At 38.4% G+C, this 72,089-nt stretch overlaps 1 long non-coding RNA gene and 1 pseudogene across 1 annotated transcript; both read left to right on the forward strand.

The window, feature by feature from the left end:
* Positions 1 to 5,427: 5,427 nt before the first annotated feature.
* LOC109155166 lies at positions 5,428 to 44,916 on the forward strand (annotated as a pseudogene).
* Positions 41,743 to 43,770, forward strand: LOC109156242. The gene is made up of 3 exons (XR_002049980.1): positions 41,743 to 41,826; positions 41,937 to 41,993; positions 43,659 to 43,770. It is a non-coding gene; the product is annotated as an uncharacterized LOC109156242 (long non-coding RNA).
* Positions 44,917 to 72,089: the final 27,173 nt, after the last annotated feature.

A 72,089-nucleotide genomic window follows, 5' to 3' on the forward strand; every position in this document is an offset into this window, starting at 1 on the left:
ACCACGGGGCCGAAGAGGCAACATGGGAACTCAAAGACACAATGAAAGAACGCTACCCCAAACTCTTCACACAAGGTAACCAAGGCGAAGGCGTAGGATAAGGGAAGAGGTCAACTCAGCAAAAACCAAAGCTTCGGGGACGAAGCTTCCCATTAAGGGGGGGGGGGGGGGGGTGGAAGAGTGTAACACCCCGTGTTACGGCCTCTAAACCAATTATTCATTTAATCATTTACCCAAAAGAAAGAATTAAATTTCATTAATTAATTAGGAAGGGTCCACCATAAGCCCATGAACCCTTATCCCTAAAATCAATCCCTTAGTCCCACAGGAAATAGAATTAGCAAACCCATACCATTTAGACCCTAATTAGTACTCCTAGATATATAAATACGAACATAGGAGGCACCTAGAACTCGCACCACAATAACTTTCACCACACAAGAACTCCCAAGAATTCCCATAGGAGAAATCAAGAAAGAAGAAATCTTAAATAAAGACCCTTCATAGCCAAGGAAATTAATTAAGGCTAAGAGGTAACCCATGTCTCAACAAAACCTATTTTCCTTGCTATAATCTCCTTCTTTGGCTCCCTATTCTATACCTGTGTCTTGGTGAAATCTTCTATGATAATTGTGATATGATCTTGATAATTGTTGTGATGATTTTATGTGTGATCTTGATGATCTTGATGATGATAAAAGGATCTTGATAATTATGTGGTGTTCTTGATAAATCTTGGCGTTCTTGATTTTTAAAGATAAATCATGATTTTGTGATTTAAATATGATTAGAGCCCTAGGTTGAATCATGAATTTCGTATTGGGATGTTCTTGGTATATTTGGGTGGGAATTCACATGTTCGGGTGTTGATTATGTTTAGGAGTCACGATAGGTCATGTTCTATGTGATTGTTGCTTTTGATCCGTTAATTGCCTATGTGGTGTCGTTATTTGCGTCTAAAAGTGTCTAAGCATGGTTTCGGGTTTCACAAAGGATCCCTGGACGTTTTATTTGAGAAAGAGTCAGTGGGGGGTAGGGGGATCCGCCACCTACCCGCTTCCCAAGAGACACCGCCAGGCAACGGGCAGCCGACGGGCAGACGTCTGCCCGTCGGCCACTCGCTGCTCGGAAGTTCGTCGGCGGCGGGTGGCCCTCCACCCACCGGCTACCCGCTGGTTTGTCACCCACTTTGGCTTCCCCATTTGATGTTCCCCATTCCCCGTAGTGTCCCAACGGACCCCGTTTGTCATGCTTGAGTCTAGTTTGATGTTTTGGGTGCCATTCGTAGGATAGAAGAGTCTTGGAATTTGCATGCTAGTTGAATAGGAAACCCGTTGGCCTAGGTGGAAGATGTATGAACCCCTTAGCACTATTCTTAGTATGTGAATGATCACACGTAAGTTTATCTATACGTCTCCCCCTTCCCAATGTGCCAATACGTGCTACTATGTGTTATGTGATGCATGATTCCCCAATTTGGTTGCGATCAAATTGGGAGTTCCTGAGCTATGGTCAGAAGTTGGCTGCGGTCAAATTGGTTACTAATGAGCTGCGGTTCATTTTCCTGGCTGCGGTTAGTGATTCACTTCTTGGGCTGCGATCCACATGGGCCTCGTGTGCTATGGTCCACCGACTGAACGCGTCAGGCGGTGTGCAGGGCCATTAGCCCGAGGAAGGCTGTAGCCCACCGAATGAGTGATCAGGCGGTGTGTAGGGTTACGGTTGGCTACGATCCACCGAGTGTATGGGCCAGCGGTGTGTAGGGTCGTAGTCTCCGAAGATTATCGCCCACCGAATGAGTTCCTCAGGCGGTGTGTAGGGCTTGATCTACTATGACCCACCGACTGAGTTCGTCAAGCGGTGTGTAGGGTCGCAGTCCCCCCTTGTAAAGAGGATCACAGTCCACCGACTGAGCGCGTCAGCGGTGTGTAGGGTTGTGATCCGCCGTCGAGTTTGTTGACAGTCTATACGGTTGGTTGCGATCAACCCCTTCATGCTGCGGTATGAGGTAGGGTGGTGAGGGGCCGTGTTAGTACTATATGTACTAACCCTCATGTTCGGGGCATGCGATTGGTCCCGTGGCGCCACCAAAGTATGCTTGTGTGACTTGAATGATGATTGAATGATAATGTGAAAGTAAACGGTGACCTTAGATACATGCTCTTTATGATATTGTCTCTATATAACTATCTGTCATCGCTTAATGTGCTAATCCTTATCTGTCGAGTCTATCCTTGATTTTAAAGCTAGAGTCTCCTAACTTTATATCTTCCTGCTTCAATATATATATATATATATATATATATATATATATATATATATATATATATATATATATATATATATATATATATATATATATAACTATCTATATGTATTTCAACGCATTGGAGTGGGTTACCAGCATCATTCGCTGAACAGATATATTTGGCTTTCAGGCACAGATGAGTAGACCCCGGAGGGCACTAGAGATCCGGAGCACAGATTAGTTAGTTTCCCTTTCGGCCTGCGTGCCATGATTATGTATTGGCATTGCTTGAGGATATTTAGTTAGTTTAGCCTGTGCATCTAAGTTCTCCAGCTTAGATGTGGCATAGCACCCCACACACTTATGTTTGATTTTGGGAATTAATGAGAATTCACCTTTATTATATAAGTTTTATAAGTTTCAAAATTTCGGGGTGTTACAACAACAACTACTTATGAAGAAGGAGATCAATCTGGAGGAACAAATCTATTCAATGGCCTTTACATCAAAGACTTTTGAAGAGAGCTACTAGCTTAAGGAGTATGCTTCACCTACTAGCTTGATGAATCACCTACTTGCTCAGTGATTCACCTACTTGTTTGTGCAACTTCATCACTACCTAGCTGCTCACTCACCTCCTTGCTTGTCATCAACCAAGTAGCTCAAGCAAGCACCTCAAGCAACTAGCTTACTCAAGGAGACAAAGCATTAAATGCTTATGACAAACCCATGTGAAAGATAGCAAGCTTTGGAAGAAAATTCAGCCTACAAAATTCTGATTTCATACACAAAAGGGCGGAGGTTTATTTTGCAACTTGTAATTTAAAATTATTTACTTCATAGTTAAGGAATGAAACCTAGAATATTTTATATTTTTGCAATCCCTGATTTTTCCCTATAAAAACCCCATCACCCAATGGTTCAAATCAGCTTGTAATATTTGGAATGAAATGATATTTTCTCTCTTTTTCTTTGCATGAGAATTGCATTGAGTGTTTAGGTTGTTTGTGAGATGCATTCAATCTAAGTAAGCTAGTTTACAAGCCGAGAAGGCATATCCTACTATCTTGTTCTTTACATTCATACACATACCCGAAAAATCCCAAAAAGAATAGAACTACTACTTATATTACATAGTTAAGTTTGTTCTTATTTCTTATCTCAAGTGCTAGATTCCTAAGTCTAGTTCTTATCCTTGTTTAATCATCCGAGGGTTGAGAAGATCATTGGAAGTTTGGCGAGGCAATTGTAGAGTTCGGGATCTCAAAATCCAAGAGTCTACAAGGTAAGATCCTTTATAGGACACGAAAGGTTCTGGAGTGATTCCTTAGGTGTGCACTTGTTGTAAGAAGCAACCCGTGTACGCGTCAATTTGGTATCAGAGCCAAGTTCCTTTTTTTTTGCATCATTCTATCATTCCTATCTTAAATTTCATAAACACCGTTGTTTTATATTTCTTTTCCCTTATTCTTGTTTAGCCTTAATTCTATCCTTACTATCTTTATTATTGTTCTATTTCTTTTTTCCCTTGTTCCTTGCATTTGTTTTTGTTTTTTTCCTATAAGGAGTCTTGTTTCGGTTACACCATCGATTTTGTTAAGAGTATTGATTGGATTACCGTCGACTCTTAAAGAATTCTGATTTTGGTTAAACCATCAACTCCTATTTATAGCCTTTGATTTGGTGACCTTATTAAAGGTAGATACCATCAGGCATATTATATGTATTATTTATAGCCTTTGATTTGGTGACCGTATAGTATAAAAGGTAGATACCATCAGGCATATTATATGTATTATTTGTAGCCTTTGATTTGGCGACCTTATAAAAGGTAGATACCATCAGGCTTCTTTTTTTCTTCTACTATTGTGTTTTTACTATACCACTAATTTGCCTTATTTAAAGGGGGATTAAAAAAAAGAAAAATAAATAAATAAAAAATGAAAAGAAAAGAAACGAAAAAAAAGGATAAGGTTGGTTTGGTATTTTAGTTTAAATTGCATTACTTGAAATCTTTTATGCATTGTGTCTTTCTATTATCTTTCTTCTAATTTACAAAAAGCCACCTGTGTCAGTTTCAAACACACCCTGTGTCAGTTTCTACATCACTCCATAGATATTATTTCCCACCTTCGTGCTTACTAGACTCAAACTCTACAACTATTGGGTTTGCTATTTGTGGTGGATACAACCCTTGTGAGTTTTAAGCTTTGTTAAGGACCAAGACGGCAAGAATTAGCACTTTTGGAAAAAGGTAGTTAGGTTGCCAACGAGTACCACACGAGGGAAGTGAAAAAAAATTAAAAAAATAAAGAAAATTGTGAGGGTGTGAATTTTTCCTTTTTTTAACTAACACCTTATTTTAGTGTTTTATACTTTAAAGAATTGCAGGCATGGCTAGTACTAGTGAACAAAGCAATATTTGTGCCCAAATAGAAATAATGATGAACATGATGAGAGACCTTAGTACTAGGCTGCAAAACATTGAAAATCAAAATCAAAGGGTGAGAGTTGAAAATGAGGGAGTACAAAATCATGAGGGAAGAAACCAAGAAGAAAGGAGGGGTAGGGAAGTAGCTAGACATAATAGTTTATCCCGCATGCTCCCTAGAAGATATGTGGAAGAAAGAGTAGATAATAATCTTAGCTCTTTAAAAATGGAAATGCCTACTTTTAATGGAGATGATGAATCTGAAGTTTTCTTAAATTGGGTAGATGAAGTGGAGGATATTTTTGGACTACATAACTTTGGGGAGGAAAAGAAGTTTAAGACAGCCATAGCATCCCTAAAAGATTTTGCAAAATTATGGTGGAAACAACTTAGTCGTAGGTGCCTAGAAGACCATGATTACCCTATAGAGACATGGGGAAAGCTTAAGAGGGAGATGAGGAGGAAGTTTGTGCGTAGTAATTTCTATCGTGATATGCGTAGGAAATTACAAGAACTCAAACAAGGCAACAAGCTTGTTCGTGAGTTCTACAAGGAGATGGAGGGATTAAAGGCATGAGCAAACATCCAAGAAGATGACGAGACCACCATAGCTCGTATTCTTGAAGGGCTCAACCGTGATATTCGAAGAGGACTCCGCAACCAAGAATTTGATGATGTAGACAAGTTGGTTCGAGTTGCTTCAAAAGTTGAAGAGGAATTAAGATCCGAAAGTGGAAGCAAAACATCTATGTCTTCTCGATGGGATCAACCAAGGAGAGCCACAAACAACTCTTATCAACGGAGAACACAAAAGGAGTACTCTCGACCATCCCACACTCAAGAGGAAAAGAAAAATGACCAAAAAGATAAGGGGAAGTTCCCAGAAGGCTCAAAAGAAAAGGTTAGTAGTGTGACATGTTATAGGTGTCAAGGTCGAGGACATTATGCTCGAGAATGCCCCAACACCAAAAAAATTCTCTCCACTGGCAAAGATGAACGAGAATACATGTCCACAAGTGAATCTGAAGACGAAGAGTTGGAGCCAATAGAAGAAAGACAAAAAGTTGAACATTCTGAAGAAGAAGTGCAAGAAGATGATACTCTACATTTCAACTGTGTAGTCCACAAAGCCTTGAGCACTCTTGTAACACCCCGTGTTACGGCCTTTAATCCCGAATTAATTATTTAATTAATCCCATTAATAATAATTAAAAAGGATTTAATTTGGTTAGGATTCCCTTTAATTAATTAATATGGTCCACCATGGACCATGGACCCTTATCCCTAAACCAAGCCCTTAGTCCTATAAGGAATAGAATTAGTAAACCCATACCATTCAGACCCTATATATATATATATATATATATATATATATATATATATATATATATATATATATATATATATATATATATATATATATATATATATATATATATATATATATATATATATAAGGACATAGGGGGCACCTAGAAGTCACACACAATAGATATCACCACACAAGAATTCCCAAGGGACTCCCCACCACCAAGCCTAGGGAGATCAAACGGATGGAAATCTTAGGGAAGAACCTTAATAACCAAGGGAGGATTAATTAGGGCTAAGAGGTAACCTATGTCTCAACAAAACCTATTTTCTTTGCTATGATCTCCTTCTTTGGCTCCCTCTATATACTTGTGTCTCTATGAATTTCTTTATGATATTTGTGATATAATCTTGATTGATTGATGTGATGATTTTATGAGTGATCTTGATGTTAAAAAGAGGTTCTTGATATTTATGTGATGATTCTTGATAAATCTTGATGGTTCTTGATGATGAAAATAAAATATGATTTTGATGGCTTGGGTGGGATTAGAGCCCTAGGTTGGATTGGGAATTTGTATTGAGATGTTCTTGATTTATATTTGGGTGGGGATTCGCATGTTCGTGTGTTGTTTATGTTTAGAAGTCATGTTAGGATGTGTTCAATATGTTTCTTGCTTTTGATCCATTAATTGCCTACGTGGTGTCGTTATTTGCGTTGTCTAAGCATGGTTTCGGGTTCCACGAAGGATCCCGGGATGCGTATTTGATAAAAGAGTCAATGGGGGGTAGGTGGGGTAGGGGTACCCGCCACCTACCCGTTGCCCGAAGTAAGACCGCCAGGCAGCGGGCATCCGTCGGGCAGGCGTTCGCCCGCCGGCAACCCGTTGCCCGGACAATGATCTCCGGCGGGTGGCCCTCCACCCACCGGCTACCCGCTGGTTTTTCACCCACCCCGGGTCTTTGGCTTCCCCGTTTGATGTTCCCCATTCCCCGTGGTGTCCCAACGGACCCCGTTTGTCGTGCTTGAGTCTAGTTTGATGTTTCAGGTACCGTTCGTAGGATAAAAGAGTCTAGGATTTGCATGCTAGTTGAATCGGTAACCCGTTGGCCTAGGTGGAAGTTGTATGAACCCCTTTGGACTATTCATAGTATGTGAATGACCACACGTAAGCTTATTTATGCGTCTCCCCCTTCCCAATGTGCTATTATGTACTATTATGTGTTATGTGATGCATGATTCCCAAATTTGGTTGCGATCAAATTGGCTATACAGGCAGTTGGATGGGTTGAGAACCATCCCAACTGTTAACCAGGCCGGTTGCGATCGGTCAGGTATATAAATATTATATAGGGTTGCGGTCCACTGTTTGGTTGTACATGAGCTGCGGTCAGTGATTCACTTCTTGGGCTACAGCCCATGGGCCTCGTGTGCGGATGGTCTACCGACTGGACGCGCCAGCGGTGTGTAGGGCCACCAGCCTGAGGAAGGCCATAGCCCACCGACCGAGTGATCGGTGGTGTGTAGGGCTATGGTCGGCTGCGACCCACCGACTGAGGGCCAGCGGTGTGTAGGGTCGTAGTCTCCGAGGATCATCGCTCACCGACTAAGATCCTCAGCGGTGTGTAGGCCTTCGCCCACCGACTAAGGTTCTCAGCGGTGTGTCGGGCTTGATCCACTACGATCCACCGACTGTGCTCATTAGTGGTGTGTAGGATCGTAGTCCCCGTAAGAGGATCACAGTCCACCGACTGAGCACGTCTGCGGTGTGTAGGGCTGTGATCCGTCGTCAAACTATTGGCGGTCTGTACGGTTGGTTGCGATCAACCCCTTCATGCTGCGGTATGAGGTAGGGTGCTGCGGGGCCATGTTAGTGCTATACGCACTAACCAGCATGTTCGGGGCATGTGATTGGTCCCGTGGCGCCACCAAAGTGTGCTTATGTGACTTGAATAATGATTTGAATGGTGGTGATTTGAATGATGACTAGAATGACGAATAAATGATGATTGAATGATGATGTGGATGACTTGAAAGTAAACTGTGACCTTAGATACATGTTCTTTATGATGTTGTCTTTATATAACTGTTTATCTTGATTGAATGTGCTTACCCCTACTTGCTGAGTCTATCCCTAATTTTAAAGCTAGAGTTCCCTAAGTATATATATATATATATATATATATATATATATATATATATATATATATATATATATATATATATATATATATATATATATATTTGGCTTTCAGGCACAGATGAGCAGACACCGGAGCGCGCTAGAGATCCGGAGCGTAGACTAGTTAGTTTCACTTTCGGCCTGCGTGCCATGATTATGTACTGACATTGCTTTGAGGTTGTTTAGTTAGTTTAGCCTGTGCATCTGAGCATTCCAAGCAGGTGTGGCATAGCACCCCGTACTCTTATGTTAATTTCGGGATTTAATGAGAATTCGCCTTTATTATATAAGCTTTAAAAAGTTTCAAAATTTCGGGGTGTTACAACTCTTGTTGTCCTAGATCAAGAAGAACAACAAGAGAACATCTTCTATGGCAAATGCAAGATTCCTGGTGCTATATGCAGTTTCATAATTGATGGAGGGAGTTGTACCAATGTAGTCAGCGAGGATGTAGTGAATGCAATGAGAATACCAACAATCCAACATCCTCAACCATATAAGCTACAATGGCTTAGTGATGATGGTGAACTCAAGGTAGACAAGTAAGCCCTCATTTCTATTTCCATTGGGAAATACCAAGATGAAGTGTTGTGTGATATAATCCAAATGCATGCTTGTCACATCTTATTGGGTAGGCCATGGCAATATGATCGAGATACCTTACACCATGGTAAGATAAACAAGTACACCATTCATAAGGGAGGTAAGAAGTACACTTTGACGCCACTAGCACAAAAGGAAGTGTACAACATCCAAGTGCAATCCAAAAAGTTGAGAGAAGAACTTGCCCAAAAGGCAAAAGAGGCCATGTCCATGAAGGAAAACATTGGTGGAAAACAAACGGCCTTAGCTCAAGAGAAGAAGGAAATGAAAGAAGGGATGAACAAGGACACTACGCAATCATCTCGTAACTTGCTCATGACAAAAGGAGAAGTGGAAAAAACCTTAAAAGGGGGAGAAGGAGTTTTCTTGCTTGACCCTATTGAGTTTTGTCTAAGTGTTATTAAAAATGAGACTATCACTTATGATGTTTCTGTCTTGCTTTCTGAATTCGCAGATGTCTTTCCTAAAGAATTACCAAAGGGGTTACCTCCAATTCGTGGGATTGAACATCAAATTGATATCATACCTGGAGCAAGTTTGACTAATAGACCGGCCTATCGCACCAATCCCGATGAGGCTAAGGAGATTCAACGTCAAGTTGATGAGTTATTGCAAGCTGGATTCATCCAAGAAAGCCTAAGCCCATGTGATGTGCTCGTACTACTTGTACCAAAGAAAGATGGCACGTGGCGAATGTGTGTTGATTGTCGCGCAATCAATAACATCACAGTGAAGTATCGCTATCCTATTCCTAGGTTAGATGATATGCTTGATGAATTGCATGTAGCTAAAAATTTTAATAAAATAGATCTAAGAAGAGGCTATCATCAAATCAGAATGCAAAAGGGTGATGAATGGAAAACTACCTTCAAGACAAAAAATGGTCTATATGAATGGTTAGTTATGCCATTTGGTTTAACAAATGCCCCTAGCACATTCATGAGATTGATGAATCATATTCTTAGAAATTTTATTGGACAATTTGTTGTTGTATATTTTGATGATATTCTCATTTACAGTAGGGACCCTCAAGAGCATATGATACATCTTTAAAAAGTCTTTCTTGTTTTGAGAAGAGAAAAATTGTATGCTAATCTTGAGAAGTGTTATTTTGGTGTGGAAAGTGTTGTTTTTCTTGGTTTTATAATAAGTTCTAAAGGCATTGAAGTGGATGAGACCAAAATACAAGCAATTCGAGATTGGCCAACACCAAAAACAGCAACTGAAGTCCGTAGTTTCCATGGCCTTGCCAGTTTCTATCGGAGATTTGTTAAGGACTTTAGTTCAATTGCAGCCCCGTTGAATGAACTTGTAAAAAAGGATGTTAAATTTGAATGGGGTCCTAAACATGAGCAAACCTTTCAAAGTCTTAAGGAAAAATTGTGTTCTGCTCAGGTACTTGCATTACCTAACTTTGATAAAACTTTTGAAATTGAGTGTGATGCATCTGGGATAGGTATTGGACCCGTTCTTATGCAAGAAGGGTGCCCTATTGCCTACTTTAGTGAGAAATTAGGTGGTCCTACACTTAATTACTCTACTTTTGACAAGGAGTTATATGCACTTATAAGAACTCTTGAAACTTGGGAGGATTATCTGTGGTTTAAAGAGTTTGTTATACACTCCGACCATGAGGCACTCAAACACCTTAGGGGGCAAGGTAAGTTAAACAAGCGACATGCAAAATGGCTTGAGTTTATTGAAGCATTCCCCTATGTTATCAAGTATAAGAAAGGTAAGGAAAACCAAGTGGGGGATGCTCTATCTCGAAGGTATGTTTTACTTTCATCACTGCAAGCCAAATTACTTGGTTTTGAATTTCACAAAGGATTGTATAGTAATGATGTTGATTTTGCAGAAAAATACACAGAATGCTCTACAACTTCAATTGGCAAATACTATCTACTTGATGGATATTTGTTCAAAGAAAACAGATTGTGTGTGCCAAATTATTCTTTAAGGGAAATGTTCATTAAGGAAGCACATAGTGGTGGATTAATGGGTCACTTTGGTGTGACTAAAACTTATGTAATCCTAAATGAACACTTCTTTTGGCCCAAGCTGAGAAGGGATGTGGAAATAGTTGTTAGCAAATGTGTTACTTGCAAACAAGCTAAATCCCCACAAGGGTTATACACACCATTACCTGTTCTAAAGGAACCATGGACTGATTTATCTATGGATTTTATAGTAGGGTTACATAAAAGTAGAAGGGGCCATGACTCAATCTATGTTGTTGTTGATCGATTTAGTAAAATGGCTCATTTTATTGGTTGTCTCAAGACTAACGATGCCTCTCATATTGCAGATTTATTCTTCAAGGAGGTAGTGCGTTTACATGGGATTCCACGTACCATCATATCTGATCGCGATTCCAAGTTTCTAAGCCATTTTTGGCGAATACTTTGGGGAAAGCTTGGTACAAAACTTCTGTACTCTACTGCTTGTCATCCACAGACAGATGGCCAAACCGAAGTTGTGAATAAAACTCTAACACAACTTCTAAGGGTAGTCATTAAAAAGAACCTCAGTCATGGGAAGAAAGCTTACCATATGTGGATTTTGCTTATAACCGAGCTATACATTCCACTACAAACATGTAATACCCGGTTTTTCTTGCTTCCGATTTAATACTTTTCTTTCTTCATTCTTTTAAATCCTTTGGTCCTAAATCCATTTGATTCCGTATAGCCTCACTATTATTATTATTATTATTATTATTATTATTATTATTATTATTATTATTATTAATTATTGATAAGAAAAGTATATATTATTTTTTTTGGTACAAAATCAAGTGGCGTAATACATATATTACTATTTCAAAAATGTTTCCTTTATTATATGTGTAATATGCGTATAGTATACATATATATTATATTTACAAGTTATATATATATATATATATATATATATATATATATATATATATATATATATATATATATATATATATATATATATTGGACCGTGTGTGTGTATATATATATATATATAGTACGTATATATATAATATCTTCTTTATTATTTGAATTAAAAATTGATTAGGAAGATTGGAGGTTACATAAGTTACAATCCTTATAATTATTCTATTCATTATTATTATTTTAAGTATGTATTGATGATGATGAGAATCATTCCTTCTTATTCTCCTTTTTCTCTACCTTGGCCGACACTTATAAGAAGAAAGAAAAAAATATTCCTCTTAGCTTCTTCTCTTTCTCCATTTCGGCATTCCTCCATATATTCTTGAAAAAAATACACTTCTTCCATTTCTTTCCTTCAAGAATTGAAGTGGTTCCTTCCAACTTAGTAAGTCTTCTAAGTTTATTGATTTTATTTTATGTGTAGAATGGAAATAGGGTTGTGATATTTTTATGTGCTTATTGTGTTTATTATTGGATGGTGATCATGGTCGATAGAATAGGAGGATTTGAACAATTCAGGTTTAGAGTAATTGAGGACAATAAACTTTCAAGGTAAGATTTATGTTCACTCAAAATTATTTTGCCCCAAGATAAAAATATTCTCCTAAGTGCTTATGTGAAAATCATTTTCTTCAAAAATCAATTTTGTTATCTTTGAATGATTGCTATGTGTGATTCATGATCTTCGTGCAAATTGTGTTTAATAAGTAAGTTATTTGAAATAAATACATATATATATATATATATATATATATATATATATATATATATATGTATATATATATATATATATATATGTATGTATGTATGTATATTATACACACATGTAATGTATATAATCCGATTATAGGTACTGGAATTGCATTTCAATTAGTATATATTCGTGAACTTATATTGTATGTCGTATACGTATTCGAATTACATATTGATTAATAGACTGAGTAGTTATGAATATATGTATGTTTGGTTAGTTGGTGTACGTACTGTATGATTTCATTTATTACTTGTTTATAGGTATGTATTAAGCATATCAATTAGTTTGTGCGTATATTATATATTATAATAATACATATTGGTATGTGGTATGAATACTTGGTACATGGTATGAAAAGTGGTGTAATCAATGTATTGTCATGCATATATTTGTATATTTGATTATGGTGGAGAGAATAAATTAATTGTTATAAAATTATATTATAATTCACTTTGGTCAAGGAGGATTTGTACCCGGATTTTCTTGTGAGTTTGGTCTCTCATGTTTGATGGTGGATTATTATTATATACCGGTGTGGGCCGGGTAGTTAATCCCACGATTGATTATGGATATGGAGTCTACTTTACTTGCCGGTGTGGGCCGGGTAACTAATCCCACAGACTCCTCGAGTTCGTTCTGCCCATTGGTGTAGGTCTCCCATTGGGGGTATGCATATTTAAGGAATTGATCTCGGACCAACTGTGTGGGTCTCCGGTTGGTTTTTTTTTTTTATGTCACTGGGGCCGAAGTAATGGCTCTTGCCTGGTATTTTTCCTCCTCATTGACTTGGTGGTAAACAGTGGATAAATATGAAAATGTCATAATATATTTTTGATTGATGGAAATTTGTGGTAAATAATGGATTAAATCCTATCCTATTATTGATAAAAGTAGTGAAACGTGGAGGTTGTGGAAATTTATGTGAAGTTAAATGATTGTATGGAAAATTCTGGAATGTTATGTGGAATTATAAATTATATTTATTATATGATTGATTTGATAATTGGTGATTAAATGTGGAGTGGTATGAGGAATTAATTTAACGATAATATGACTAAGGGGTTAACATGGAATTATGTGTTCCAAAGTGTTACGTGTTATGTGCAAATATTTTACGGGGTGTAGTAAGTCTTACCAGCTGTTGTATGCTCAATTTGTCCCCTCCTTAGGTCTTTTGCAGGTACATCTTGCATGACATTCGGTGCATGAGAGCGATTCATCCTTTAGAGCTTTAGAGTTTTATTTTGTTAGAAAATCTAGAAGTTGTATCTAGACAATGGTATTATTTGAGTTAGTAGACTAGTATTAGTTTTGGGTTGTTTTTAGTAGTGTTATTTTTAGCCTGTGCGTTTGGATATATGTTGTTATCTAAACGTGGCGGTAGCATCCCTCATTTTTCCTTGTTTTGTTTAGCTTCCGCAATTAAATAACGAAATTTTAATCAAAGATATGCCTTTTTATAAATTAATTTGGTTTTGGAAAATGGGGGTGTTACAAGTTGGTATTAGAGCGGTTCGAACCTTTGAGTGCCCTAGGTTAGAGTCCAAATGATGATTTTAAGAATCTAGGTTTCGAGATCTTAGGTATCGGAATTAAAATTGGCTAGGAATTTAATATTTGGAATAACCGCGGTGAGGATGTGATATTTTGCATACTTTTGCATATTTTTGTCACATATCATTCATTGTTTATTGATTATTTACATTCTTATGTTGACACTTGATGGACAATTGGAATTTTGGATGATTTTTCCATATATGGTGGACATTTTTGTTACACAATTAATGTGGAATTGATTTGGCTAATCATGAAAGTTAGGTGATGGACAATTTTGTTATAATGTCCTCGCAAGTGCACGAGTCAGTGTAGTAATAAGGTGCAAAAGCAAGGGTCGAACCCACAGGGAATTGATAGTATGCAATTTAATTACTAAACAGAGAAATAATTGACTTGATAATTTAAAGTATCAGAATAAAATGACAAAGATAAAAGATCAACCCGAATGCAAAATAATTAAGCCAAATCTCAAAGAAAGCTAAGCAAATGAATTACCAGGAAGCAGAAATCAAATATAAATCAAATTGGAAAAGAAGTAAGAAATTGATTTAATAAGAAGAAAATAATTAACTCAATAATTTAAAGCACTAGAAATAAATACCAATAATAAAGCTAAACTCAAATGAAATTCAGGAAGCTAAACAAAAGGTTTACTGAGAACCAGAATACCCAATAATAATTAAGCTAAGCATGAAAATCAAATCCTTGGAAAATGAACTAGCAATAAATTCAAAGTTTGAGCTCCCCAATTAAAATTCATGCGTTTTCATAAATCAATAGCAAATGAAATGTGGAAATAAACAAAGCAACATTCTGTAAGGCAAAAGAATAGCAAAGTAATGGAAGGAAAAGGGAGAATTGCGTATGCCAATTAACAAGGTGCTGCATGGAGAAATTTAAATCAAATGAATTTATTTGCTACCAAATCAAAAGTAAGACAATTAAAGGAATAGAAAAAGAACTGCTTATGCTAATATTGCTGCCGAATTAATAAGTGCTGTCGAGACTACCACCGCCGTCCTGAATCTGCCGCGCCGAATAATTTCTTTAACTCCAGGGTCACCGTCGAAAATCGAAGCTAGTTGTTCAAAGGAATTCGCCGAACATCAGAAACAGCCACCGCCTCCGGAATTGGTCCGGGGCAAATTTGATGATCCTTTCCTCCTATCCCATGGCTCTATTTATAGTACTTGATGAACAATCTTTTCCTAGTCTGCATAGCTATTGATCTAGATGAAAGGAAGTCCGCACTGCAAAGCTGTTTGTCGCCCGATTCTTCTCCAAGTTTCACGCTCCTCCATCCTTACCGATCAAAGCCTGCGATCTTCTATCTCGCGAGGTGTTGACGCAGACTAATTCTATCTAATTAAATCTTATGAGAAATTAAACAGTAAGTCTAAATAAAAACAAAAGCTTAAATAAATTAGACTATTAGAGTCCACATTTAACTGGTCTACACTTATTAAACTCCTACTGATCATGTACTACTAAAACTAATTAATATTATTATTATTAAATAGAATTAATGAATTATTGGACTGACAGAATTCAAATAATAAAACAAATTTAATAATTAAAACGACCTAAAATTGAATAACATTATCAAAGCTACTAATAACAATAATAAATCAAAATAAATGCAAAATTAATTAATTATTGCAAATTAACTATAAAAAGTTATTTAAAATAACAACAAAAATAATGTTTATCATTAGACTACTTTGAAATATTGAATTGTTATGGGTAATTGAATTATTGTTAATTATTTGATTATTTGTATCTTTAGCAGACGCCTGTTTGGTAGTGGTGGACTTGTTAAGGTCTTTAGTGGTTGTATTTTCGCTAGTTGCCCGTCGTTTGGATACCCAATTAAGCATTTGAATTTAGTGCAACCCCTCCAGCGATAACGCTGCTAATTGTGTTGTAGAATAGTCTTAATGCCGCCAAGAAGGAACGTGTCCGCTCGCGAAGCTGGTGATGGTGTGAACGAAGTCAGCGCTCCCACTAATGCTCAACTAACTCATGGACTTCAACAGCTGACACAGTTGACTAGGCTTTGGGTGCTACGCTACTTCAGAATGGCAATGGAAATGACGTGGCTAAGAATGTTGCTAGTCGCAATCCTCCTTTTTATGGTGGACAAGAAGATCCCCGTGTGCTTGAGGATTGGATAAGAGCTTTTGATAAGTTGGTGGATGCTATTGGTTGCCCTGCGGACCAAAAGGTAGAGGCTGTTGTGTACTACTTGCAACAAGAAGCAGATATTTGGTGGGCAAATAATAGTGGCGCTCTTAGTCAACAACCTGGCTTTGACTGGGAGGCCTTCAATGTAACACCCCCAAAAACAAGACCTATATAAAAGCCTTAACACATGCAGATTAAACGACAAAACTAGCACAACGGAAGATAAAACGAAACTGGATAAAAGAAATCTAACGGGGTGTCACGCCATGTCTACCAAACACGGTAAACGCTACGGCAAACAATCTGCAAGTGTATACATCTATCCCAAAACATCAGTCTAACTACATTGGCGCACAGGCCACAAAAGCAAGGATAAAGGTGCTAAGCTACCAGGCTCTAGACATCGCTCTCGTCTAAACATCACCTGAAAGATACAAAGATAAACATTGGGGACGACGCCCGGTCAGCGAATAATGCTGGTAACCCACCAATACCGTTAAGTCTCATATATAGATAGATATAAGTCATAAAAACCATTTTCGAAACGGAATACATATATATAAGTCAAAATCAAGATCAACAGTCAACACAAGACTCATCACTCTCAAAGATAACACGGGAACACATCCCAAACCACAAAGGTTAACCACATGCAAAGGATAAAGACTCACCAACCGGCAACACATGCCAAAACAATACAAGCCTCCGTGACAACACACGTCACTAGAGAAGAACACACAACGCCGGCTTTACAAGCCCTCGCAACATCACCCATCACGAGTTGGTATGTCTTCCTTATGCCTTGTTCCAACCATATGGCTACCCCCAACTTTGTACCTTCTTTCCAACCATTACCTCCAGGACCCCTGTACTTCTTAGTCTAACCTTATTCCCCCGGGACCGTCGTCCCCCACCAACGACCACCAACGAAACCACCAATCACGCCAACACATGCCCGGATAACACATGTTATCCCCCAAAAACGTGGACCCATCACTCAGGCCACAACTCCATAATCATGTCACGGCCACCACGAGGACCGCTGCAATACCTTGGTGACTAGTGTCCCATACCACTAATCGTGCAATCCAGGTAAAGCCACACACGCACCACAACTCACACGAGAGTCAAACAACGGATCACAACGAAGGTATGAAACATACTCAATCAAGGAACGGGTCACAACCCAACGACAACAACGATGAATAACACAAGTTATCATCAACCAAACGGAAGGTACAAACCACACACACGCTAGCATTAATACAATAAACTAGCATGCTTAACAACGGAGAAACTCAAGATAGTTCCGAGGAACACACAAGACACCTCTTGGCTCAACGAAACACAATGTTGAACACTTAGCACGATTTAAGACACCAAAGTCCTACATGGATATCTACCATATAGTTCTAGACGTACGAAACATCAAGAAGACACTCAAATAGTTCCACAAAAGAACAACGGGAAGTCAAAAGACCAAATATCGAGTTAAACAAATCACGGGGAACAAATCCCGATCCAACTCCACTCGTGTACCCGCGGGTGGACCCACGGGTAGTGCCCCACCCGTGGATCCGCCCGCAGGAACACATTCCCACAGGCCTATGTACCCGCGGGTAGGCCGGCGGGTGGTGCCCCGCCCGCGAGAACATTCCTGTTCCACAACAAATCCCTTCGGGGATTTTCTTCTCCAAACACAAATTCAAGTCAAAAATATGGCAAATCTCACCCAACACAACAAAATGACTTGAATCATGGAAAATGCCAAGCAATGGCAAAAAGGAACCCTAAACACAAGCTCTAGATATGCAATATCACAAGACAAATGCATAAACCCTCACATTTCATAGCAAAACACATGCAGAATCCAAGAAATCACATATAGGTAAGCAAAATAGGTTTTGTAGAGCATGGGTTACCTCTTGAGGACCAAAAGACTTCACTTTACACCACAACAAGCTCTCCACAAGGCTTACTTTCCAAACCCACTTCAAGATTAAACCAAAAGATCATAAAGATCCTACCTTTAAGAAAAAGACAACTAAGATGGAACCAAAAACACAATATGAACTTAGATCTTACCCTCCTAGATACCCAAATAGGTGAAAGGTTGAATCTTGGAAGCAAATCTTGGAATCTTGACAAGGGTCTCAACTTGGCTTGGAGAATAAGCTACACTTCTTTTCTAGAGAAAAGGTAGAACTAATTTCTAAGAATTGTAGGGAATGAAATGAAGAAGTCTTCTAGGTTAGTTTACAATACTAACTCTTGGTGAAAAGACAAGAATACCCTTACTAACCCTTAGAAAGTGTAAGGAACAAGGGAACTCCCCTCAAAGCACAAGGTACAACACAACTTAAAGGTTGACTAGTCAAATACTAGTCCTTGAGTATTAAAAATCAGGATTTTAGGAATGAATTCCTCAAATACAATAGGATTAATTACTCAATTAATCCATGGATTGAATGTGGATTTTTGGGGTGTCACATCCTCTCCCCCTTCAAAGAAGCTTCGTCCCCGAAGCTTGGGTACGACGAATTAAAAGCAAACGGTAAAAAGGAAACGACATTGTGACAAGAAGTTCAAGAATAACTCTTTTGGCCAAAGACTCCAAAAGAACTCGCAAGGATTCCAAAGCAAAGAAGAAGGCATTTCAAATTCAAGGATTGGCAAGAGGTTAACAAACGGATAGATTGAGCATCAAGAACTCTAACCTCAACACAACCACCAACTTTCTAGACAACAACCAAGAACTAAACTAGTAACTCCAAACACCACTATCAAACTAGCTAAATAACAAGGCAACAAACAAAACAAGCAAGCACATAAAGCAGACACAACAACCTATCACTAAGCTAACAACGGCTAAGAAGGGAAACAACAAGGAAAAAGGCGAACGGGATTACCGCAACACCAACTAAAACTCCTCGCAATCCGACTCCTCGGCCTCTTCGGACTCCTCTTCGTCTTCTTCTCTGCGGCTAGAACTGGCTTCAATCTGGTCCAGCCTCTGATGCACTGCGACGAACTGCGCCTTCATAAACGCCAAACCTTCGGCGATCATGTTGTTCTGCTGACGAAGCAAGGCGACGACGTCAAGCTCCCTCTTTGTGCGAGCTTCCTTCCTTCTCCGGCTTTCCTCACTGTCCGAATCACTTTCTTCAACTTCGGCGGCCTCCGGTGCTCCTACTCCTTCCTCTTGGTTTTCTTCCTCCTCAGCTTCTTCGTCACCGCCCAAACTTTGGATTGCGAGGCTCAACTTCCCGGCATGGGTTCCAAGCTCAGCAGCTAACTCCGCCCGCTCATCAGGTGTTTTCCTTGCAACCTCTTCTAGCGTGATGTACTCACCATCATCCAACCGAAACAGATTACAACTCCGGAGATTGGTGGTATCCAACACCATCTTTCCCACGACCTTCGGGAGGCAACCATCCACACTAACACCTTTCTTAACCAAGATCCAACTCAGCACCATCCCATACGGCAAGCTCTTCCGACTGTGATCCCGGCAAAACACCATGTGTTGCATCATCAAAGCAGGCAGGTTGAACTTAACCATATTCTTGAGGCAAAAGGCAAAGGTGCACTCCAACTTACCCAACAAACTGCTCTTGTTGTTATTAGGCAACAAACAATCCGACACCAACATCACCAAGATCCTTTGCTCCGCAGACAACCACTTCTTTTCCGTCCTAGAGGCTTGAGTGAAACCACTCGTACGGCCCAACAGATAGCTCAAATAGTCACGGTACCCCATGGTATCCGTACTAACCCAAGAATGGCCACTGTACTGAGCCACTCCGGTAGCAAACAAACTCAACAACTGAGCCAACCTCTTCTTAGACAACACAACCTTCACACCTCTCACCTTAGAGGTGATCTCCAACTTATCGCCCTCCTTTGTCACAACCGTGTGACGATAAAACTCTTTCACCAAACTCGGGTAAGTCTCGGCCCTTATGGCGAGAAACCCATCCAACAAACCTTGATACCTAAGCATATCCAACAAAGAGCTAGGAAAAGATTCCGGATCAAAAGCTTTACCTTCAAGAACGAGGTATCCACCCATTCCGCTTTCCTTGCCAAACTTGACCTTCTAGGCATGATTGAAGATGACCCAAAGCTCAACAAAAAGGACCCAAGGCTCCTCCTTTTTCCTCCTCTCTCTCTCTCTCTCTCTCTCTCTACTCTCTCTCTCTCGGCGGCACGGCTCCGGCGAACGGCGACGGCGGCGATGGACGGCGGCTCGGCGACGGGCAGGTGGTGGTGGCGGGTTGCAGATGAAGCTACGGGGAGGGGGTGGGTGCTTGGTGGTTCACGGGTAGGGAGGGAAGAAAGAAAAAGAGAGTTTGGGAATTTAGGGATTTGGGTGAAATTGGGGAAAAAGATAATTTAATTTGGGGATTTTGTGTAAAGTGGGAATTTATGGTTTAGATGCAATTAAAATTGGTTAGGTTCTAAGAAAGACAATTAGCTCAAGCGGTTTAGAGGTTGGGTTGACAAAGATTAGGCTCGAGTTCGAAACTTAAAGGTTATGATTAAACATTAGTCTTGGTTTTTAAGCTACCCAATGAGAGGTTTTTGGTATGAATTTTGCTATTTTCCAATTCAAAGAATACTTGGAAAATTTAGGAAGTGCACAAGGAATTGTTGTAAGAACAACCAAGTACAAGGATTGTAGGATTGACCCAAATCGCAAAACATGACAAGGATGGATTGCTAACTTTACAACGAAGCTCATATACCAAACTAAAGAAATCACTTAGCAAGAAGAGTCTACACTAAGCCTCAAAAGAATTGCTATCAAAGAAAGCGTACCAAGGATTGCCAAGCAAGAGACAACTATAAAACACAAGGTAACACTCAAGATACAACGAACACGATGATTCTGGAGAAACAAACAAGGATAGGCTAGAAGAAAGGGGTTACCTGCCACTTCATCCTCCATCAAGCCCTCCGACTCAGCCTGAGAACGCGCCATCACAAAAACTCTTCCGGGTGGCCTAGCTCCGACAGCTCCGCGACCCGAACTCCCTCCTGGTGTTCCTCCGGCTCTCGGGGGTGGCGGCAACGCTTTCTGACCGGCAAGCTGGGGACACTCCGCGACTCTGTGACCACGATCCCCGCATCGGAAGCATCTAAACGCCTGGCCATAACAATCATGGCCCGCGTGCACCTTCCCACATCTTCGACAACCAACCAACTTAGCTTGATCCTGATGCTCCACCCTGATAGGTCCTTGAGAAGAAAATGACACAGCCTTGACTTGAAAACTCGACTGGGGCTTCTTGAATGTGGAAGAACCTCCGCTCTCAACTCTCTTCCTAACTAACTCAAATGATCTCTTCTGAAGCTGCTGAACACGATACAGATCCGCGGCACACAGATACGCATCCTTCAGGGAGCTGGGCCTACTCACCGGCAACGCTTTTCGTGCCTCATAATTCAAACTGGTAACGAAACGCTCAACCTTAGCAAGCTCTGTAGGCACAACCATCCTCGCGAAACGCGCTAACTCTAAGAACTTCTTGTGGTATTCAACCACAGATAAGGATCCCTGCTGCAGATGAAGGAAATCATCAAACATGGCGGCTCGCACATGCGCTGGGTAGAACCTTTCGCGCATTCTGTCCTTAAGCGCGGTCCAATCAAACCCAGGCTCTTCAAAGAAGGTCGGACCTTCGTGGACCCACCACAGATCAGCTTCCTGGCAGAAATAGAACGTTGCCAGTTCTACTCTCCTTTCTTCGGGGCAACCCACAACGATAAAGATCTTATCAAACACCCGTAGCCACTCTTCTAGGACTACAGGGTCTTCCTCGCCAGCGAAGGTTGGCGGCAGATGACCCGACACCAAACGACCTACATCGCGATGCCTAGCAGGGGGAGGAGGCGGCACAACTTGATTGTTGTTCAGCAAGGCTTCACTGAGCGTCTGCATCCTCTGCGTCAGCTAATGGAGATTCTGAGCGAGCTGCTCGTTGGTCGTATTAGGACTCTATGTATATGAGTCTGTTTAGAACTTCTTATCCTTGTCACACTGTGACTCTCTACTTCTTATCATTGTCACACTGTGACTCTCTATTCTATATATTCACATCATCTGATCTCATTGTAATTAAGTTCAAAAAATATAATACAATCAGTTCTCATCTGGTATCAGTTAGCTAGGGTTTTGTGATTCATAAAATTAAGAAGATGCAGCGCTGCGATGGCAACCTTAATTACCGTGGAGGTCAGCAACATGGCTTCGATGATCCGTGTCAAATCTGTAAAGGTTTCGGCCACACAGGAGTCAATTGTTTTTGGCGCTATGATGATCCGTGTCAAATTTGTAAACGTTTTGGTCACACGGGAGCCAATTGTTTTTGGCGCTATGATGATCCGTGTCAAATTTGTAAACGTTTTGGTCACACGGGAGCCAATTGTTTTTGGCGCTATAATGATCCGTGTCAAATCTGCAAAAGTTTCGGTCACACGGGAGTCAACTGTTTTCGGCGATATTTAGGGGCTCCGGGTTCTCAGGCTAATTTGGTGTTTCAGAATGGTTTAGTTGCTAAAACCTCGTCAAATTCTCATACTTGGGTTCCGGACACTGGAGCCACAAATCATGCAACTCCGAACGTCGCTGCTCTTTCTACATCGGAGAAGTACACTGGTAATGACACTTTACGTGTCGGTGACGGTATGGGTTTATCTATTAGTCATGTTGGCCATGCCTTTTAATACCCCTTCTAGATCATTTACATTGTCTGATATACTTCACGTTCTGCGTTTGTCTAATTCTTTATTATCTGTTCAGAAGTTTGCATCCGATAATAAAGTCTTTTTTGAGTTTCACCCCTCCTTTTTTGTTGTAAAAGATATCAATACCAAGGAAATACTTCTTCGGGGCAATAGTTCGGGGGGACTATACACACTTTCATTACCTAGTTCGTCTCCGTCAGCGTTGATTTCCGCTCGTGCCTCGGCTTCCACTTGGCACAATCGTCTAGGTCATCCTCATAACCGTGTTCTTAGCCATATACTTCGTTCTTGTTTGGTTAGTGGGTCTCGTGATAATATTCGTTGTCATAATTCTTTATGCAATGCGTGTCAATTAGGCAAATCTGCCCGTTTTCCCCTCCCCCGTGTTGCTTCCTCTAGTTCTCAAGTCCTAGATCTTATTTACACAGACATTTGGGGTCCTGCGCCCACTTTATCTACTTCTGGCTTCTGTTATTTTGTGATCTTTGTGGATGACTATTCCCGTTATACATGGTTCTTTCCTATGAAATTAAAGTCTGATCTTTATGTCATCTTTGATAAATTTCGTACTCTTGTTGAACGGTCCTTTAATTGCAAAATAAAGGCCATTCAGTCTGATTTAGGTGCTGAGTACAAAAAGTTGCATTCTTTGTTTGTTCAATTAGGAATTCAACATAGACAATCCTGTGCCTACACACATGAACAGAATGGTCGTGTTGAACGAAAACATCGTCACATTGTTGAAACTGGTCTGGCTCTTCTAGCTCATGCCTCTGTTCCTTTGAAATTTTGGGATTTTGCCTTTGAGACTGCTGTCTATTTAATTAACAGAACGTCATCTTCTGTATTAAATAACTCCAGTCCTCATCTCCTGTTACATAAATCCCCTCCTTCCTATCTTTTTCTTCGTGTCTTTGGGTGTTTATGCTACCCTCATCTTCGACCATATAATCGTCATAAGATGTCATACAGGTCTTCTCCATGTGTCTTCCTAGGTTATCCTGAGTCCTTTAGGGGGTATAGATGCATGGACTTACATACTAATAAGATTTACACATGCAGGCATGTCAGATTTGTTGAAGAAGTTTTCCCCTTTGCTACTAAAACTTCTTTGCAGGATCTATCTACTCCGTTTTTTGGACCTTGGGCGGAATCTGTTCTCAGTCACAGCACACCTATTCCTGTCGTGCCCAATGATGAGCTGCCAGAACCGCCGCTACCTGCTTCATTCGAACCAGCCGTGGTTCCTGGACAGGCTGCCTCGTCGGATGATCCTGTGGAGCCTGTTGCTCGCCGGCGAGGCCGTCCACGTGGCCGGTCCATCAGGCCCAATATCCGTACTCACTCTATGGCTACTCGCAGCAACGCAGATGCTCCTCTTTTTGCTCTAGCAGCTCAAGTGCATCCCACGGAACCCACATGTTACTCTCGAGCTGTCAAATATCCTGAGTGGCGTGAAGCCATGGACCAAGAATTCAATGCTCTCCTGCATAACCACACATGGTCTCTAGTTCCACCCACTGCAGGTATGAATATTATTGGCTGTAAATGGGTGTTTCGTACGAAGAGAAAGGCTGATGGTGCTATTGAAAGGCATAAAGCCAGGCTGGTTGCGAAAGGTTTTAATCAGGTTCCAGGTCAGGACTTCTTCGACACTTTTAGTCCAGTGGTAAAGCCTACGACTGTAAGACTCCTTCTATCTCTAGCTTTATCATCTGGGTGGTCTATCAAACAGCTAGATGTTCATAATGCTTTTCTGAATGGTAATCTGGCTGAAACAGTTTATATGAAGCAACCCCCTGGTTATATTGATGCTAACTTCCCGAATCATGTTTGTTTGTTAAAAAGATCTCTGTATGGGTTAAAACAAGCTCCCAGAGCTTGGTTTAATCGACTACATACGTTCTTACTATCGGTTGGCTTTCAAGCATCCAAGACAGATGTCTCTCTGTTCTATTACTCTAAAGACTCTGCTTTGGTTTATCTATTGGTGTACGTGGATGACGTTCTTGTAATGGGAAGTGATCAAGGTATTATGTCTCAGCTCTTGTCCAAACTGTCTGCTACATTCAAAATCAGAGATCTTGGTGAACCAAATTTTTTTCTGGGTATTGAAACAGTTAAGAGTGACAATGGGATTATTTTATCTCAACAACGGTATATGAATGATATTTTAAAACGGGCTGGAATGTCTGAATGCAAACCCCTTTCTACACCTATCTCTGTCTCGAAAACTGTCCCCTTCAATTCAGATCTAAATGATGATCCCACACAGTACAGGAGTCTAGCTGGAGCACTGCAATATCTCACTGTCACACGACCTGACCTATCCTTTGCAGTTAATCAGTTATGCCAGCATATGCATGCCCCCACCATATCACACTGGGAGCAGCTCAAACGGGTACTCAGGTATGTTAAGGGAACAGTTGATCATGGTTTACGCATACGACGGTGCTCATCTAGAGACATTCATGCTTTCTCTGATTCTGATTGGGCTGGTTGTCCTGACGATCGAAAATCCACGAGTGGTTTTGCTGTTTTCTTGGGGAGTAATCTTATATCATGGGTTTGCAAGAAACAGAGAACTGTTGCCAGGTCATCCACTGAGGCTGAATACAAAGCTCTTGGAGATGTTTGTGCTGAGGTTCTATGGATTATGTCATTATTGCGTGAGATACAGATTCCGGGTATTTCCATTCCAAAATTATGGTGTGATAATCTAGGAGCTACATATATGAGTGCCAATCCAATCTTTCATGCGCACACCAAGCATGTGGAGATTGATTATCATTTTGTTCGTGATCGAGTAGCTTCGGGCGATATCCAAGTCAACTTCATCTCCACAAAGGATCAACTTGCTGATATCTTCACCAAAGCTCTGCCTGGACCTAGATTTTCTTCCTTAAGGGACAAGCTACAGGTTACTAGTATACACTGTGCTTGAGGGGGAGTATTAGGACTCTATGTATATGAGTCTGTTTAGAACTTCTTATCCTTGTCACACTGTGACTCTCTACTTCTTATCATTGTCACACTGTGACTCTCTATTCTATATATTCACATCATCTAATCTCATTGTAATTAAGTTCAGAAAATATAATACAATCAGTTCTCATCGGTCGGGGTCTCCGGGGTGCGAGCGCGAGGACGAGGAGGCATCGCAAACTTCTACAACAACAACGAGATTACCAAAAAGAGCAAACAAGCAAGACAGAAAGCAACACACATCTCACCGCGCAACCTAGAGTCCTAAGCCTAACACTTAGCTTCTTAAGGTCGCTTAGAGGTCTCAAAACACACTTAACCACTTAGAAAGTCTAGACTTAACTCTTCCTAGGCTCAAACCTAGGCTCTGATACCAACTGTAACACCCCTCCAAACAAGACCTATATAAAAGCCTTAACACATGCAGATTAAACGACAAAACTAGCACAGCGGAAGATAAAATGAAACTGGATAAAAGAAATCCAACGGGGTGTCACGCCACATCTACCAAACACGGTAAACGCTACGGCAAACAATCTGCAAGTGTATACATCTATCCCAAAACATCAGTTTAACTACATTGGCGCACAGGCCACAAAAGCAAGGATAAAGGTGCTAAACTACCAGGCTCTAGACATCGCGCTCATCTAAACATCACCTGAAAGATACAAAGATAAACATTGGGACGACGCCCGGTCAGCGAATAATGCTGATAACCCACCAATACCATTAAGTATCATATATAGATAGATATAAGTCATAAAAACCATTTTCGAAACGTAATACATATATATATAAGTCAAAACCAAGATCAACAGTCAACACAAGACTCATCACTCTCAAAGATAACACGGGAACACATCCCAAACCACAAAGGTTAACCACACGCAAAGGATAAAGACTCAACCAACGGCAACACATGCCAAAACAACTGGTGAGCTGTCGTAGGCTCCCAAATTAAAACCTTACAAACGTAGTAGCGGGAGTAAGGATCGATCCCACGAGAAGTAACTAGTTTAACCTTTGTGCTTAAGGAAACGATGGGGGGTTTAGAATATATCGAGAATAAATATTAAATAAAAGAGAAATTTAATCGAACGAATAAACAGTGAAAATAATATATCGAAAACACTTATAATACGAAACCTTGTTCAGTAAAAATCCACCACCGGAATTTAACACTGATCATTAATTAGTAAAGTAATTAATATGCAATTGAATATTTGTCGTGAAATTATTTCATTTCCGTTTTCCCTTAGTTATAGGTAACTAAAGCACATGCGGTTTAATTACCCCTAACTACTAAATAACCTAAGACAAGCACTATAGATTTAATTTAATAGCAGCAATAGGAACTAGGAAAACCGACAAACTAAATAACACAAGCACAAGCGGTTGCATTTAACTTAGGAAAATATTCTACCCGAGTCCAATTATCACTAAGCCGTCAATAATTAACCCAGTTGCTACTGAATATTAGAATAATTTGTAGCACAACATTATCTAATATAGCAAATAATTATATCAATTAAATAACTAGTAGGCTTCCATAGCAATTAAATGATACAACTATTCAAATAACTTAGAAGAATATTTAATACCCAAATGCATAAAAATTATGTAATAAAAATAAATAAATAATCTTACAGCATAATCAATTCCGGGGCTTCAATTCACTAAACCAAGCTAAAGAAATTAGCAATGAATGAACATTGATAACAGCTTTACAGAATAATCGAGAGGGGGAGAATGAACAAAGAATGAATGATTTACAAATGGAAACTACTACTATTTATACCATTCTAAAAATAAACACAAATCCACCAGCACCATCCGTTTCCTCTTTTTGCGCCGAGCGATGAAGTCATCCGGAATTGCCGCCGGAATAACTCTCAAATTAACAAAGTCCTATTGCTACTGCTGCGCCAATGTTCTGTACGAAGGAGATAAAAAAACAAAACTTAAGTATAATGTTTTATTTGCCTTGTCTTTATGTTATAAATTGGACTAAACAATAATGGATTTAAAATAATACTCAAATTACTAACTAGGCATTTAATAAAACATTTATTTAACTAATTAAATATTAAGCTCTAAAAAAAATAATTATTATATAATTATAAATAACTAATGTAAAAATATTATAAAGATGTACCTAAAATATGAGTGTAAAATATGCCTATCAAATTCCCCCACACTAAAACATTTGCTTGTCCCCAAGCAAAAACATTATTTGCGAAGTAAATTAAAACGAAATTCCCAAAACTCATAACATATCATGAACAACAATCTGAAGCACCCTGCAATTAATAAGTTAGCATTCCTATTTGAAAATGAAAAATACTAAATAAGTAAGCCCTCACAGGAATATCACTCATCACTCAAGTGTTTGATGGGTATAGATTTCGCTCAAGTTCATTCCTATAAAATTGCTCTACCATAGGCTTGCATATCTTCTCAATCACCACTACAAGAGTCATGCACGACACAAATCATAAGGACTTTTCACAGGTTGTAATGGGGCTAGGGTCAAGGTATGGAATTTTTAGGAAAGTAGCTTAAGCATAAGCTTCAAACTAGAGGAGCAAATAAGTAAAAATAATCCAACACCCTCAATTTCCATTCAAAGCATTTCTCATTGACACTTCAACTATCATTCTCAAAAATATAGAATGCTTCCTCAGTATTACCAGAATTTCCCCTTGCTTCATTTATTCAGAGATAACTTCAGACTCAAAACAAACTACTGATTCTTTCTCATTTTTTCTCATAAATTTCAGCAATATTTTTTTTTCAAAATACATTCATCCCATTTCTCCCATTTCTTCATTTTTTCAGTCTCCATATTTTTTTGGAATCATGAATTGTCTTCGTTTTCTTTTTCATAGAAGACTAGCGACAAATCGGTAATGAAGGTACAACTCACCTCATTCTCAATCATATTAACACAAGAAAGGACCTCCCCCACACTTCTTCCTCACAACCTCACGTAGATTACAAGAATAATTCAAAATTTGCTCCACTAGTTATTCAGCTAGGTGAAGGCATTATTTTTAGATATAAAAGGCTTGTAATGTGGTTCAAATTAAAGAAAAAGAATGGCCATGAAGCTCAAAGTGGTTAACAAAGGAAAATAAATCATAGGACAAACCGGTTATTTGGCTAGTGAGGCTCAAGATCAAATAATGGCCTTAATCACACTTGAATCATGCATGGTCTAATTAGCTTTAAAAGAGAATTAAGGCAAGTTCTAGAGAAACAAAATTATGGAAGAAATCACACAATAGAAAGAAAATAAGACCGAAGTGTCGGTCAATGGCTCAAAACACTCACAGGTTTATTGCTTACTTAATATAGCCACTATATATCAAACAAGAAATGCTAACAAACTAATCACAATTTGCCAAAATAATTATTCAATCATGTTATGAATTCCAAGAAAGGAAAATATGATAATTTTTCAAAATAATAGTTATTTAGCATAAAATACTAGTAAAATATTTGTGAAAATTTTTGAAAATTTTGACATATGCAAACAAATAATAAAACTAAATTCCCTCCCCCACACTTATTATCAACATTGTCCCCAATGTTGAACAAAAAAAAGCACAGAAAAAGGGTTATTGAATGAGAAACGGGAATAAAAATAAATAAAATAAAAAATAAAAAATAAAAAATAAAAAAGAATGGAACAAATACACCTTAGGTTGCCTCCCAAGCAGCGCCTTTGTTTATCGTCGTTGGCTCGACTTATGATATTTCTTTAAATTTCCATCGTCTTTTTGAGTACCTTCGATGATTATGAATATTCAAAGAAACAGTCCCTTCATGCAGATTAGTACTCAAAGATGAATTATTATTTTTTTCTTTTTCATTCGAAGCAATTTCATCAAATGTAACAAAGTTCAAAGAATCAACAAAAATTGTAAAATTATCATCACTAGGAGATTTCATGGTATCATAAATATTAAAAGTCACAAGTACACCATTAGACTCCATAGTAAGCATACCACTATGAATATCAATATTTGTTTTTGCAGTTTTTAAGAATGGCCTTCCTAACAAAATATGAGAAATTTTATTATTATTTTCCATATCAAGCACATAAAATCAACAGGAAAAACCAAATTATTAACTTCAACAAGCAAATCCTCAACCACACCCCTAGGATATGTAGTAGATCCATCAGCCAATTGAATTACTATAGTAGATTTACTCAGGGGTCCAAGATTTAACGATTTATAAACAGAATATGGCATCACATTAATAGAAGCTCCTAAATCTAACATAGCATTTTCAAGTTTCACACCACTTATCATGCACGGAATAGTAAACATACCTGGATCTTTGCACTTTTCAGGAAGATTGCGTTGACTAGCCATAGAGACAATCTCGTGCACTTTCACTTCATCAATTCCTTTATTTTGTTTATTTTTCAAAGTGCATACCTCTTTTATAAAATTTGCATAGCGAGGTACTTTTTCCATAGAATCTAAAAGTGGTTTATTAGCATCACATTCACGAAAGGTCTCATACGATCATTATTTGAGTTCCCTCTTATTGGTTCTAAAAGAGCTTGAGGAAATGGGGGTACTGGTTCATAATCAGAAAAAGAAGAAAGCTTACCTTGGGACTTCTCTTTATTGTTGGCAATGATTCCTGCACTTATTTCCTTATTCAAATCAACATTCTTTTCCAGCGACATACTTTCAACATTAATTGCACTTACATTCTCTTTAGGATTAACAACTGTTTGAGAGGGTAGCTTGCCAGAACTCTGTGCTTCCAACCGACTAACCGTAGTTGCAAGTTGGCCCATTTGTCTTTCCAAGTTTTGAATACTAGCCTTTATGTCTTGAATACTAGCTCTTGTCTCTTGTTGGAATAGTTGTGTTTCTTGTTGAAACTGCAAAGTGTTAGTAGCAAGAGATTTAACAATATCTTCTAGATTCATACCTGAGCTAGAGCTTTGGACCGGCTGTTGTCTTGCAGGAAATGGTTGTCTATACTGCTGAAAATTGGAACGATTCTGAACAAACTGGTTCCCTTGTGAGTTCCCATATCTAAGGTTTGGGTGATCCCTCCATCCAGGATTATATGTATTGGAAAACGGATCATACTTACCTTGAGGTTTTCCAGGAAAACCTCCAGCCATGTTAACTTGTTCAATAGGTTCTTCTTGAAGAGTTGGGCAGGCATCAGTTTGATGCCCAACTACCGAGCAAATTCCACATGCTTTTACAGTTTGCATATTGCCTACTGCTAATTGACGGACAAGAGTAGTTAAACCAGAAATTTGTTGTTCAAGAGCAGAAATATTTACCTCATTCACTTGCTTAGACGGTTGGGCAAGTCTATTGCCAAACTATTGAGAATTTGCAGCCATGTTTGCAATTAGAGTTCTTGCAGCGTCTGGTGTCTTGTCAACTAAAGCACCACCGCTTGCGGCATCAATCATGCTTCTATCCATTGGAAAAAGTCCTTCATAAAAGTACTGAATGAGTAATTGATCACTAATTTGATGGTGTGGGCAGCTTGCACATAGTTTCTTGAAACGCTCCCAATATTCATACAATGACTCTCCATTGTTTTGCCTTATACCACATATTTCCTTTCTAATGTTGGCTGCCCTTGAAGCTGGGAAATATTTTTCAAGGAATGATGTCTTTAAGTTATTCCATGTGGTGATGCTCCCAGAAGGTAGATAGTATAGCCAATCCTTCGCTGAATCTTTCAAAGAAAATGGGAAGGCTCTCAACTTGATTTGTTCTTCAGTAACCCCTGTGGGTTTCATACTTGAACACACAACATGGAATTCCTTCAAGTGCTTGTGAGGGTCTTCACCTGCAAGTCCATGAAAAGAAGGCAAAAGATGAATTAATCCAGATTTTAATTCAAATTGGACATTAGCATCCAGAGCGGGAAAGGTGATGCATAAAGGTTGCTGATCCAAATTTGGAGCTTCAAGCTCTTTTAAGGTCTGATTTTGAGCCATGGGTTCCTCTTCTAAATCAGAATTGGCGGAAGGTTGGGGATCGATAGCCAAATCACTAAACTCTAATTTCCTCAAAGCTTGTTTCTTCCACCTGCGTACAGTTCTTTCAATTTCTGGATCGTATGGCAGGACTTCTTTGTTAGCAGATCGAGTTATAGGCATAAACAAAAAGAAAATATATTGCAGCAATTATGTAAAAGTAATGAAAGAAAAGATTTTTTTTTAATTTTTTTTTGGGACAAATGAAAAGCAAATAAACAAATAAAGAAATAAATAATTAAATAAACACAAAATAAGCTAGAAAATCTCCCCGGCAACGACGCCAAAATTTGGTGAGCTGTCGTAGGCTCCCAAATTAAAACCTTACAAACGTAGTAGCGGGAGTAAGGATCGATCCCACGAGGAGTAACTAGTTTAACCTTTGTGCTTAAGGAAACGATGGGGGGTTTGGAATATATCGAGAATAAATATTAAATAAAAGAGAAATTAAATAAACGAGAAATTTAATCGAACGAATAAACAGTGAAAATAATATATCGAAAACACTTATAATACGAAACCTTGGTCAGTAAAGATCCACCACCGGAATTTAACACTGATCATTGATTAGTAAAGTAATTAATATGCAATTGAATATTTGTCGTGAAATTATTTCATTTCCGTTTTCCCTTAGTTATAGGTAACTAAAGCACACGCGGTTTAATTACCCCTAACTACTAAATAACCTAAGACAAGCGCTATAGATTTAATTTAATAGCAGCAATAGGAACTAGGAAAACCGACAAACTAAATAACACAAGCACAAGCGGTTGCATTTAACTTAGGAAAATATTCTACCCGAGTCCAATTATCACTAAGCCGTCAATAATTAACCCAGTTGCTACTGAATATTAGAATAATTTGTAGCACAACATTATCTAATATAGCAAATAATTATATCAATTAAATAACTAGTAGGCTTCCATAGCAATTAAATGATACAACTATTCAAATAACTTAGAAGAATATTTAATACCCAAATGCATAAAAATTATGTAATAAAAATAAATAAATAATCTTACAGCATAATCAATTCCGGGGCTTCAATTCACTAAACCAAGCTAAAGAAATTAGCAATGAATGAACATTGATAACAGCTTTACAGAATAATCGAGAGGGGGAGAATGAACAAAGAATGAATGATTTACAAATGGAAACTACTACTATTTATAGCATTCTAAAAATAAACACAAATCCACCCGCACCATCTGTTTCCTCTTTTTGCGCCGAGCGATGAAGTCATCCGGAATTGCCGCCGGAATAACTCTCAAATTGACAAAGTCCTATTGCTACTGCTGTGCCAATGTTCTGTATGAAGGAGATAAAAAAACAAAACTTAAGTATAATGTTTTATTTGCCTTGTCTTTATGTTATAAATTGGACTAAACAATAATGGATTTAAAATAATACTCAAATTACTAATTAGGCATTTAATAAAACATTTATTTAACTAATTAAATATTACCAGGACTATGTGGTCTAATGGTACCCGGGTTGGACTTCCATTTGGAAGATTATGAGTTCGGGCCTCAGTAGAGGCGTTATTGGTTCTTTGTGTTTCAGTAGGTTGAGAAAGTATATGAACAGATACTACAATGTAATAGAACCAGTAACTTTCAAAAAAAAAAAAAAAAAAAACTAATTAAATATTAAGCTCTAAAAAAAATTATTATATAATTATAAATAACTAATGTAAAAATATTATAAAGATGTACCTAAAATATGAGTTTAAAATATGTCTATCAACAACACAAGCCTCCGTGACTACACACGTCACGAGAGAAGAACACACAACGCCGGCTTTACAAGCCCTCGCAACATCACCCATCACGAGTTGGTATGCCTTCCTTATGCCCTGTTCCAACCTTATGGCTACCCCCAACCGTGTACCTTCTTTCCAACCATTACCTCCAGAACCACTGTACTTCTTAGTCCAACCTTATTCTCCCGGGACCGTCGACCCCACCAACAACCACCAACGAAAACCACCAATCACGGCAACACATGCCCGGATAACACATGTTATCCCCCAAAAACGTGGACCCATCACTCAGGCCACAACTCCATAATCACGTCACAGCCACCACGAGGACCGCTGCAATACCTTGGTGACTAGTGTCCCATACCACTAATCGTGCAATCCAGGTAGAGCCACACACGCACCACCACTCACACGAGAGTCAAACAACGGATTACAACGAAGGTATGAAACATACTCAATCAAGGAACGGGTCACAGCCCAACGAAAACAACGATGAATAACACAAGTTATCATCAACCAAACGGGAGGTACAAACCACACACACGCTATCATTAAGATAACAAACTAGCATGCTTATCAACGGGGAAACTCAAGATAGTTCCGAGGAACACACTAGACACCTCTTGGCCCAACGAAATACAATGTTGAACACTTAGCACGATTCAAGACACCAAAGTCCTACATGGATACCTACCATATAGTTCTAGACGTACGAAACATCAAGAAGACACTCAAATAGTTCCACAAAAGAACAACGGGAAACCAAAAGACCAAATACCGAGTCAAACAAATCACGGGGAACAAATTCCGATCCAACTCCACTCGTGTACCCGCGGGTGGACCCACGAGTTGTGCCGCACCGGTGGTTCTGCCCGCGGGAACACATTCCCACATGCATATGTACCCGCGGGTGGTGCCCCGCCCGCGGGAACATTCCTGTTCCACAACAAAACCCTTCGGGGATTTTCTTCTACAAACACAAATTCAAGTCCAAAACATGGCAAATCTCACCCAACACAACAAAATGACTTGAATCATGGAAAATGCCAAGCAATGGCACAAAGGGACCCTAAACACAAGCTCTAGATATGCAATATCACAAGACAAATGCATAAACCCTCACATTTCATAGCAAAACACATGTAGAATCCAAGAAATCACATATAGGTAAGCAAAATAGGTTTTGTAGAGCATGGGTTACCTCTTGAAGACCAAAAGACTTCACTTTACACCACAACAAGCTCTCCACAAGGCTTACTTTCCAAACCCACTTCAAGATTAAACCAAAAGATCATAAAGATCCTACCTTTAAGAAAAATACAACTAAGATGGAGCCAAAAACACAAGATGAACTTAGATCTTACCCTCCTAGATGCCCAAATAGGTGAAAGGTTGAATCTTGGAAGAAAATCTTGGAATCTTGACAAGGGTCTCAACTTGGCTTGGAGAATAAGCTACACTTCTTTTCTAGAGAGAAGGTAGAACTAATTTCTAAGAATTGTAGGGAATGAAATGAAGAAGTCTTCTAGGTTAGTTTACAATACTAACTCTTGGTGAAAAGACAAGAATACCCTTACTAACCCTTAGAAAGTGTAAGGAACAAGGGAACTCCCCTCAAAGCACAAGGTACAACACAACTTAAAGGTTGACTAGTCAAATACTAGTCCTTGAGTATTAAAAATCAGGATTTTAGGAATTAATTCCTCAAATACAATAGGATTAATTACTCAATTAATCCATGGATTGAATGTGGATTTTTGGGGTGTCACATCCTCTCCCCCTTCAAAGAAGCTTCGTCCCCGAAGCTTGGGTACGACGAATTAAAAGAAAACGGTAAAAAGGAAACGACATTGTGACAAGAAGTTCAAGAATAACTCTTTTGGTCAAAGACTCCAAAAGAACTCGCAAGGATTCCAAAGCAAAGAAGAAGGCTTTTCAAATTCAAGGATTGGCAAGAGGTTAACAAACGGATAGATTGAGCATCAAGAACTCTAACCTCAACACAACCACCAACTTCTAGACAACAACCAAGAACTAAACTACTAACTCCAAACACCACTATCAAACTAGCTAAAAAACAAGGCAACAAACAAAACAAGCAAGCACACAAAGCACACACAACAACCTATCACTAAGCTAACAACGGCTAAGAAGGAAACAACAAGGAAAAAGGCGAACGGGATTACCGCAACACCAACTAAAACTCCCCGCTCTCCGACTCCTCGGCCTCTTCGGACTCCTCCTCGTCTTCTTCTCTGCGACTAGAACTGTCTTCAATCTGGTCCAGCCTCTGATGCACTGCGACGAACTGCGCCTTCATAAATGCAAAACCTTCGGCGATCATGTTGTTCTTCTGACGAAGCAAGGCGACGACGTCATGCTCCCTCTTTGTGCGAGCTGCCTTCCTTCTCCGGCTTTCCTCACTGTCCGAATCACTTTCTTCAACTTCGGCGGCCTCCGGTGCTCCTACTCCTTCCTCTTGGTCTTCTTCCTCCTCAGCTTCTTCGTCACCGCCCAAACTCTGGACTGCGAGGCTCAACTTCCCGGCATGGGTTCCAAGCTTATCAGCTAACTCCGCCCGCTCATCAGGTGCTTTCCTTGCAACCTCTTCTAGCGTGATGTACTCACCATCATCTAACCGAAACAGATTACAACTCCGGAGATTGGTGGTATCCAACACCATCTTTCCCACGGCCTTCGGGAGGCAACCATCCACACTAACACCTTTCTTAACCAAGCAGCACCATCCCATACGGCAAGCTCTTCCGATTGTGATCCCGGCAAAACACCATGTGTTGCATCATCAAAGCAGGCAGGTTGAACTTAACCATATTCTTGAGGCAAAAGGCAAAGGTGCACTCCAACTTACCCAACAAACTGCTCTTGTTGTTATTAGGCAACAAACAATCCGACACCAACATCACCAAGATCCTTTGCTCCGCAGACAACCACTTCTTTTCCGGCCTAGAGGCTTCAGTGAAAACACTCGTACGGCCCAACAGATAGCTCAAATAGTCACGGTACCCCATGGTATCCGTACTAACCCAAGATGGCCACTGTACTGAGCCACTCTGGTAGTGCCCCACCGGTGGTTCCGCCCGCGGGAACACATTCCCACAGGCCTATGTACCCGCGGGTAGGCCGGCGGGTGGTGCCCCGCCCGTGGGAACATTCCTGTTCCACAACAAATCCCTTCGGGGATTTTCTTCTCCAAACACAAATTCAAGTCCAAACACATGGCAAATCTCACCCAACACAACAAAATGTCTTGAATCATGTAAAATGCCAAGCAATGGCACAAAGGAATCCTAAACACACGCTCTAGATATGCAATATCACAAGACAAATGCATAAACCCTCACATTTCATAGCAAAACACATGTAGAATCCAAGAAATCACATATAGGTAAGCAAAATAGGTTTTGTAGAGCATGGGTTACCTCTTGAAGACCAAAAGACTTCACTTTACACCACAACAAGCTCTCCACAAGGCTTACTTTCCAAACCCACTTCAAGATTAAACCAAAAGATCATAAAGATCCTACCTTTAAGAAAAATACAACTAAGATGGAACCAAAAACACAATATGAACTTAGATCTTACCCTCCTAGATGCCCAAATAGGTGAAAGGTTGAATCTTGGAAGAAAATCTTGGAATCTTGACAAGGGTCTCAACTTGGCTTGGAGAATAAGCTACACTTCTTTTCTAGAGAGAAGGTAGAACTAATTTCTAAGAATTGTAGGGAATGAAATGAAGAAGTCTTCTAGGTTAGTTTACAATACTAACTCTTGGTGAAAAGACAAGAATACCCTTACTAACCCTTAGAAAGTGTAAGGAACAAGGGAACTCCCCTCAAAGCACAAGGTACAACACAACTTAAAGGTTGACTAGTCAAATACTAGTCCTTGAGTATTAAAAATCAGGATTTTAGGAATTAATTCCTCAAAAACAATAGGATTAATTACTCAATTAATCCATGGATTGAATGTGGATTTTTGGGGTGTCACATCCTCTCCCCCTTCAAAGAAGCTTCGTCCCCGAAGCTTGGGTACGACGAATTAAAAGCAAACGGTAAAAAGGAAACGACATTGTGACAAGATGTTCAAGAATAACTCTTTTGGTCAAAGACTCCAAAAGAACTCGCAAGGATTCCAAAGCAAAGAAGAAGGCATTTCAAATTCAAGGATTGGCAAGAGGTTAACAAACGGATAGATTGAGCATCAAGAACTCTAACCTCAACACAACCACCAACTTCTAGACAACAACCAAGAACTAAACTACTAACTCCAAACACCACTATCAAACTAGCTAAACAACAAGGCAACAAACAAAACAAGCAAGCACACAAAGCACACACAACAACCTATCACTAAGCTAAGAACGGCTAAGAAGGGAAACAACAAGGAAAAAGGCGAACTGGATTACCGCAACTCCAACTAAAACTCCTCGCTCTCCGACTCCTCGGCCTCTTCGGACTCCTCTTCGTCTTCTTCTCTGCGGCTAGAACTGGCTTCAATCTGGTCCAGCCTCTGATGCACTGCGACGAACTGCGCCTTCATAAACGCAAAACGTTCGGCGATCATGCTGTTCTGCTGACGAAGCAAGGCGACGACGTCATGCTCCTTCTTTGTACGAGCTTCCCTCCTTCTCCGGCTTTCCTCACTGTCCGAATCACTTTCTTCAACTTCGGCGGCCTCCGGTGCTCCTACTCCTTCCTCTTGGTCATCTTCCTCCTCAGCTTCTTCGTCACCGCCCAAACTCTGGACTGCTAGGCTCAACTTCCCGGCATGGGTTCCAAGCTCAACAGCTAACTCCGCCCGCTCATCAAGTGCTTTCCTTGCAACCTCTTCTAGCGTGATGTACTCACCATCATCCAACCGAAACAGATTACAACTCCGGCGATTGGTGGTATCCAACACCATCTTTCCCACGGCATTCGGGAGGCAACCATCCACACTAACACCTTTCTTAACCAAGCAGCACCATCCCATACGGCAAGTTCTTCCGATTGTGATCCCGGCAAAACACCATGTGTTGCATCATCAAAGCAGGCAGGTTGAACTTAACCATATTCTTGAGGCAAAAGGCAAAGGTGCACTCCAACTTACCCAACAAGCTGCTCTTGTTGTTATTAGGATACAAACAATCCGACACCAACATCACCAAGATCCTTTGCTCCGCAGACAACCACTTCTTTTCCGGCCTAGAGGCTTGAGTGAAACCACTCGTACGGCCCAACAGATAGCTCAAATTGTCACGGTAACCCATGGTATCCGTACTAACCCAAGATGGCCACTATACTGAGCCACTCCGGTAGTGCCCCACCCGTGGTTCCGCCCGCGGGAACACATTCCCACAGGCCTATGTACCCGCGGGTCGGCCGGCGGGTGGTGCCCCGCCCGCGGGAACATTCCTGTTCCACAACAAATCCCTTCGGGGATTTTCTTCTCCAAACACAAATTCAAGTCCAAAACATGGCAAATCTCATCCAACACAACAAAATGACTTGAATCATGAAAAATGCCAAGGAATGGCACAAAGGAACCCTAAACACAAGCTCTAGATATGCAATATCACAAGACAAATGCATAAACCCTCACATTTCATAGCAAAACACATGTAGAATCCAAGAAATCACATATAGGTAAGCAAAATAGGTTTTGTAGAGCATGGGTTACCTCTTGAAGACCAAAAGACTTCACTTTACACCACAACAAGCTCTCCACAAGGCTTACTTTCCAAACCCACTTCAAGATTAAACCAAAAGATCATAAAGATCCTACCTTTAAGAAAAAGACAACTAAGACGGAACCAAAAACACAAGATGAACTTAGATCTTACCCTCCTAGATGCCAAAATAGGTGAAAGGTTGAATCTTGGAAGCAAATCTTGGAATCTTGACAAGGGTCTCAACATGGCTTGGAGAATAAGCTACACTTCTTTTCTAGAGAGAAGGTAGAACTAATTTCTAAGAATTGTAGGGAATGAAATGAAGAAGTCTTCTAGGTTAGTTTACAATACTAACTCTTGGTGAAAAGACAAGAATACCCTTACTAACCCTTAGAAAGTGTAAGGAACAAGGGAACTCCCCTCAAAGCACAAGGTACAACACAACTTAAAGGTTGACTAGTCAAATACTAGTCCTTGAGTATTAAAAATCAGGATTTTAGGAATTAATTCCTCAAATACAATAGGATTAATTACTCAATTAATCCATGGATTGAATGTGGATTTTTGGGGTGTCACATTCAAGGATGCTATGAGAGATCGATTTTATCCTGAACATGTTAAGGCTGCAATGTATGAGGAGTTCTTACACTTGAAGCAAGGCAATTTGTCTGTGCAGGAATATCATGCGAAATTCTTGGAGCTTGCTCGTTTTGCACCTAGGTTGGTCCCTGATGAGTATAGCAAAACACAGAAATTCATTAGGGGATTGAGTTTTGTGATTCAAAAGGTAATTTGCGCCCTTGATATTCAAACACTAAATCAAGCATATAATAAGGCTGCTAACCTTTATCGTGTGGAGCTGATTCAAAGAGAAGCCAACATGAAGAGTAGGAAGAGAATGGAGAACAATGAGGAAGAAAACAAACAACTGGATAAGAGACCAAAGTTCAACAATCAAGGGTCAAATAGAGGATTTCAAAACAACAAGGGCAATGGGGGATATCGTGGTGACGATGGGCAAGAGGGCCAAGGGTGGAAACACAATGGAATGAAGAGGTACCACTACTGCAAGAAATGTGGAAATGGACACCCTGGGAAAGATTGCGAATGAAATCTAGTGAAATGCTTCAAATGCCAAAAGATGGGACATCGATCTTATGAATGTCGTTCACAACAAAATGGGAATCAACAAGGCCAGGGATCTAATGGCAATGGAGGAAATCACAGAGGACCTAGACCTAACAATCATGGGGCTGGAAACCAGAATCACAATGGTGGAGGTAACCATGGGAGTGGGAACAATCAAACAACTGATAGTGGAGGTCAAAACAACAATGCTAGGAACAGCAATCAAGGAAGGATCTTCATAATGAGTAGAGCTCAAGCTGAGGCTAGTGATGTGGTTTCTGGTGATGTGGCGTGATGCATTGACACAAGATCGAGCGAGTCACCTAGGGACGTATTCATCTACTAGTTAGTTCGTTGGCTTAATAATTCGTTTAGATTCGATTATATTAGTTGATGAGACATTGCATAACTAGTTGCATATTTATTTCCCTTGATCATGATACTTGATAAGTGGTGCTCTATGTTTAATTTGGACTTGGTGATTTTTTCTAAATTTTGTAAGTTAATTTCTAGGTTCTTTGTTTGAATTTTTGAGTGCTTATGCTTCGGGGGCGAAGCATCTTTTAAGGAGGGTAGATTGTAATACCCGGTTTTTCTTCCTTCCGATTTAATACTTTTCTTTCTTCATTCTTTTAAATCCTTTGGTCCTAAATCCATTTGATTCCTTATAGCCTCACTATTATTATTATTATTATTATTATTATTATTGATAAGAAAAGTATATATTATTTTTTTTGGTACAAAATCAAGTGGCGTAATACATATATTACTATTTCAAAAATGTTTCCTTTATTATATGTGTAATATGCGTATAGTATACATATATATTATATTTACAACTTTTATATATATATATATATATATATATATATATATATATATATATATATATATATATATATATTGATATATATATATATATATATATATATATATATATATATATATATATATATATATTGGACCGTGTGTGTGTATATATATAGTACGTATATATATAATATCTTCTTTATTATTTGAATTAAAAATTGATTAGGAAGATTGGAGGTTACATAAGTTACAATCCTTATAATTATTGTATTCATTATTATTATTTTAAATATGTATTGATGATGATGAGAATCATTCCTTCTTATTCTCCTTTTTCTTCTACATTGGCCGACACTTATAAGAAGAAAGAAAAAAATATTCCTCTTGGCTTCTTCTCTTTCTCCATTTCGGCATTCCTCCATATATTCTTGAAAAAAATACACTTCTTCCATTTCTTTCCTTCAAGAATTGAAGTGGTTCCTTCCAACTTAGTAAGTCTTCTAAGTTTATTGATTTTATTTTATGAGTAGAATGGAAATAGGGTTGTGATATTTTTGTGTGCTTATTGTGTTTATTATTGGATGGTGATCATGGTCGATAGAAGAGGAGGATTTGAACAATTCAGGTTTAGAGTAATTGAGGACAATAACCTTTCAAGGTAAGATTTATGTTCACTCAAAATTATTTTTCCCCAAGATAAAAATATTCTCCTAAGTGCTTATGTGAAAATCATTTTCATCAAAAATCAATTTTGTTATCTTTGAATGATTGCTATGTGTGTCGTGCAAATTGTGTTTAATAAGTAAGTTATTTGAAATAAATACATACATACATACATACATATATATATATATATATATATATATATATATATATATATATATATATATAGATTTTGGTTCCTGTGAGGTCAAGTCTTCCCGTGCGGTCAGTGAGGCATACACTATTAGGTATGCATAAATGCACCATACAGTGTTCGAAAATACACCATAATGAAATGCCAAAAAATGTACCACAAAAAAATATATATACACCACACATAATGGTGTATTTTCGAACACTGTGTGGTGCATTTATGCATACCTAATGGTGTATGCCGCACTGACCGCACGGGAAGACCTGACCTCACAGGAACCTGACCCCATATATATATATATATATATATATATATATATATATATATATATATATATATATATATATATATATATATATATATATATATACATGTAATGTATATAATCCGATTATAGGTACTGGAATTGCATTTTAATTAGTATATATGCGTGAACTTATATTGTATGTCATATACGTATTCGAATTATATGTTGATTAATAGACTGAGTAGTTATGAATATATGTATGTTTGGTTAGTTGGTGTACGTACTGTATGATTTCATTTATTACTTGTTTATAGGTATGTATTAAGCATATCAATTAGTTTGTGCGTATATTATATATTATAATAATACATATTGGTATGTGGTATGAATACTTGGTACATGGTATGAAAAGTGGTGTAATCAATGTATTGTCATGCATATATTTGTATATTTGATTATGGTGGAGAGAATAAATTAATTGGTATAAAATTATATTATAATTCACTTTGGTCAAGGAGGATTTGTACCCGGATTTTCTTGTGAGTTTGGTCTCTCACGTTTGATGGTGGATTATTATTATATACCGGTGTGGGCCGGGTAGTTAATCCCACGATTGATTACGGATATGGAGTCTACTTTACATGCCGGTGTGGGCCGGATAGTTAATCCCACAGACTCCTCGAGTTCGTTCTGCCCATTGGTGTAGGTCTCCCATTGGGGGTATGCATACTTAAGGAATTGATCTCGGACCAACTGTGTGGGTCTCCGGTTGGGTTTTTTTTTTGTCACTGGGGCCGAAGTAATGGCTCTTGCCTGGTATTTTTCCTCCTCATTGACTTGGTGGTAAACAGTGGATAAATATGAAAATGTCATAATATATTTTTGATTGATGGAAATTTGTGGTAAATAAAGGATTAAATCCTATCCTATTATTGATAAAAGTGGTGACACGTGGAGGTTGTGGAATTTTATGTGAAGTTAAATGATTGTATGGAAAATTCTGGAATGTTATGTGGAATTATAAATTATATTTATTATATGATTGATTTGATAATTGGTGATTAAATGTGGAGTGGTATGAGGAATTAATTTAACGATAATATGACTAAGGGGTTAACATGGAATTTTGTGTTCCAAAGTGTTACGTGTTATGTGCAAATATTTTACGGGGTGTAGTAAGTCTTACCAGCTGTTGTATGCTGAATTTGTCCCCTCCTTAGTTCTTTTGCAGATACATCTTGCATGGCATTCGGTGCATGAGAGCGATTCATCCTTTAGAGCTTTGGAGATTTATTTTGTTAGAAAATCTAGAAGTTGTATCTAGACAATGGTATTATTTGAGTTAGTAGACTAGTATTAGTTTTGGGTTGTTTTTAGTAGTATTATTTTTAGCCTGTGCGTTTGGATATATGTTGTTATCTAAACGTGGCGGTAGCATCCCTTCTTTTTCCTTATTTTGTTTAGCTTCCGCAATTAAATAACAAAATTTTAATCAAAGATATGCCTTTTTATAAATTAATTTGGTTTTGGAAAATGGGGGTGTTACAAAACATGTCACCATTTGAGGTTGCTTATGGTTTTTATCCATTAACTCCCTTAGATTTGATTCCCTTACATGTGAATGATAGAGAATGTGTGGATGCTGCTAAGGGAGCTCAAGGGATTCGTGACTTTCATACCAAGGTTCAAGCTCAAATTGAAAAGAAAATGAGCAATACGCTCAAAAGGCCAACAAAGGACGCAATGCTACAATTTTTAAACCTGGAGATTGGGTTTGGATACACTACAACAAAAATAGGTTTCCAAACCAGCGCAAGTCCAAGTTTATGCCTCGAGGAGATGGACCTTTCCAAGTGCTTGAAAGAATCAATGACAATGCATACAAATTAAATCTTCAAGGTGAGCATAATGTTTCTTCTACCTTCAATGTTGCTGATTTATCTCCATTTGAATTTTCAGATTCGGGGACGAATCTTTTTCAAGAGGGGGAGGATGATGAGACCCAAAGACAACAAGCAAATGATCCGATGAAAGTCTCTAGTGGCCCGACAACAAGATCCAAGTCAAAAAAAAAAAAGATTCAAGAGGCTTTTAACACTTTTGTGCAAGCAAATTGGAGTACAACAACTATTTATGAAGAAGGAGATCAATCTGGAGGAACAAATCTATTCAATGGCCTTTACATCAAGACTTTTGAAGAGAGCTACTAGCTTAAGGAGTGTGCTTCACCTACTAGCTTGATGAATCACCTACTTGCTTAGTGATTCACCTACTTGTTTCTGTAACTTCATCACTACCTAGCTGCTCACTCACCTCCTTGCTTGTCATCAACCAAGTAGCTCAAGCAAGCACCTCAAGCAACTAGCTTACTCAAGGAGACAATGCATTAAATGCTTATGACAAACCCATGTGAAAGATAGCAAGCTTTGGAAGAAAATTCAGCCTACAAATTCTGATTTCATACACAAAAAGGGGGGAGGGGAGGTTTATTTTGCAACTTGTAATTTTTAATTATTTACTTCATAGTTAAGGAATGAAACCTAGAATATTTTATATTTTTGCAATCCCTGATTTTTCCCTATAAAAACCCCATCACCCAATGGTTCAAATCAACTTGTAATATTTGGAATGAAATGAGATTTTCTCTCTTTTTCTTTGCATGAGAATTGCATTGAGTGTTTAGGTTGTTTGTGAGATGCATTCAATCTAAGTAAGCTAGTGAGAAGCTAGTTTACAAGCCGAGAAGGCATATCCTACTATCTTGTTCTTTACATTCATACACATACCCGAAAAATCCCAAAAAGAATAGAGCTACTACTTATATTACATAGTTAAGTTTGTTCTTATTTCTTATCTCAAGTGCTAGATTCCTAAGTCTAGTTCTTAGCCTTGTTTAATCATCCGAGGGTTGAGAAGATCATTGGAAGTTTGGCGAGGCAATTGTAGAGTTCGGGATCTCAAAATCCAAGAGTCTACAAGGTAAGATCCTTTATAGGACACGAAAGGTTCTGGAGTGATTCCTTGGGTGTGCACTTGTTGTGAGAAGCAACCTGTGTACGTGTCAGTAAAAAAGAGTTAATGTGATTTGGTTTGCTCTGTTACATGCGCGAAATAAAAGTACAATGTGCGTGTATATATACTTTTAATTTAGTTGCGGCGAAAGGAAAAGATATTTAAATGCCAAAAGTTTAAAGTGCGATGAAAAACCGATTAAAGTGTGCGACATATGACTTTAAGATGCATTGATTTAAGTCCTAATGTGCCTGGATTCAACTACCAAAAATTAAGTCTTTAAGGGGATTTAAACCTGGGTGTGATCGGTGTGTGCAAAGACTTCTACTATTTCACCAGTAAGCTCATCCATTTATTCATTGTAGAAATATTGTTTCACAGTTGTTTTTCCGAACGAAAACTTGTAGACCAAAAATCAATTCACGTTAAATGTCACCCACGCACCATGAACTATTCATCCACGCATCTTAAAGTCTTTAGTTACGCATGTAAATGGTTTATCTAACGCACCTTAAGGATATAATTGGTTAATGCATTTCGGGTTAAATGGTCACCCACGCACCCTTAACTATTACATGTCACGCACATTCAAGTATAAATTGACGCATATTATGTTATCAAACAAAAAGGTACCTACTGTTAATGATCGTGAAACCCTAATTTCCATCTATAAATTGGGTGTTAAGCTATCACTAGTTTTTCTTGTAGGTGAAAATGGATTCAAAGAAGAACGCTGGAAAAAGCACGATGATACGGTTTTCAAAGCGTCTCAAGGAAAAGGAGAGACAGGAGAAATTGAGGGCAAGGCGTGTAGCCCATGGAGGTCATTTGGTTAGGGACACTTCCAGCGATCCTATCAGTCTATCTTCTGAAGAAGAAGATATACAACCACCATTTGGATTCATTTACTGATTCATTTACGATTCACCACCACACCCTTTACCACCATCACCTCCTAAATATGATCTAGATTGGTATGTGTGACACCCCGAAAATCCAATTCTTAAATGGAGTTAATTATGCAATTAATTCCAAATCTTCCTTGTGAATTTCCCTTCCAATTCCTAATTAATAGTCCGAGGACTTAAATTGACCAATCCCTTGGTCAATTAGTTTAGTCAAAAGAAAAGACCTTGAGCTTTATAAGTAGTACATAGCCTTTTTGATGTCTTCCTAACCTTTTTAATAAGGGAGGGCATACTAGTCCTTTCACCCATACTTGGCATTCAAGCCTTACCCTAACAAGACTACACTTTATTTCCTACATTTGGTAAGAAAACACTAGACTCTCCACCTTCTCTCTAGAGGTGTAGCTTATTCTCCAAGCCAACCAAATCATTCTTCAACCTTGCATGAAAGTTCTCCAAGATTCCACCTTTCCACCATCAAGACTCTACGAAGGGTAAGATCTTAGCTTAGATAGTGTTTTTAGTGGGTTTTACCTAATCTTTATCTAAGTGTTGGTTTTCTTTGTGTGGTTTGGTTGTGTTGAGAAGACTTTGTTGAGGAAGAGCTTTAAGGGGTGGTCTAGGAGGTAGAAAGGAAGTATTTCTTAGACTACAAAGGTAACCCATGCTCTACAAAACCAATTTTATTCTTGCTATGTTGCTTTCTTGCTACTCTATTGATGTTCTTGATGTTGTGAGTGATTTGATGCATAATCTTGTGTTTATGCATATTAGTGCTTGTATCTAGGGTTCATAAATGCTATTCATTGAGCTATTCATGTGCTCAAGTCATTTCATTGTTGAATGTGAGGTTTTGGGTATTTTGGACTTGAACTTGGCTTTGTTGATGTTTTTCCCCGAAGGGAAATTGGTGGGTACAAGTATGTACCCGCGGGTGGAACAGCGGGTGGCTGTCCACCCGCCGTTCCACCCGCGGGTGGAAAGAAAAGGACCGGCGGGCATAGCCGTGGGTGGAGGTCCACCCGTGGTTCCACCCGCTGGTACGTGTATGGGAGAGTGGCGGGTGGTTGTCCACCCACCGTTCCGCCCACTGGTACGTTGTGCTTTGGCCTCCGTTTTGTTGAATCGTTGTGCACTTGTGTCTCTCTTTTGATGTTTCGTACGTCTAGAACGGTGTCTTAAGTATCCACGATAGGATTATGAGTCTTGAATCGTGCTTATGGTCCAACCTTGTGATTCGTTGGATTAATGTGAAGTCGTTGAGGTTGATTGAACCGTTATGTTTCTCCTTTTGATGTACATGCTAGTTCTAATGTTGTTGATGCTAGTATGTGTTGTTCGTTTGTTCTTAATGAGGATTGGCAACTTGTCTTGCCAATCATGATAATCTTTGGATTGAAGTCTATTGTTCTTATGACGTTGTTTGATGGTCTATTCATGCCTTTCATTGAAATCTATCGGTTGTATTCCTTGTTATGATCGCGTACATATGTTGTACACGTTTGTTGATACTTTATTGGGCTATTGATAAGCCTCAATCCTCTATGATGATTACTGTGTAATGTTATGAAATTGGTGGGAAATAATGAAAGGAGATAGACTATCACATGATTAGTACTGTTCTGCTATGATTAATGACATTACGAATGTCTACGTTCGGTGGCGAGCTGGCGGATGCAGGCAGTAATGTAAAGGCTCCGAAGGGAAAAGGTTGGACTCGGTGTACAGGGTGGCACTAGGAGGTAATGGTTGGAACTGTAATAAGGTTGGCCTGGTGAGAATGGTTGGAACAGGGCATAAGGTTGGAACTTGGAACTTGTACGTATCATTGAATGTGAATCTTGTCTCTCATGGTTTATGAGTGTGACTTATGTTGTCTCTTGATTGATTATCGTATGATGTATCTTGTTGTTAAGCATGTTACTTTTGTCGTTCTTATTGATCTATTAAGTAACCGATGATGTTGGTCTTTATTTGAGAGTGATACTATGATGAGTCTTTTGTTGTCTCTATTCCTCGTTTTAAAGACTATATATAATGTATTCCAAGTCTCAAATGCTTTTCTCTATATCTATATTATTTGTACTCAACAAGTATTGGTGGGATACCAGCATTATTCGCTGACGGGTGCTACCCTTGTGTTTCAGGTGTTGAGTAGATCGTGAGAGCGCGCTAGACGAAGGCTTAGATAGCGTAGCTTTCAATTTTGTTGTTTTAGACTTGTGGCCTGTGAGCCTAGAAGTGTTGGATATTAACTTATGTTGGTTTTTGGTTTAGATTCTAGCATGTGCATCTATAGTTAAATAGATGTGGTGTAACTCCCTCGTATTTTACTGATTAGCTTCTGCTAAGCTTTAACTTAATGACTAGAATTATCTTCATATTTAAGTTTTAATTTATGCTGAAAATCGAGGGTGTTATAGTTGGTATCAGAGCCTAGGTTGAGGGTGTTATAGTTGGTATCAGAGCCTAGGTTTGAGCCTAGGGTTGGTGCTTGTAAGTTAATGACTTTAAGTTGCTTAGTGAAGCCTTTAAGTGTTTAAGTACCTAAGTATAGGATTCATAGGACGCGCGGTGAGGATGTGAGTTCTTTTATTGCTTGTGCTATGTTTCGTTACCTACTTCTGTTTAGTTTAAGTTCTTTCGTTTAGGCATCGGGAAAGGGTGCAAGTTCTTTAGTTCTACAGTAACCTGTGTTGCTTATATAGAGCTCAGCTATGACACCGCCTCGTTATCGTGCACGGACTCCTGACACGCCCACGAACGAGCAACTAGCCCAGAACCTGCAGCATCTGACTCAGATCACCCTGAGCAATGCACTCCTCCACAACAACAACAATCAACCACCGCCAAATGGGAATCGCGACGTTGCCCGACAAGTCTCTAATCATTGCCCTCCGACCTTTGCCGGGGAGGAAGACCCCATGATCTTAGAAGGAATGGGTTCGCACCATGGACAAGATTTTCACCATAGTTGGGTGTCCCATGGAACGCCGAGTTGAGCTAGCACTTTTCTACTTCACCCACGAAGCCGATTTGTGGTGGGTCCACGGGGGACCGGTGTGTTAAGAAAAACTGGGGTTTGGTTGGGAAGCATTGAAAGATAAGCTCCGAGAACGTTTTTACCCTTCTCATGTTTGGGCGGCACTATACGAGGAATTTCTCCCTGTCAACAATCAAACTACTTATCTACGCATGTCAACAATCAAACAACCCCGGGGGAACCCGGAGGAGGGGGGGGGGTTTGGAGGGGTGGTGGTCGGGGTAGGGTGGTGGCTTTATCTACGGATGTCAAGTGTATATCTAACATGCGTATATTACTATTTCAGTGTGCGTGCATGATATATTTTAACCAAAGACCAATTTAAGCTACACTCCAAATGCTTTAAACAATCAGACTACTTAATTATAAATATTATATTTATTTATATGCTCAATTTCTTCCTTTAATTATGTTCCTAATATGTGTATATTTAATTAATATTATTCTAATTTGTTTAATTATAAATATTATATGTGTATGCTTAATTTCTTCCTTAATGTCCGTAATATGTGTATATTTAATTAAACAAACTAATGTGCGACAAGTTACTCCTGTAACACAAAGACAATATGCCTTGGTGTGCACATTTGTCGATTAATACTCTAATGTTCTTTATTGGAAAAAAAAAATTAAATCTTTAAGCGGATAAGATACTGGGTGTAATCAATATATGCAAAGATTTCTACCATTTCACAAATGAGCTCATCCAATTATTTAGTGTAGAAACATATATTTAATACTTGTTTTTCCGACTGAACACTTATAGACCCAAAATCAATTCTCCAAATTTAAAATAAGACAATATTCCTTGGTGTGCTTAATTTTAATGTTTACTTTCTATATTCAACCCCCCACCCCAACACCAAGTGATGGAGGGGGGGTGGTGGGGTGGTGGCTTTAAGGTGTATATCTAACGCACATTATGCCTTTAAGGTGGGTTAAATCCACACTTAACGTGCGTGGCCAAATAATTTAACATGTGCATATGAATACCATAACGAGGTAATTAAGGAGTACATATTAACAGTAAATGTGCGTGTATGTATAGCTTAATATGCGCGGTGTAATACTTTAATATGCGAAGAATAATATTTCAATGTGCGTGGGGAATATTTTAACTAATATGCGTGAATTTATTCTTTAATATGCGTGTGGAAATACTTTAGTATGCGTATGATTAAGTCTTAGTTTGCGTACAACCCTTAATGTGCGATGAGTTACTCTTGTAACACAAATCATTAAATAGTAAATTTCGGTCATTTAAATTCATAAATTCATCCTATTATCTTGGCCATTGATCTTAAAGAATAAAGAGTGAATTTATCTCATTTAAATTCAATTTCGTTCACTCAAGGAGTAACTTCCTAAAATAGTATTCAGGATATTTTTTTTTTTTTTTTAAAAATCATTTCATCTTCACCAGTAACCGCGATCAGTTTCAAAGAATTTTCAAACCTTTTTCGCATTACAGACGCCATTTGTATTTGTTTTCAAAGCTTTCCAACTCTTGTATTCCGTTACCCAGATACTTTTCAAAGGTTTTAGTACTCCGTCCTCAGTGGTTATCTACTAATACTTTTCGTCGATTCCAGTTTTATTTACAACTCGGTTAACTTGGTAATCATCTATGGCGTCGGAACAAAATACACCCCAACAGGGCGAATCTAGTCAATTGGCACCTTCTAGTAAAGGTAAATTTCATCTATTCATTCAAACGTCGTTTATGGTTTAATTTCTCGCACATTATACTGTGTAGGTATAAATCAAAGTGACTCATCTTAGGTTTTAATTTATCGCACACTATAAATTTAGTTGACTCTCCCTAAGCAATTAATAATTCGAATTGTAATTCACATTGACGCACATTATACATTGTAGGTATAATTCAGATTGATTCATCTTAAGGTTTACTTTCTCGCACATTATTTCCTACTTATACGCACATTCTATTTCTAGGAGTTGTATTTGAAATTTATGCACATTATGTGTTAACACCCCACACTTTAAGTGATAATTGTATGCATTTTAAGTCATGTTTTAACGCACACTAAGTTGTAAAATCATGCATATTATTAAGTTCTAAACTCACACACCTTCATGCTTGACTGTTATGTCATTTTCCTTATGCAGTGTCGTAGTCAAATTAATTCAGATACATTGTGCATTTTAATGTCTTTTGCAGTTTACAAGCAACAATTTGTATTTTGTTTGCAACTATAGGTGCCAAATGCAAAAGGCAATAGAATATGGAGTCGGTTGTTGGAGAAGAAGTTGAGGGCCCTATTCGGTCTGCAAAACAGACACGAAAGGACCAAAAAAAATTCAAGAACCTTTTTTATGGTGTTCCAGAAGTTAAAAACATGGGGTCATCCCCTAAGTTGGTTGATGCTATTAAACAATTTAGTACGGAACAACGAAGTGCTGTTCAGGATATGGGATTTGGGAGTCTTCTTGAATTGCATATTACGGAGTTCCCGATACGCATATCCCACTGGATTCTCGAACACTACGATGGAATGGCAGGCACATTGACACTCAATTCTGGAGAAAAACTTGATATAACTGAAGATGATGTGGAAGCTGCTTTAGGATTCCCTAGGTGGCCCCTTCAGATTAAATACGCGGGAGATAGGATCTCTGCTACTTGTCCTTTATTCTTAGAATGGAATAAAAAAGTTAAGGCAAAGAATTTGACCTCAGTGACATATACAGAAGTTGTTAAGGCAATGCTGGCTTGCATTGATGGTAGAAAATGGTTCAAAATCCATTTTATCATCATCCTCACCTCTATGTACATTGAAAGCACTAAAAATGGATTTATTGGGCCACATATTCTAGAGCTATTGGATGATGTATCCAAAATTCCGTGTTTCAATTGGTGCCGATTTCTTCTCCAAACATTGAGTCGTGCAGCAGTTAGTTGGAGGAAAAAATATACTGGATATTTTCTTGGTTGTATGATGTTTATGTTTGTATGTTTTAATGCATATTCAAATTTCTATAAAAAGGCAATATATAGCAGGTAATGATGTTAATGATTTCTTCATTTCTATTCAGGTACATTATGTTGATCGGGTGGTTATCCATTTCCAGCGACCTGTCAAACGGGCTATTCCAACATTCATAGGGTGGACAACTACCCTTCTAAAGCAACGAGAGAAGACAGAGTTTGAGGCTGGTAGTTTTGACAGGGAAGAATTGAGCCACGCAATCCCAATTTTGTGCCCACCCAACCTGATTTGGAAGTAGAACGTTGTGATGGTCAACAAGCATTACCACATGTTCTTGCTGTTGAGGGTCCGAGTCACCCTGAAAACGAACACGTGCCGCTTGAAGATGAGTAGGTGTGTTCTTCATTCTATAATGTTTGATAAATTTTAATAAAACTATCTTCAGTTTTATTAGTGTATATTTAGAATTCACATTAAGTTTTACCATAACACACATAATGTTTTATGTGCACGCACATTGTGTGATAATCATACGCACATTAACCATATGCACATTATGTATTGCCATCAAGCACATTAAGTTTCTTTTTGACGCAAATTATGTGATAATTCACGCATATTAACACAATTATTTTCACATTAAGGCTTGCCGTCACGCACATTAAGGCTTGTTACTTGTAATTAACATCGATGCACGTCACGTACTAATCATACACACATTGATTTCCCATCAGGAATTTTGCAGTGGGTATGCAAAGAGTTTGGAAAACTTTTGTACTGAGATGAACAGGCTTGTTCAATACACCAAGAGAGCACCATCCATGATTCACAAAAATGATAATGTGAAGAATCTGAAATCTGTTGCTCACAAAGCACTTGCTACTGGAATTCCAGGGGTGGGATCATCTCTCTCACAAGAGGAGAGAGATGCATTTAGCAATCAAGATTCTTTATGGGACAACCCAAAAATGTATATTGCAATTGACCTTGCAATACAAAATAAGATGCAGTATCTCAAAGAGTCATGCGATATTCCTAGTTCTGACCTTAGAATCAGCCCAATTCAAAGCGTTCAAGCAACTCCAGTCCAACACAAGCACATAAAGAAATAAGTAATTTTGATGAGGTTTCACAGACTGCTTCTCACTACAGTACTGAAGAGGAGCAAGATGAAGTTGATGAACATCCTCCAGTGCTAGATGGTGATAAATGGGCAACTGAGAAAGAGATTGAGATAGGTGAGGCTGTTGACAACGAAAAGCGTGTTGAAGTTGAAGAAAAACTTACAGTTGCAGAAGTTGAGCAAGATGTAGTTGCAGAACAACTTTCAGTGCTAGATGGTGATGAACAGGCTGATGAGAAGGAGAGTGGGATAGGTGAGGCTGTTGACAACGAAGTGCATGTTGAAATTAAAGAAAATCTTACAGTTCCAGAAGTTGAGGAAGATGTATTTGCAGAACAACTTTCAGTACTAGATGGTGATAAACAGCCTGCTGAGAAGGAGAGTGAGAAAGGTAAAGCTATTGACAACGAAGATCATGATGAAGTTGTTCCAGAAGTTGAGCAACAGCCGGAAGAAAGTAGACCGAAACCAGATGTTGAAGTAGCTGCCCTTTCCCTTGATAAGGTGTCTTCAGGCGTTGAAGCAGACACTGTAATGTGTGACAGATTAGAAAAAGCAGCATCCCCAGTAGCACAGCAGTCTGCTGATGTGCAACAAGTGGATGTTTCAAGCACACCACATGCAGCCATATTACAGGAGTCTACTGATGTTGCTGAACAAACAAATACTCTCCTGAAAGAGTCAATTCTTTTTTTGGTCCTAGACTTATTAGGCGTTGGACAGTTTTGGTCCACCATAAAAAAATTTGCCAATTTGTAGCCACGCTTATTAATCGTTGGACACTTTTAGTCCTCCGTCAACTTCTCTGTTTGTTCACAGTCAAAATGATGGGTGTTTTTGTCATTTCCAGTAGTCTTCTTCATCAGTCCAGCTCTGTCGTCTCTGCCTTTCTCCGCCTCAAATCTGGCGACCTTCGATGGGTTATTAAATCTTGAAAAACAATATAATGATCTGTGAGGAATTGCAGGTTGCAAGTAATTAGGACAAAACCTTTGAACAAGAGAGAGTCAATGAGGTTTTTGTAGTAGTTGATCCCTTTCCAGTTAATGTTCCCATGTCTTCCTTCTGCAGCATATATATATGTAACAACTAATGATTAGGATTTAGATGATATGATAACAGTTTTTTTTTTATTTTTTTAAGGAGAGAAATCAAAGAGGAAATAAGCATATGTGGTTCTAACTTGGCAGAACCCGAGACCATGAAATTGAAAGCTTATGACTGTTGATTCCCAGAGACGCTAACAGATCTGCTCGCAAATCTCCAGACTACATCAATTAGCCATCGACATCCATAGCAAAAACCACCACTGCCACCGTCATCTACTTCGATTTCTTCAGGGAATCGCCCGCCAATCACGTTGCCTATTTCCTACTCGAACCCGGCCGTCCATTATCGTTCTGCTTCTTCGCCCATGCCTAATTTCTTGAGATTTGCCTATTTTGAACACTGAAGCTTTTACTTTCTTTCGTGAGATTTGCCTATTTTGCACAAAGGTATGAGTTGAAACAAACCCTATTTTGCACAAAGACCTGCTCGTGGACGAGGGAGAGAAAGAGAGAGCGAAGACCAGAGGCGATGGATCTCCTTCTGATCTATTTCTGGAGAAACAATCGCCCATGCTATGATCTGCTTAGGAAAGAGATTTATCCCAGGGGATCTCCTTATTGTTGCCGTTATTCACAGCAGCAACCGCCACAGCTACCACCGACTGACACCGCCGGAGAAGACCTCCACTTCCGCTATTACCACCGCCTCCACCGCCGGAGAAGACCTGTCGTTCATTTTCCCACTCTGTTCTGACCGTGATTTTCCCACTCTGTTTTGACTGTGAAATCTGACTATGTCGACAACCACTAAGCCTATGATGTGATATGCTTAGGGAAAATTAGGAGGACAATACTAAAAAGACATAAATGCCCATCACTTTCACGGTCAACAAACGGCACAAGTGACGGAGGACTAAAAGTGTCCAATGACCCATAAGCGTGGCTACAAATTGGCAAATTTTTTTATGGAGGACCAAAATTGTCCAACGCCAAATAAGTTTAGGACCAAAAAAGGAATTGACTCAATCCAGAAATGTGTAATGAAGTACAGCTAGCAGCAGCTTCCAAAAAGGCTGGAGTGCAGCTATAGCACAACCTACTGAAGTGCAACCACGAAAAGACGAGAGAACAAGAAAACAGTCACAGGCATTGGTATCTCCATTATTTAAAAAACAAATGCAATTGACATCACCATACACTCTCGCTGAGAAGGCGTTTAATGATTGGGTTGAAAAAGAAGATGATGCGACTTTGTAAGTTATACCTAACATGCCTATTTTGTTGTATGTTAATTCTACTTGCTAAGTGCACTTTTTTTTTATCTTTATGTTAAATAATTTTATCTGAATATTTGTAGGTGTAATGAAGTGTTTAAATGTGGGGAGAAAGTTTTATTTAGGATGCAGCTGAGGTCATTGCGAAAGAATGAGTACGTCGAATCTGGGGTGTTGGATACTTGGGCTCTGATTATGAATTTCCTAGACGCCTACAGTTCTGAAAAATCTGTTAAGAGGTTCTTTTTTACAACAAATCCAATTGTAAGTTCTTTTATGAACAAGTTATAGTTTCATGCACATTAAGGAACATTTTGAAGCACATATAGCATTGTTGCTGTAACTATCAACTTGTTCATTTAGAAAAAGCACACATTATAATATAGTTTCACATACTTTAAGTCAAAATAAAATAGCTTGAATTATTAATGACATGTATAATATCTAATGATCATAATTTTGTAGACGTACTGTATTGTGAATAAAAAACCTGGACTCAGCGCTGATGAACTGTGAAAAAAAGTTTGAAGAGTTTCTTGATTTAGTGGTTGATGCTTTTGAAGATGCTATGAGCCGTCGTTTGATAAATTATATTCTAAATGCTTACATAAAATTCGTATTCATTATTTCTTTGTGCTAACACATATAAAACAATTTCCAAAATGCAGTTCTTTTTTCCAGTTATTGCATCTGATCACATATATGTAATATTTTTCGATTTGGGGATTGGCTATACACGGATTGATATAATTGACAATTCCTCTGTTGGTGGTGCTTCAACTGACAAATATGGCGATATACCTGATACATTGGTAAGTACTGAATCACACGTTTTAAGTCATTATATGAACTTTAACTTTTTGTTTTCTTATAATTTTCTATTTATTTGCAGAAAGAGTACTTTGCACAGTATTTGCATAGGAAGATGTTATTCTCTCTTGAAATAGCAGTTAAAAAGGCTGTCCCAATAAGAATGCAGATCAAATGGAGGGATTCTACAAACAAGACTGATTGTGGCGTATTTACAATGCGCCAAATGGAAACATATATGGGGACTGGGGCGATTGGTTGGGACTGTGGCATCCATAAAGGAAAGAAAACAGATCTTGATCGTCTAAGGGTGAAGTACATTCCAACCATATTAACTGCTGAAAGTAATGAGTTGTTAGATGGGAACAAGAAAATGATTGGTCTTGGCGAGGAACAATGATTTTTTTAATCTTAGTGTTAGTTGATGTAATTAACACACTTTGTAATATGTTGTTTTTGCTATAAATATTATATGTGTATGCTTAATTATTAACAGTACAATGTGTGTGTATGCATAGCTTAATATGCGCGGAGAAATACTTTAATATGCATATAGTAGTATTTCAATGTGCGTGGGGGAATATTTTTATGAATATGCGTGAATTTATTCTTTAATATGCGTGTAGAAATACTTTAGTGTGCGCATATTTAAGACTTAGTTTGCGTTAGAATGTATAATCAATGACTTGTAAACAAAAGAAAAAACTTGCAACTCCTAAATCCTTAATGTGCGCCTATTTACTTCTGTAGCACAAAGACAATATGCCTTGGTGTGCACATTTATTGATTAATAATGTTCTTTATTGAAAAAAAAAATTAAGTTTTTAAAGGGATTTAATCCTGGGTGTGATCAATATGTGTAAAGACTTCTACCATTTCACCAATAGGCTCATCCAATTATTTAGTGTAGAAAAATATATTTAACACATCCTACTTACCACCACACCCACCATCCACCCCAAACCCCCGGGGAGGAGGGGGTGGGTTGGAGGGGTGGTGTCTTTATGTACGCATGTCAAGTGTATATCTAACGCATCATATGCCTTTAAGGTGGTTTTGATCCACACTAAATGTGCGTGGCCAAAAACTTTAACATGCGTATATGAATACTTCAATGTGCGTGTATGAATATTTTAATGAAATACCAATCTAAGCTACATTCCAAATATTTATAATTAAATCTTAATTTCTTAATAATTACAATAATTATTAAGATTTTATTCACGCAGGTCAGAAAAACATTTAACGAGGTAATTAAGCAGTATATATTATATTAAATAAATATTATGCTAATTTGTTTAATTATAAATATTATATGTGTATGCTTAATTATTGACAGTACAATGTGTGTGTATTTATAACTTAATATGCGAGGCGGAATACAGTAATATGCATAGAATAATATTTTAATGTGCTTGGTGAATATTTTAACGAATATGCGTAAATTTATTCTTTAATATGCGTATAAGAATACTTTAATGTTTACTTTGTGTATTTAAATGATTTGTGAAAACAGAAAAGCGATTTTCCTTAAGGTGCGTGACTTAATAGTTTAAGCTGCCTTAAGGTGCGTCAAATTACAGTACACTATGAGTGTCCGCAATTCTTAATGTAACACCCCAGATTTTCAAGACTTTTTAAAACTTATATCAAAGGTGGAATCTCATTAAATCTCAAGGAATAAATACAAGCGTACGGGGTGCTATGCCACACCTGGGCTAGAGAACCCAAGTGCACAGGCTAACTAACTAATATCCTCAAAGCGTAATTACATAAACGTGGCACGCAGGCCAGAAGAGGAAAACTATCTACTTCTATACTCCAAGTTCTAGCGCGCTCCAGTGACTTAATCTTTTGTGCCTAAAAGCCAAATATATCTGTTCAGCGAGAGATGCTGGTAACCCACTCCAACGCGTTGAAATACAATACATATAGAGATATATATAGATATACGAAAACCATTTTGAGCATGAAGATATATCCTACGAACTCTAGCTTTAAAACCGGGAATGACACGACAGATAAGGCCAGGCACAAGCAACAGTTATAACGAGCATATGCAGTTCACAACATATAAGACAGATAAAGCAAAGCATAAACAATGATCCTAACCCAACATGAACAATTCCCAATATAAATCCCATAGTCACATCTCCCAAGACACTCGTAATCACAACTCGTCCATGTCACAGCACATAACACACTTTGTTGGCGCCACAGGACCAATCGCATGCCCATACACGAGGGTCAGCGCATATAGCTCTGACACGGCCCCGCAGCACCCTGCCCCGTATCGCAACACGGAGGGGTCGATCGCAACCGACCGATGAACCGCAGCTCATCATAGTGTTTGATCGCAACCAAACAGTGGACCGCAGCCCAAGAGAATGTCATCTGACCGCAGCCAGGAAAAAGGACGAACCGCAGCTCGTATAGAAACGTTTGATCGCAACCAAACGGTGGACCGCAGCCCAAGAGTATCAATCTGACCGCAGCCAGCTTCTGAACCGCAGCTCAGGATAACCAATCCGATCGCAACCGAATTGGGGTAACACACACACATAACACATAGCAAGCACATGCAACCCACATTACACATTGGGAAGGGGGAGAAAACGTATAACAAAACCTATGCTTGACCCATCACATACTAGGAATAGTCCTAAGGGGTTCATACTTCTACCACCTAGGTCAACGGGATACCAACTCAACTAGCATGCAATATAATGGACTCGTAAACCTACGAACGGCACCCGAAATATCAAACTAGAAATAGGCACGATGAACGGAGTCCGTTGGGACACCACGGGGATCGGGGGAATATCAAACGGGGAAGCCGGGATCCCGAATTGGGGAAATTTCCAGCGGGTAGCCGGTGGGTGGGGGGCCACCCGCCGGCTGCCCGCCTGAATTACTGTTCCGGGCAGCGGGTCGCCGGCGGGCAGCTGCCCGCCCGCCGGCTACCCGCTGTCGGGCGGTGTTTCACGGCCGTGGGTAGGTGGCGGGTCCCCTACCCCCCACTGACTCTTTTCACACACTTTACGCCCCGGGAACCGTTGTGGAACCCGAAACCATGCTTAGACACTTTACAACGCAATTAACGACAACACGTAGACAATTAATGAATCAAATACAAGAAACGAACGGCACATAACCTATCATGCTTTTCTAAATATAATCAACACCCAAACATGCGATTTCCCCACCCGATAATCCAAGAATAAGATCATACGATACAACCTAGGGTTCTAATCACTTTTATATCAACAAGAATACGATTCGTCTTCTAATTGCAAGATTCGGTAAGAATAACACATAAACATCAAGAGCATCACACAATTATCAAGAACAACACATAATCATCAAGAACTCCATATAATCATCAAGAATCTCCCAATATCAAGATTATCAAGATCCCTCATGGGATCATCACGTCAAACATCAATAATCATCATCATATCTCGCCAATACACAATAATATGAGGGAAACCATAAGGGGGAATCATAGCTATGAAAATAGGTTTTGTTGAGACATGGGTTACCTCTTAGCCTTAATTAATTCCTTGGCTATGAAGGATATTTCTTTAAGCTTTCTTGATTTCTCCTAAGGGGATTCTTGGAACTCTTTGGGTAGTGAGAGATTATTGTGGTGGGGATTTTAGGTGCCTCCTAAGTTCCCTATTTATATATTTAAGACTCCTAGTTAGGGCCTGAATGGTATGGGTTTACTAATTCTATTCCTTATAGGGCTAGGGCTTGTTTTAGGGATAAGGGTCCATGGTCCATAGTGGACCATATTAATTAAAGAGGATCCTAATCATAATCTGAATAGTAAAAGGCCTACTTCCTTTATTCCTAACAGGCTTAAGATTCTTATTCGGGCAAGGGTCCACGGTTCATGGTGGACCTTACTAATTAATTAAAGGTAAACCTAACATAATTAAATCATATTTAATTATTATTAACGGGATTAATTAAATAATTAATCCGGGATTGAAGGCCGTAACACGGGTTGTTACACTTAATGTGCGTCAATTCTTAACAATTTAATAAAGGAGTATAAATTATATTAAATTAATATTATGCTAGTTTGTTTAATTACAAATATTATGTGTATATGCTTAATTTCTTCCTTTAAGTACATTTCTAATATGTGTATATTTAAGTCCATTAGGACTATGTGGTCTAATGGTACCCGGGTTGGACTTCCATTTGGAAGATTGTGAGTTTGAGCCTCAGTGGAGGCGTTATTGGTTCTTTGTGTTTCAGTAGGTTGAGAAAGTATATGAACAGATACTACAATGTAATAGAGCCAGTAACTTTCAAAAAAAAAAATTAAACAAACTAAACTAGACTCCAAATACCTTAAATAATTAAACTACATAATGTGCGACGAGTTACTCTTGTAACACAAATCATTAAAAATAGTAAATAACAGTCATTTAAATTCATCCAATTATCTTGGCTGTTGATCTCAATTTCGTGCACTGAAGGGTTAACTAACTAAATTAGTAATTCGGATATTAAAAAAAAAAAAAAACATTTCTTCTTCACAACGATCAGCTTTAAAGCATTTTCAATGCTTTTTCCAATTTCATCGTAGACTCATAGTAGAAATTTATCAAAAGCTTACAGTACCCGTTTCATTAAGTATATCTATGTGTGCATTTTCAAACGAAGATATTTTAATTCGTTCGAAGCTTTTTTTTAACAACACCGCACATATGGCGTCGTCGGAAAATGCCCCACAACCGGAAGAATCTACTCAACTGGCAGCTACTGTACAAGGTAAATTTCAGCTATTCATTCAAAAAATAACGTTTAGTGTTTAATTTCTCGCACATTATGCTTTGTATGTTTACTTCAAAATGATACAAATTAGGGTTTAAATACACAAACACTATGATGTTAGATCACGCATTTTGAGTTCTAATTTCACGCACTTAACTATTGCGAGTTGTAAATCAAATTGAAGCAGACTATGAGTTGCTAATTACATGAACCTTCTATTTCTGGGAATTGAATTTCAAATTGACGCACATTATGAGTTAATTAAACACACACCTTAAGTAATGCTTGTATGCATTTTAAGTGATGTACGTCTTAACGCACAGTAAGTTATAAACTCATGCATATCCTATATTATCCTTGCGCACATTAAGTTTCAAACTCAAACATCTTTATGTATGACAATTATGTTGTTTTCTTTGTGCAGTCTATAGTCAAATTAATGCACATGAATTATGCATCTCATCTTTTTTACAATTTGCAATTAATAATTATTGTTTGATTGTAACTATAGGTAGAAAATCTGAGGGCCCTGTTTAGGTTGCAAAGCAAAGACAAAGGACCAAAAATAAAAATCAAAGTCTTTATGACGGTGTCCCTGAAGTTAAAAACAGGGGATCATCAGCTAGGTTGGTTGACGCAATTAAAAATTTTAGCACTGAATAACGAGCTGCTGTTAAGGATATTGGTTTTGAGAGTATCATTAATCTGCAGATTACAGAGTTCCCAATACGCTTATGCTATTGGATGCTCCAAAACTATGATGGAATGGATGGTAGATTGACATTGTATTCTGGTTTTAAGCTTGACATAACTGAAGATGATGTGGAAGCAGCTTTAGGCTTCCCCAGGGGACCCCTTGAAATTGTATACCAGAAAGATCGATTTTCTCCTACTCTTCCTTTATTCATAGATTGGAAGGAGAAAGTTCAACCAAAGAACTCGAGCTCAGTTTTGTATGGTGAAGCTATTTCAGCAATGGCGAAATGCACTGATGGGGGAGAATGGTTCAAAATCCATTTCATGGTCATACTAACTTCTATGTACATAGATGGCCCAAAAAGTGGATATGTTGGGCCATGTATCTTAGAGGTGTTGAATGATGTGACAAAAATTCGGTATTTCAATTGGTGTCGCTTCCTCCTACGGAGATTGAATACTGCAGTAGTGACTTGGCAAAATGCACCTACTGGCTATTTCCCTGGTTATCTCCTGTTCATGCTTGTAAGTTTTAATACGTATTTATTTTATGTAAAAGGCACTAGATGGGGGATTATGTTGCTAACGTTTTTCATTTGTATTCAAGTACATTATGTTGATCGTGTTCTGCTTCAATTCCAGCGCCCTATTCCTAGGGCTCTTCCAGCTTTGATAGGCTGGACAACTAAACATTTAAAGGACCAAGAGATGGAAGAGTTTAAGGCTAGTAGTTTTGGACGGGGCAAAATTCAAAAACGTAATCCCAAATTTGTGCCCACTAGACAAGATTTGGAAGAATTAGGTTGTAATGATGAACAAGATATGGAAGAAGTGGATTGTAATGATCAACAAGGTTTGAGAGAAGTGGCTTGTAATGATAAACCAGCATTACCACCTATTCCTAGTGTTAAAGGTCATACACAGGCTGAAGTTGAACATGAGCCGCTTGAAAATGTAAAGGTGTGTTCTTCATTCTATAATGTTTGTTTAATTTTTTTTCAAACTATCTTCAGTTTTATTAGTGTATAATTAGAACGCACATTAAGTTTTACCATCACACACACATTGTATCATTTTCACGCACATTAAGTTTCAATTGTACGCATATTATGTTATAACTATAAGCACATTAAGTATTGCCATCACGCACAATAAGGCTTGTTAGTTGTGAATAACATTGATGCTCTCTAAACTTTAAACACACGCACATCAAGTACTAATCATACGCACGTTAATTCTTACAACAGGAATTCTACATTGGCTATGCACAGACTCTGCAATGTTTTTGTGCTGAGATGCTGAAGCTAGTTGATTACTCCAAGAAAGCACCATCGATGATCAAAAAAATCAGAATATAAAGAACCTGCATTCAGTGGCTAAAAAGGCGCTCAGTCCTATAATTTCAGGCGTGGAATCATCTCTCTCGCAGGAAGAGCGAGAAGCGTTTAGCAGCAGACTCTTTCTGGGACAATACAGAAACATATATTACAATCGACCTTGCAATACAAAAGAGGAAGGAATATTTGGAAGATCAGTTATTTGACCGTCCCAGTTTCAACCTTTTGCATGCCCTAAGCCTAAGCCCCATTCGCAGCCACACTCATAGCGTTATAGTGACCCCCAATGTCACTGCCAGTCCAATGGAAGAATAGAGAGAAAAAAGCATTTCGAAAGAGCTTTTAAATATTGCTGCTTGCTACAATGCTGAAGATTATCAACAGGCTGCTTCGAACGAGAGTGAGAAAGTTAAATCTGATTACAAAGAGCAGCATGTTGAAAGTAGAAGCAAATCAGATGTTGAAGAAGCTGCCCTTGCCACAGAAATTGAAACACAAAAGGTTCAGAATACAAAGGAAACAGAGGTTGAACAAGCTGCAATTGCCCTTGTTTAGGTCTCTTCTGATGCTGTTGGACAAGCACACTCTAACGTGTGTGAAAAAGTAGAAACAGCAGGCCCAGTGGTACAGGATCCTGCCATTCTGCAAACAGATTCCGATGTTGTTGTACAAACAGACTCTAAAATATCTAACCAAGTAGAAGTACCGACAGCTTCAAAAAGGGTTGGAAAAGAAACAGCACCACCTGCTGAAAGGGGACTACAGAAACACCATAGAACAAGAAAAATGGGAGATGCACTGTTGTCTCCGCACTTTGAAAGAAAATTAAACTTAACTGCACCGTACACTCCGATTGAGAAGGCGTTCAACAATTGGGTTAATAACGCCGATGATACGAATTTGTAAGTTATACTTGAAATGCCTATCTCTTGTATATTAATTGTACCCGTTAAGTTCACTTATTTATTTATTTATTTATTTACTTTATATCTGAATATTTTTAGGTATAACTTTGTTTTTAAACATGCGGAGAAACGTTTAATGATGCTCCAATTGATGTCGTTGAGGAAGGGAGAATATGTGGAAGCTGGTGTGTTGGATACTTGGGCTTTAATTCTAAATAAACTGGAGACCTACGGCTCTAGGTTTTCTAACAAAAAAAAAAGATTCTTTTTCTCAACAACCCCAGTTGTAAGTTATTTTATTATCGATTTATAGTTTCATGCACATTAATAAATATCTTGATGCACATACAGCATTGTTGCTCTAATTATCAACTTGTTCATTTAGAAAAGCACAAATTAATATATAGTTTCACACACCTAAGTCAATAGAATATCATGAACTATTAATAAATTGTATAATTAAAATCTAATGATCATAATCTTGTAGGCATCTTCTATTGTGTATAAACCAGCCGGATTGAGTACTGATCAATTGTATGCAAAGTTTGAAGAAAATATTAATTATGATATTAACACTGTTGATGGGGAACCTATGAAATCTGATTTGGTAAATTGCATTCTAAATGCTGACATTACATTTGTATTTATCATTTCTCTGTACTAACATTTCCAAAATGCAGTTCTTTTTCCCAGTCATTGCAAGTGATCACATATATGTCATATGCATCAATTTGAATGTTTCTTATCCACGCATAGACATAATTGACAATTCTTCTGTTGGCGGTTCTAGTGTTGACAAATATGGCGATATACCTGGTCTTTTGGTAAGTACTGAATCACACATTTTAAATCATTTTATGAAGTGTAATTTTTTGTTTTTTTATGGTTTTCTATTTATTTGCAGAGAGAATACTTTGTGAGATATTTGAACCAAAAGCATTTATGCAGTGATGAAAAAAGACTTAAAAAGGTTACCCCAAAAGAATGCTGATGAATTGGAGGAATGACAAGAACAAAGATGATTGTGGCGTATTTGCAATGCGCCACATGGAAACATACATGGGCACTGGAGTGAGTGGTTTCCAAAGTGACATCAATTAAGAAAACAAATCAGATCTTGAAAAGCTCAGGGTGAAATACATTACAGCAATTTTAACTGCTGAAATCAATGAGTTGTTTCAGGAAAACATGGAAAAGGCTGGTATTAAAGTCAAGAAACAATGAATTTTTTTTTAATCTTAATGGTTTTATTTAATTATAGCAGTTTAGAATATTGATATAAACTCCTCTAGTTGTGACATAAAATTCTTTTGTTATGTAAATGAAGAACATTAAGATATATTTTCACGCACCTTAAATGTTAGATAGACGCACCTTAAAGGTTATATAGAATCACCTTAATAGCTCACGCAGTTGATAATCTTAATATGCGTCCACTTATCATTGAACGTGCGTTTTAAATAATTTTAGTGTGCGTTCATTTGCGTACTAAATAAGTACTTGAAAAAAAAAAAAAAAAAAAACTCAAGTGTGCGTCGATATATAATTAAACATGTGTGTTAATAATACATCAAGTGCCTGAAAAGTAAGTCTTAGTGTGACACCCCAAAAATCACATTCAATCCATGGATTAATTGAGTAATTAATCCTATTTTTATTTGAGGAATTAATTCCTAAAATCCTGATTTTTAATACTCAAGGACTAGAATTTGACTAGTCAACCTTTAAGTTGTGTTGTGCCTTGTGCTTTGAGGGGAGTTCCCTTGTTCCTTACACTTTCTAAGGGTTAGTAAGGGCATTCTTGTCTTTTCACCAAGAGTTAGTATTGTAACCTAACCTAGAAGACTTCTTCATTTCATTCCCTACAATTCTTAGAAAATAGTTCTACCTTCTCTCTAGAAAAGAAGTGTAGCTTATTCTCCAAGCCAAGTTGAGACCCTTGTCAAGATTCCAAGATTTGCTTCCAAGATTCAACCTTTCACCTATTTGGGCATCTAGGAGGGTAAGATCTAAGTTCATCTTGTGTTTTTTGGTTCCATCTTAGTTGTCTTTTTCTTAAAGGAAGGATCTTTATGATCTTTTGGTTTAATCTTGAAGTGGGTTTGGAAAGTAAGCCTTGTGGAGAGCTTGTTGTGGTGTAAAGTGAAGTCTTTTGGTCTTCAAGAGGTAACCCATGCTCTACAAAACCAATTTTGCTTACCTATATGTGATTTCTTGGATTCTACATGTGTTTTGCTATGAAATGTGAGGGTTTATGCATTTGTCTTGTGATATTGCATATCTAGAGCTTGTGTTTAGGGTTCCTTTGTGCCATTGCTTCGCATTTTCCATGATTCAAGTCATTTTGTTGTGTTTGGTGAGATTTGGCATGTTTTGGACTTGAATTTGTGTTTGGAGAAGAAAATCCCCGAAGGGATTTGTTGTGGTACAGGGTTGTTCCCGCGGGCGGAACGGTGGGCGGGGCACCACCCGCCGGCCTACCCGCGGGTACATAGCCTATGGGATGGTGTTCCCGCGGGCGGAACCACGGGTGGGGCACTACCCGTGGGTCCACCCGCGGGTACACGAGTGGTGGTGTGATGGGATTTGTTCCCCGTGATTTGTTTGACTCGGTATTTGGTCTTTTGGTTTCCCGTTGTTCTTTTGTGGAACTATTTGAGTGTCTTCTTGATGTTTCGTACGTCTAGAACTATATGGTAGGTATCCATGTAGGACTTTGGTGTCTTGAATCGTGCTAAGTGTTCAACATTGTATTTCGTTGGACCAAGAGGTGTTTGGTGTGTTCCTCGGAACTATCTTGAGTTTCCCCGTTGATAAGCATGCTAGTTTGTTATCTTAATGATAGCGTGTGTGTGGTTTGTACCTCCCGTTTGGTTGATGATAACTTGTGTTATTCATCGTTGTTGTCGTTGGGCTGTGACCCGTTCCTTGATTGAGTATGTTTCATACCTTCGTTGTAATCCGTTGTTTGACTCTCGTGTGAGTGGTGGTGCGTGTGTGGCTCTACCTGGATTGCACGATTAGTGGTATGGGACACTAGTCACCAAGGTATTGCAGCGGTCCTCGTGGTGGCTGTGACGTGATTATGGAGTTGTGGCCTGAGTGATGGGTCCACGTTTTTGGGGGATAACATGTGTTATCCGGGCATGTGTTGCCGTGATTGGTGGTTGTTGGTGGGGGACGACGGTCCCGGGGGAATAAGGTTGGACTAAGAAGTACAGGGGTCCTGGAGGTAATGGTTGGAAAAGAAGGTACAAGGTTGGGGGTAGCCATAAGGTTGGAACAGGGCATAAGGAAGGCATACCAACTCGTGATGGGTGATGTTGCGAGGGCTTGTAAAACCGGCGTTGTGTGATCTTCTCTCGTGACGTGTGTAGTCACGGAGGCTTGTGTTGTTGTGGCATGTGTTGCCGTTGGGTGAGTCTTTATCCTTGCGTGTGGTTAACCTTTGTGGTTTGGGATGTGTTCCCGTGTTATCCTTGAGAGTGATGAGTCTTGTGTTGACAATTGATCTTGGTTTTAACTTATATATATGTATTCCGTTTTGAAAATGGTTTTTACATCTTATATCTATCTATTTATGATACTTAACGGTATTGGTGGGTTACCAGCATTATTCGCTGACCGGGCGTCGTCCCATGTTTATCTTTGTATCTTTCAGGTGATGTTTAGACGAGCGCGATGTCTAGAGCCTGGTAGCTTAGCACCTTTATCCTTGCTTTTGTGGCCTGTGCGCCGATGTAGTTAGATTGATGTTTTGGGATAGATGTACACACTTGCTGATTGTTTGTCGTAGCGTTTACCGTGTTTGGTAGACATGGCGTGACACCCCGTTGGATTTCCTTTTATCCAGTTTTGTTTTTATCTTCCGCTGTGCTAGTTTTGTCGCTTAATCTGCATGTGTTAAGGCTTTTATATAGGTCTTGTTTGGGGGGTGTTACAGTTGGTATCAGAGCCTAGGTTTGAGCCTAGGAAGAGTTAAGTCTAGACTTTCTAAGTGGTTAAGTGTGTTTTGAGACCTCTAAGCGACCTTAAGAAGCTAAGTGTTAGGCTTAGGACTCTAGGTTGCGCGGTGACATGTGTGTTGTTTGCTGTCTTGCTTGTTTGCTTTCTTTTGGTAACCTCGTTGTTGTAGCAGAAGTCTGTGATGCCTCCTCGTCTGCGTATCGCAACGTTTGAAGACATGAGTGAAGTGGTTAAGAAATCTCGGTTGGCCGAATCTAGCAATGCTTCAGGGGTGATTGAACGATGGATCCGGAGTGGTACATCCACAAGGGTAAGTCCTAGTGCAGCTACCTTGCCAGCATTCCGAGATGTAAGAAGGCATGGGGGGATAGAAGTCCATGTGTCTTTATATTATTAGTCAGAAATTCTAATTGGATACATTGATAGAACACTTTTTGTTGTGTATTTTACGGTTTGTCACAAATGAAATAGGCTTTAAAGTGAACATGGTTTTGGGTATGTTTAGGTGGGGAGTTGTTTGAAGATTCGAATAATGAGGAGTGGCGCTATATTTTTAAGATTTTGTGCATATCAGACTTAGAAAAATGTGCATTTGTAGGCGTTTTGTGTGTGCGTGACTGTGTGCATTAGTGGATATGATTGCACTGTAGTTCTGCATGTTTGGAAGTTGAATGTGCAGCTCAGATTAAGATTATTGTGCATGGGCTAAGCTGATATCTCAAGCATAGTAAATGAAAATGCACAACGTAGTTGAATTAGAATACACAATTGAAAGATGCAAATGTATCCAATTATCCATAATTCAAAATGGTACAGTAAACCAAAAAATCAAATCCCAATAAATAACGAATACTGCCGATAAAATGCAACATCATGGTCAAACCTCTCAAAACGTTGGCCCTTAAAAGGTCTGACCTCCTCATCACACGTTGGCAACCAATACTTTGTCCCGCCTCGCGAAACATCCATCACACAACCTTGAATAGATTCATAACGACCTACAGACCCAACCAACCAAAAAGAAAAAAAAAATTATATTCCACAGAATTGCATCACAGTTTTCACCAGTTACCTAATGCACATAAAAAAAAAAAATTCCCGCCCCCTAATAATCATATGTCCTATTTACCCACACAGTAAAAATGCATAGGAAACTAAAATGCTAGTGCACAACTATCATAACTTGTACCCCATACGCATTAAAAGAAGGTGAAATGCTCACACAACTAAGCGATATATACCACAAGTGTGATACACCTCTACGACCAACAACATAAACTCTTGAAATTATTTAAAAGCAAACCATAAATGCATGCGAGTGAATTAAGCACGGCTGGCACACAACTAGATCACAAACACAGACACCACTGATGCACACAAACACACATTAAAAAAGAAAAAAAAAAAAACAAAAAAACAAAAAAAAAAAAAAAAAAAAAAACAAAAAAAAAAAAACAACGCACTACCATAAATTGTACCCTCATAGGCATCAAGAGCGGGTGAATACGCGCACACAACTAGCCTATATATACCCCAGTCTCACACACTTCTACCACCAACAACACAAATTGCAAAAAAAAAAAAAAAAAAAAAAAAAACACGTTACACGCGTGGATTAAGCACAGTTGGTACAAATACACTGCACAAACACAGGCATAACCGATGCACAAAAACAAAAACAAAAAACCCACAGCTTGGTGATTAGTTAATCTTGTGCCCATATTGGCTAATGTGTTGGCTCATACTCTTGCTACTACGGCTTTTTCTCAAGCTAGTCCGTTGTACTGGGACTCTGTCCTTCCAAACTCTATTTTGACTTTGCTTCATTAATCTATACACCGTTTTCCTTTCAAAAAATAAAAAGAAAAAAATTAATTGTCAATGGCCAAATATAATGTGAAAATGGTTCCATAGTCGTGGGGTCTAAAGTGAAAAAAATTCTAAATATTTATATAATAATTTTGTTTATTTCAGTAATTAGTACCAAGCGAGACATTTGTATCTAGTTTTTAAAAAAAAAAGTAAATCAATTTTCGTAATATAGGGAAATTAATATGCATTACTCTCATATTGATGTAATTAAGATTCGGAAATAAATTAAAATACATCCAATCAGTCAATACATAATACTTTATGTGAAATGTAAATCGCAGTAATATATTATTCACACGTAGGATGAATCCTACCTTAATTATTCATTCTAACATTCCAAAACAATTAAAACTATGTTAGGAAAATAGGCAAAAATACTAAACAACCCCTACTTAAAAACAATTAAAAAAAAAAAAGAAACAAAAAAATAAAATAATCATCACCACACAACAACACAATATCAACGGTCAGGATTAGTCCACAGTCCTCATGTGAGGAAATGTCCTCATTTGATCCTTAATATATATATATATATATATATATATATATATATATATATATATATATATATAGGCACTGGACAACCATCTAGCGTATCACCATAATCGGTGGTCTAGGCGTGGCTGGTCGACTAGGCGGCTGACTAGGCCACCTAAATTCTTAGGTGTCAACTAGGCTTCCTAGACACCGATTAGGTCACCTAGTCGGCATATTAGCTATTGTTTCATTATTTTTTTAATGAGTTATTTCACTCAAAACAACATCGTTTTGAGTAAAATAACCCTAAATTGTTCAAACTCTAGATGGTTTTATGTTAATATTTAATATTTTAGTATTAAGTACTAAAGTATTAACTAGTTTATAATTATCACAGTCTTAAAAAGTTAAAAAAAAATAAAAAATACACTGACGCCTAGGCGCCTTAGGCGCTAGACGCATAGAAATTTTTTCAACCATAATATATATATATATATATATATATATATATATATATATATATATATATATGTATGTATGTATGTATGTATGTATGTATGTATGTATGTATGTATGTATATAATTCAGTTCCTGTGCAGTGAGGTGTGTCCCGTGTGGTTAAATTTGAGCCATTGATCTTGCTTAAATCAACGTACAGGATTAATAGTGATTAAAAAAATCGCGATGGCAATTTGGTCTTTTTCAAACTAGGTCAAATTTAAGGTGCGTGATTTTCCTTCTTAAGGTGTGTAGTTTTTGTTCTTAAGGTGAATGATTTTTGTATTGTGTAGCTTAAGGTGCGTTAGTGTTGAAAACTTAAGTGCATCGATCTAAATCTTTAGGAGCGTGGTTTTCCTTCTTAAAGTGCATTGTTTTTCTTCTTAAGGTGAGTGATTTTTATTCTTAAAGTGCGTCAGTTGTTTAAGGTGCGCCATTTTAAAAATTTAGGTGCGTGATCTATGTTCTTAAGGTGCGCGGTTTGTGTACTTAAGGTGCGTCATTTTAAAACTTTAGATTCGTGGTTTGTGTTCTTAAGGTGCTTTGTTTGTGTACTTAAAGTCCGTGGTTTGTATACTTAAGGTACGCCATTTTAGTGATTAAAGTACGTCTTTTTGTGTTAATCGCACAACCGCACGGGAATCTATCTCCGCACTAGAACTCATCCATATATATATATATATATATATATATATATATATATATATATATATATATATATATATATATATATATATATATATATATATATATATATATATATATATATATATATAGTCGAGTTCAGGTGCGGCAACCCCGTTAAGAAATGCACCACAAAAACACACACAAATTAGGTACGCATCACCAACAACACACCATTAGGTATGACTAAAAGCACCACACATTGTTTGGAAATACACCATTAGTGGTAGGGAGGTATATGGTGTATTTTTTGGG

This window comes from Ipomoea nil, unplaced genomic scaffold (genome assembly GCF_001879475.1).
Source record: "Ipomoea nil cultivar Tokyo-kokei standard unplaced genomic scaffold, Asagao_1.1 scaffold0276, whole genome shotgun sequence".
Taxonomy (NCBI): Eukaryota; Viridiplantae; Streptophyta; class Magnoliopsida; order Solanales; family Convolvulaceae; genus Ipomoea; species Ipomoea nil.